Source organism: Manis javanica, chromosome 4, assembly GCF_040802235.1.
Source record: "Manis javanica isolate MJ-LG chromosome 4, MJ_LKY, whole genome shotgun sequence".
Lineage (NCBI taxonomy): Eukaryota > Metazoa > Chordata > Mammalia > Pholidota > Manidae > Manis > Manis javanica.
The window spans coordinates 86,849,262-86,921,350 of record NC_133159.1 but is presented as its reverse complement, the minus strand read 5'-3'; the positions used below and the strand labels follow the sequence as shown (position 1 = coordinate 86,921,350).

The 72,089-nt window shown below is 39.9% G+C and overlaps 1 protein-coding gene across 1 annotated transcript; it reads right to left on the bottom strand.

Annotated features, from left to right (window-relative positions):
- Positions 1-23,751: 23,751 nt before the first annotated feature.
- S1PR1 (sphingosine-1-phosphate receptor 1) lies at positions 23,752-28,188 on the bottom strand. Its single transcript, XM_017668576.3, has 2 exons — positions 28,049-28,188; positions 23,752-26,454 (listed from the first exon to the last, which is right to left on the bottom strand). Exon 2 carries the CDS (start codon positions 26,293-26,295, stop codon positions 25,147-25,149), a length of 1,149 nt encoding a protein of 382 aa, XP_017524065.1. The 5' UTR covers positions 26,296-26,454; positions 28,049-28,188; the 3' UTR covers positions 23,752-25,146.
- Positions 28,189-72,089: the final 43,901 nt, after the last annotated feature.

The following is a 72,089-nucleotide window of genomic DNA, read 5'->3' as shown; positions in this document are numbered from 1 at the left end:
GGTGATTGGGCTTCAGGTGGCACCGGCGGGAACTGAGGACCCCGAAGAGAAGCTGAAAGTTTGCCATCTTACTGGTGGGGACCCTTCACTTACCATTTTCTATATGCATAAAGAAGCTTCTTAATATCTATCATTCATTTGAGCATTTTTGAAATGCCTCTAATGTGTCAGGCACTGTGCTGGGTACTGAAGTTAACAGTGGGACAGTTACAAGGCAGGAGTTCTCGAGGCCATTAAGGGAACAAGGAATAGAAAAACCAGTCCTGGAAGAGAAGACAGCATCACACAGTCAAGAGAAAATGCTCAGATAACTACAGGTTAGTTTAGAAGGGCTGCGGGAAGGAAGTCTTTTAGGAGTCGGCAGACATGAGCCTGGATAAATCAGTACTTTTCCAGGAAGTCTTCTCTGATTCCTAGAGAAGCAATAGCCCTCTCACTTGAATAAACATAAAACAATCAAGGCTTCCTAACCTCCTCTCTTATTTTCCAGTTTCCAATGCTTTTCTACTGATCAAAATATTTTAGCCCTTATTTGCATTTTCTTTTCATTCTGTCTTTTCTATCTACCCTAGATATTAATCCACACCAGTGTTTTCAGCCAGCAACCACTGGGAAGGGTGGAGTAGTCAGTGTTTCCTGTGACCTAGGAAGAAGAGAAAACAAGTGAGGTTATTCATTCTGTGCTATATCAAGAAACTATGTGTTTCCTTAGATGTCTGGTTAACCTATCTTTTTTGCAACATCAAATACCTATCTCTGCTAAGCCTATCATGTTAGCTGAGGGCACAGAATCCCTTACACTCCCAAAGATGCTTTCCAGTGGCAGAAAGGACAGCTAAGCAAAGGACAGACTTAATTCAACCAGAATGAAGAGCAATACAAATAAAGGGAAGGAACTGAGAGAAAGGCTGAGAAAAGCAAGAGAAAAGGGGAAAGAGGCTTTATGCTCCTGTCTTTGAGCACTGTCATGGCTGTGATAGTCATGAACCTTCCCCACCCACAGGCCAGCTAGAAGGTCTCCCCCAGCCCTAACTGTGACCCTCAGCTAGTTGGAACAGGGAAAGGATCTGATCCAAGGGCTTTCAGCCCATAGGCTGGACGCTGATGCAGTCTGAGAATGACAGCAACAGTAAGGGTTCCAGTAACAGCTACAGTGCACTGAGGGTTTAAAATGTGCCTGGTGGATAGGTTGTCTCATTTAAACCTCACAGCAACACTTTGTGGTAGATACTATTATTATCCCCCTCTTACAGATGACAAAATATGTTCCAAGAGGTTTCACAAGTCTCCCAAGATCAGAGATTTAAGTAAAACTGTGGTCTTCCTAATTCTAGGACCAAGCTTTTGCCCATCTTTCAGTACTGCCTTTCATTCATTTATTTATGTGTTCAGGAAATGCTGCTGAGTACCCTGTGCCAGCCAAGCCCTGTACTGGGTATAAAGATACATGGAAACCAAGATAAAAAATGTCCCTGTCCCCTGTAGTTTATACTCCACAGAGGGCATAAACAGTAAACAAATAGTAAATGAAAATAAGTACAGGCATAACTGATTTTATTGTGCTTCACATAACTGTGCTTCAAAGATATTGTGAATTTACAAATTGAAGGTTTGTGGCAAGCTTGCATCAAGAAAGTCTTTTGGTGCCATTTTTTTTTTAACAGCATTTGCTCACTTGTCTCTATGTCACATGTTGGAAATTCTTACAATATTCAAGCTTTTTCACTAATATTATATTTGTTATGTAAATCTGTGACCAATGATCTTTGATATTACTATTGTAATTGTTTTGGGATGCCATGAGCTGTGCTCATATAAGACAGCAAACTTAATTGGTAAATGTGTGTGTTCTCTCTGCTCCAACAACAAGCCAGCCCCTTCTCTCTCCCTGTCCTTAGGCCTCCCTACTCCTTGAGACACAACAATAATGAAATTAGGCTGATTGGTAACCCTGCAGTGGCCTCTAAGCATACAAGCGAATGGAAGAGTCATACGTCTCTCATTTTAAATCAAAACCTAGAAATGATTCAGCTTAGTGAGGATGGTATGTCAAAAGCCAAGATAAGTCAAAAGCTAGGCCTCTTGTGCCAAACAGTTAAGTTGTGAATGTGAAGAAAAAGTCCTTGAAGGAAACTAAAATTGCTATTCCAGTGAATACATGAATGATAAGAAAGTGAAACAGCCTTCTTGGTGATACAGAGAAAATTTTAGTGGTCTGGATAAAAAATCAAACTAGCTGCCATATTCCCTTAAGATAAAGCCTAATCTAGAGCAAGGCCCTAACTTTCTTCAGTTCTATGAAGGCTTAAAGAGGTGAGGAAACTGCAGGAAAGAAAAGTAAGAAGCTAGCAGAGTTTGGTTCATGGGGTTTAAGGAAAGCTGTCATCTCCATAACATAAAAGTGCAGGTGAAGCAGCAAGTGCTGGTGTAGAAGCTGCAGTAAATTGTCCAAAAGATCCAGCTAAGATAATGAAGGGAGCTACACTAAACAACAGATAGTTAATGTGGATGAAACAGCCTTCTACAGGAAGAAGATGCCATCTAAGACTTTCATAGCTAGAGAGAAGAAGCCAGTGCCTGTCTTCAAAGCTTCAAAGGACTGGCAGACTCTCGTGCTAGGGGCTAATGCAGTTGATAACTTTAAGTTGAAGCCAATGTTCACTTCCCAGTCCAAAAATACTAGGGCCCTTAAGATTTATGCTAAATCCACTCTGCTTGTGCGCAATAAATGGAACAACAAAGCCTGGGTAACAGCACATCCATTTCAACATGGTGTACTGAATATTTTAAGCCTGTTGCAGAGACCTACTGTTCAGAAAAAGATTTCCTTCCAAATATTGACAATGCATTTGGCCACCCAAGAGCTCCAATGGAGATTACATAGAGTTTAATGTTGTTTTCATGCCTGCTAACATAACATCCATTCTGCAGACCATGGATAAAGGAATAATTTTTTACTTTAAGACCTGTTAAAGAAATAAATTTTGTAACACTGTGGGTGCCATAGACAGTGATTCCTCAAATGGATCTGTGAAAACTCAAGTGAAAGCCTTCTGGAAAGTGTTCACCATTCTAGATGCCATTAAGAACATTCATGATTCATGAGAAAAGACTCCAGATCTCTGTCTGTTGTGCCAGGTCAAAAGAGGAAAATAAATTTTCACCTTCTTCTTTCCTTTACTGTTTATCCCAGCTGAAAACTGAAAAGATATTTGAAAGGCTTGTTTGTTTGTTTTTTCAAACTCATTTTGTGGTCAGAAGTTGGCCAGATTGGAAGCTGCTATTCAGAGCCTGATTGGAGTATTTTTTTAGGCCTCCTTCCTTAATTTAAAATAAATAAATAAATATATATATATATCCAGAGGGAAAGAAAAAACTTCTGAAGCCTTTGTGGAAGGATTTACTAAAACATACCAAAGACAAACAGCTCTAAACACACAACATAGAAATCTTTCCATTTCCATCTTAGTTGAAAATCTTTTCAGTGATACAAAAAAGCAAATTGAAGATAAAGTGATAGGATGGGTGCATCAGCTCTTGCTATCATTTAGGCTGCAACCCAATTCTTTAAGGAATTAAAAGCAACTGTTCTTATTTTACAAATCTCTGCAAAACCAGAAATGCAGCTCTAGAAGCAATTCAAAGTCCACCTATTCTTTTTACCAACTCTCAAAACCTCCCCTATTCATATCAAAAGACTTGTAAGGATTGTAAAATGTCTGGCCTTAGGAAATAAATTCTTCTTGGAGGAACTTACATTATTTCTCTGACCCCTGAATTGTAAATGTTCTACCTAGTCTTCTTCAAGAACTCTTACCTAAGCCATCTCTTTAAAATGCAAACTTCAGGGAGATCATTCTTATCAGAAGAAAAAGAGAGAAGCGGGGAAGTTATCTGAAACTTAGGTAAATAAAAAATATTTAATGTCTTCTCTACAAATATTAGCAAAAAAGCCTTAGCCATCTGAGTAGACAACCCTAACTTATTCCATCTGCCAAAAACACAATTTGGAGACAATTTCTCTTATAACTAATGAGTTTTGTATTATTTTACCTGATTCATGATTTGGTGATTAGTGGCTATGAACATGCATTTGAAGGCTTTGAGAGAATACAGTGCACCAGGAAGACTACTATGACTATTATAACAAGATAATTCCCAATATCTGGAGCATACTTCAGAGCCACTTTAGCTATTTTATCTATTTATATATAATTACTTTATCAATGAAATCTGTTTTATCTGTTTACACCAAACCTATTTTAGCAAGTAGTGGAGACAGAGGCCAGATTAGAGTGTGTTGAGGCCTTCTTAATCTATTTCCTCTTATTCATCTAGCAATAAAACCACATCTGGCACAATAGTTACAATCGGGATATCACTTGTTAAAGTTTGTGATTTTCTGCAGTTATTCTCCAGAATATACAGTTTTTACAGAAGCCAGACTGATGTCTTCAATGAAGACATGATAGTGAGTAGTGATTATCCCCCTGCATCATTTAGGTCTTTAACAGCCGCATGAGTGTCTGCCATCCCTGACTCCCAGGGTGCGATTTTTCATTGTTTGCTGTCTTAACTGGGAAAGGTAGGAGGCAGCTTCAGAGGCTTCCATTTGGCCCTTGCCACTATGATATCTCCTTCCCCACAGGCCAGTTATCCAATATGGGAGTTCCTCCAACTGCCAGTATATCAACCTTAGCTGGATTTGGGAAATGATCACCAGGTGGGCCTGGGGACCTAGTGGATCTACTGTAGCCAGGAATTTGTTTCCTGTCCCTTGTAAGTCTCCACTTTAACAGGGGAACCATCACGATACCAGGTCTCTGCGTGTCAGTTCAGACCCTGTTTCTTGAAATGTTAAGGTAATCCCTCTCCCTAGGGAATCTTCTGAGTAAGATAACCCATTAGTGCCAAGCCAAGTTGGGGTAAGAAAGTCAAGCCTTTTTGCCCCCATGTTTATTAGTCATTGGATATTAACTGTCCTGAAGGGAACATATATATGAGTATGTTTGCTGTAGCAATTCTAGCAGCCGCAGTAATTAGTCCTCCATTCCGGAAGGGACATTGGGCTGGTGCATCACAGTGTCTATCACAGGAAAGCTGTTGGAAACAATATCTGTAAGGGAGTACAGGACTCATAACTGAGCAGAGGGAGAAGTGAAACTGTGATGTAATGATAACAGAGACCTCCACCAATTCTACAGGGAGCTCTGGAACTGGCATGGCCCTGCAGAGTTATCCTGAACAGAAGTTCTTTGCACCCTGGCTTTAACCAGCATTGGAAGCAGGCTGTTTTTGGGAAAGGGTGTGACTGTGGGCTCAGGACAATACTCAGAGAGGGTATCAACCATGAGCTGCCAACAGCCATCAGCTCAGCTGGGCAAACGAGTGCCTGCGATCTGAAGGGAACACCTGGGTGGTGAACCACAGTCTCCACAATAGGAGTCGCCATCATGTAGATGATGGCTTAGGCCATGGATATGGATGGAAGCGCTGGGGAGAGAAACGCAGAGTAAAAAGAAAGGATCCAGGACCTGGCCTTCAGTCAAACTATGAGAAGCCAGATAGCAAGTAAAAGAACTGTGAAAGAGCAGCCAGTATGGGAGAAGCAAACCGAGGAGTACAAAATCATTGAAATCAGGGAGAAGGATAGAATCATTCATCATGTGGATTGATACTGAGAGGCTGGCAGTGTAAGACACAACATACGCATTGTCTTATCAACATGGAGTTCACTGGTAACTTTGAGCAAAGCTATTTTAGCAAGTAGTGGAGCTAGAGGCCCGATTAGAATGTGGTGAAGGATGTAATAGAGTTCGGTCAGTGGACTGTTCATATCAACAAAACTTCTTTTGATTTTACTTAAAAAGAAACACAAAGATAGGTGGAATTAGTAGCTCAACAGAAGACTTTGAAACTTTTTTTTTTTATTTGTGCTTCCTTTTTAATTTAATAGCTACTGAAGTTTACATGTTGAGGGAAGAGATGGATGAAGAAGGGTAAGAGAAAAAGTCAATGTCTAGTAGACAGAGGCAATGCGTCCCAAGGCAGAACTGGCCAGAACAGCCTTTGGTAAGAAAGGGGTCATGAGAAAGGATGGTGGGAAAAGATGCGGACAGAATTATTGGTTTGGTGATAGGTGAATAAAGAAGTTCCTACAGATGTCTTATTTTCTCAGTGAAATGTAACTGCCTTAAGTAGGTAAAAACTTGCTTGTACACTGCATCTCTGTTCCCATCCTCAACTATAATGGCCCAAGGCTCTGTTTCTCATCATTAACACAGGAAGAGAAAAACAAGGTGTGGCTCTGCAAAGCTGACAGCCGCTGGCTGGCATACGTTGCTTTGCTTCTTTGCCTTCTTTTTTCTTCCATTTTCAGTCATCTATGCCAGCTTTCAGGCTGATAGCAGAGGGTGGGGCTAAAGGTCAAAAGGTGATGAGATTTCCATCTGAACTCACTGGCCTAATCAGCTGTGCTTTTTCATTAGAATCAGGAAATCCTGGAGTGACCTAGCCAGCAAAACACATCTGGGTAGACATGAGGGGAGGGAGGGGAGGGAGGGGAAGTAGAAGAGGGGCGGGTCATGAAACAAGGAAGGGAGGGGCTCATCTCTCTTCTCTGGGCTCAAAATGGATCTTCATTTCTACAGTCCACGTCTGCATACATTCATATAAATGTGTGCACATTCAATCTGCCATATTTTTTTCCCTTTGAAGCTCTGCTGTTCTAATAATCTCTTTCCTGACTAGTGGGCATTTCATTGCATTTATAGATAAGGTCGGTTGATTTCCAGATACAGTCAAGATGGTCATCTTGCATATTGTAAAACATACAGATATTAGTAGTAAAGCAAATAAAACAACAAAGTATATTTATAGACATGGAAAAAATATTCCTAAAATATTGTTAAGCAATAAATGTAGATTTTTTTAAGTGTAGGTCAATAGGTGGATATGTATTCAAATATATATGACTTTAAGATGGTTAATATTTATTAAGTAATCTTTATGTGCCAGCTATAATGTTAGCTCTGGGTATTTAAAATAAAAGTGATATTTTTTTAGTTTTAAATTTTATCAGTAGTTATTAATTTTTCTATATGCACTTCTTCCATAAAGTTAATTTTAGAGTCAGTATCAGGTCCCTGGTAAGCCCTGTCATTTACATAGATTTTGTGGTTCCTCCTCTCCATTTGCAACCTATAATTGTATCAGACACAGGGTTTGGGAGTTTTTTCCTTTCTTCTGCACTATTCTGACTTTCCTCTGCTCTTTGTAACATTTGCCATTGCTTTGGAATGCCCCCTAGAAGCTGTTTTTATCTCTTGGGCACTGTAAATTGCTACCTACCCATTTCACTTGCTAAGACATTACCTTAATCTAATTCCTGTTCTTTTCTCAAAGAAGCGCTCTGCCTATTGAGAGCCTGTGCATGGCTTCCCACTACTTCAGTGTTTGTGGCTTTGACCTCAAAATCTCTTAACTACTTGAGTGCCAAAAGTCTTTCCATCCTGTGACTGCCTGCTTGCAATTTAGCAGAAAGAGGGCAGTACGTGCCTCCTCCACACGCTTAATTGTCTCATTTTCCAGTCTACCTCCATTGCCTCTCTTTTTGTACAGTGAGAAAGAAAACGTTGTCCTCTATTTCTCATAAAGGTTAGGCACAAGAAGAGATATGGTAGAAGTGTGCTCTGAAGAATCAACTGTGTTTTTGCATCTCATGTCTGATGTCTGTCTTATTCCAATCAGGAAAAGTTACCTTGGCAACCAAACAAATTTAGTTTGTTTGTTTGTTTGTTTGAACACTAGTCTCTGTCTTCCCTAAATTTCGTTTCCACTTACCAAGTTAGCCTGCCTCCTAAATTCTGAAAACCGTGATTCTGTTAAGCCTGCTGACAATAACGGGCTTTTTAAATTGTTAAAATTGTTAAAATTGCTGGAAAATTTCTGTCCTTATTCTTTCTTTTGAAGTTAATCACTATCTGAACATTGGCACCCCACAGTTCCTATTAAATCTGTTTTCCTTTGGGAACACAGCTGAAAGGGAATGGGCAGCATATCCCTGACAGTGACATTCTAAAAAAAGTGGGAATATTCATAATCCCTGCCAGAAGAGAAAGGGCCAGAGAACAACTAGAATCATGTTTCCCGATTCATCCAGTAAGTAGGCTTTCTGGCCACCCTATTAGCTGATTTTCCTAATATTGTGCTATTTTGTCATAGTTCCCAGATAGTATTTTCCTGGACTGGTTATGTTTATTTAACTTATAGGAAGATTCTAAGACTTTCATAAGTCTAAATTTTTCTTTTTGGAAGCTACTCTTTGTCACTTAAGCCCTTTAAATAAAACCCTAATTTGAATTAAAAAGAAAACACACTCAGAGGCTAAATTGTTGTCTTTTATTTGTTAGCTTGTATACGCTATGCCCCCATGTTCGTTTCTGATTATTGATTTCCCCCAGTGTTACCTGGATCTGATTACCCCTAGCAGTCAGTTAGTGTTACTCAACTTTAATCCAAATGCCCGTTACTGGTTAAGGGCAGGGGCGAGCCTGGTGAGGAAGGCTAAATGGTAAAGCTGGCCTCCTCCGTCACAGCTACAAACAGGACTCAGAATGCATGCCCTGTTCCAAGTGCATCGTGACTACTTCTTTGTGAAGATGAGCATATTCACTGCATAGGGGAGGAAAATTTTTTCCTATACCTTTCTAGGTTCTCTTGGCTGTTCTATTAATCAAACTGACATAAGACAGATTAATAGGAGAAAAACAAATTTAATTAGGTACATACACGAGCCCCATAAAAAATATGAGACAAGTTGGTGAGTTGAGGCTGATCTATACCATGCAGAGCTAAGGATGGGATATGGCGTGGGCATTCAAAGAAGAGGAGGGTCATTCACAGGACAATAAGAAGAGAGTCTAATATTGGTAATTAGATGTTGTCCTCCCATACAGATGGGTCTTTCAGATAAAAATTTCTCTTTGATAATACCTCTCTTTCCAGGCCAGGCCCCCTATCTAAATTCTTTCAGGTAGTTAAGGGAGAGGTAAAAGTTTTTCTTGAGTCTGCTGGGTCTTGATTGTCTTCACCTCAAAATAATCCACATGCCAAAGTGGCATATTTTGGGGTCACTTATTTTGCTTCCCTCAACTGCATTTTTTTCAATTCTGGTAGGATGATATGGCCTAACTCCCAAAGAGAGTAAAGCAAAGTATCTGGGGAAGGTCCCAGAAGCAGATCTCCCTGGTTATCCCACTTCTCTGCTCAATTCTTGGTAGGATCTTAAGAGTAAATATTATCAGCTAGATACATGCACCATGGTCTGCCACCTCAGAATGGACATCTTGAATGGCTCTAAATGCTTACAACATGTACATGTTGTTCTGCATGGTACCCACAGCTTAAATGACTTGTACACAAATTTAAAAATGCATAGATACAGATGTTATGTGTGCAATGATACACCAGTGTATAAAATCATTACTTAAAATTTAACAATTAATAAATATTACACATTGAAATTGATCTTAACTAACATCTTATGCTCATCAGCAACTGTGTGTAGCAGACTTTATTTCTCCCAACTGCCTCTGATTTCACTACTAGTGAAGCTTCCTGAAAGGTCACAGCAGACTGAAGACAAAAAAAATGTCAGTATCTCAAAATAACAGAGAAACTTGAAGAACTAACCTTGGCCTATTCCAACTGTAAAGGGTCTGGCTTCCCCACCCCCAACTTCCTCTGAAGCAGGAACCTGTGAGAAGATCTTTCTTTGTTCGAATGGGAGGCCTGTAGGAATCCTCTCCATTCTTCCTTAAGAACAAGCCAGTCAAGGAAATCAGAGGGTAGAAGGAAATGTCAGCAGGAGAGGAAAGAGATTAAATGTGCTTCAGTTTTAGTTTATAAAAGCTTTTCAAAAAACTCTGCTTTTATTACCCTCTCTTCCCTAATCCTTGAAATGTCAGTCACTTAACCACTCTGAATCATCATTTTGCTTTGATACTAAAGTCCACGTTGATTGAAGAGGATGGTGAGAACTCCAGCAAATAAAACTATGCATTCTTTAGGTAGAATTCATCTTCCTTCTCATTCCCAAAGACACAAATACACTCATTCACATTTTTTTGTCGAATGAATGCTCAATCAGGTTTCCTTATTGAACTCCCCATTATCTTTTAGCCAACTTCACAGAATAAGAAACATACAGGCAGGGCTCCACACCCACCTCCAAATACTACCACAACTTCGATTGGTGAATGAACTGCCACCCATGAGCGGAAGATGAAGCAACCTTCAGAGGACCCTTCTTATGATGGCCAGGGTTTTAGAGAATAGGATTCCAGTCTATTTCACTTTCTGTAGTTTAATGGGGGTGGAGCACTGTGAGCAAGGATACAAGAACTGAAGCACGAGAAAGAGGGGAAAACTATGAACAAGAAAGGGAAGGAAATACAGACGGATGGTAAAAGCCACTTAAAAAAATAGGAAATGAAATATTATTTTTAAAATTCATAATAGCCTAATCACTACACTGATGGACAGTGACTACAACGGGGTGTGGGGGGGACTTGATCATATGGGTGAATGCAGTAACCACAGTGTTGCTCATGTGAAACCTTCATAAGAGTATATATCAATGCTACCTTAATACAAATAAATAAATAAATGAAAATTCATAATGACCTAAAAAATAATAATAATTTGGCCTGCCAGAACAAAACAGAATGAAAGAGGAAGTGGTTAAATTAGCCTAGAAAAAAAAAAAAACTGGAACCAAAATAATATGGAGACCTCCACTGTTAGCAGTTTTGAGTGGCTGAAATCTATGAGCTTCTTTCCATTTCCTGACCTGTACTGCCCTCTTTACCAACACCAAGATCAAAATAAGCAGTCATCCGACCATTAGTCAGCACTCATAACAGAATTGCATCAGAGATTAATCATCTCTGAAAAGTTACAAATGCTTCCCTGAAAAGTAATGGTTTTCAGAACAGTCATTGTTAAATAATTTTTAAGTTCTATGTGCAGAGTTATTATAGGATAATTCACTTTATGTAAAATCTTCATTCAAAGGTCTAAATTTTTTTTTCAGAACTGTGTGCCTTAGTGGATGGGCTTAGAGGCCAGTGAAACCTGGTTTCAAATCCTGGCTCTGCCAATTACTAGTTCTGCGGCCTGAAACAAAATTTTAAAATTTCTCTAAACCTCAGTTTATTCCTAATACATGGACATCTAAAGATTGAATGAGAGAAACAGTATAAAAGCTCAATACATTAGAGTAATGATTATTATCACTCTAATAAATCAATGCTCACATATGTAGGATAAAAGGGAGAAATCTGGGAAAAGAACTGGAGTGACGGGGCTATAAATATGTATATATGGACAGAGGGAAAGGGGCAATAGGTGCGTTAAGTGTGTACGCACAATCCTGCATGTCCGCCTAGAGCAGAAGCAAAATGCAAGTGTGGGAGCAAGGGGAAGAAGAAATCCAATAGCAAGAAGATGATGGTGAAGGACAAGAGGAAAGAAGACCCCAGGGGGGTAGAGGAAAAGAAGTTTGACTTAAACATGTAATCTGCCACTAACTCCAATTAGTGGACAGTAAACCAACTTCCAGGGCCATGAACATCAGGTCATGGCCCAGTCACACAATCCATCAGGGAACCAGAACGCTGATAAACAATGAGTTCCTTGAAAGCAACATCCATGATTCTATGACAAGGATAAATTTTAAAATTTTTAAAGTGCTTTTTTCTTTTTGTCTTCACAAAAAGTACAAATCTTCACACTAGTCTGCCTTAGGTGATGATGCGCACAGAAGGAAGGTTTGAATTTATTATAGAAGGAGAACAAGAAAAAGAGTAATGTTCTGCTTGTATTAGTCAAAAAAAGAGGGTTATGCAAGCCTCTTGAAAAGGGATTTCCTGAACTCCTTTGTGAGACTTAAGTATTTCAACAACCAAGTATGGAGGTTTCATATCATAGAGGTCCACTACAATAAAATTTTTAAAAAAGAAAAAGGAAATTGTTTGCCACTGAGATTTAGCCAGGCCAATGAAGTCAGAAAGAAAACATGATGGAAAGAAGGCTCTGTTCATTGTTAGTGTGAGGAACCGCGCGAAGTGGAAGAAGCAGGGAGAGTCAGAGAGCGGGAATGAAACGGCGACGTCTGTGCTCAGCTTCCTTCCCTTGCCCAGCATTCTGTGTGGTCCAGGAAGGGAAAGGTGCCCTAGGAAAAGCAGGTCACCTCCAAAGGCAGGGCAGGGGTCGCCCCTGAAGAAACTCCCTGTACACTCTGGAAGGAGGGGGCCCCTTGTGAGGTACACCCCCATACAAACTGAGGGGCGCAGCCGGCCCCGAGGTGAGGTGGGCTGGTCACACATCTCTGTGCTCACACATCTCACCAGAGGCAGGTGAGGCGGGGGCGGGAGGAGAAGGCAAGCAGGCTTCAAAGGGCTCTCCGGTAGGTACCAGCGGAAACTGAAACGAGGGCAGGTCAGCCAGAGCACACGGCGGACTCTGACCGGGCTGGGAGACCAACCACAGGTCACATCTACCCAGGTCTCGGTCACACACACCGACAGGGCAGGCGGCGCCAAGTGGAAAAGGGACACGCGCTGGAGGGCCAGGACGGGCAGGGAGCTGCGCCCGAGGACGCCGGCTCCTCCCACCACCAGGAGGCTGCGCAAGCCGCAGCCCTGCCCCCGCGCCCGCGGCAAGCTGGGCAGGAAGAGGTCATGGGGAGGCAGGGCAATTTTAGCCAAGAGAAGCAGAATAGAACCCAAATGTATTACATTATTGAATGAGACTACATTTTAAACCAGGCGTTTAGATTATCATTAACCAACTGGAAGTTGGTTAATGATAATCCTTCCTCTAAACAGAAGGTAAAGGCTTCGGAAGAAAGCCAAAAGAGTATAGACTAAATAAATTTAACTTTTCTACACGTCCAAGTTATAATGTAGGTTAAATTTTGCAATTCCTTCACAGATTCCTTCTTCATACAAAAAAGGCAATCTAAGCACAAAGTGGAATTGTTGTCTGGAAGAACTTCCAAAGGAATGAATTCTTTGAGAGAACAAGAATCTTCATCCTATGTGGTCTGGCTTTGGTGGGGAGGATCAAGTGACTAAGAAGTAAGGGAATTGTGGACAAAGATTTCTGCCTATTTTTTTCACTGACGTGTGGGCAGTGCCTGGAGCATAGTAGGTGCTCTACAAATCTGAGCCAAAGGAATAGACAAATAAACATTTGTCTGTCTTGTGTCAGACATTGAAAACATGATCTGACTTAATTCTCACAACAACCTTTGAAGTGAGTACTACCATCACGCTTTGGCAGATAAAGGAATTAGTTCAGAGGTTGAATAATTTCTCCGTGGTCACACACCTGAGAAATGTGGGATAGGGACAGCATCCAAACACAGGACAAGCTGACCGCTGTGACATTTCAAAGCATTTCCTCCTCTGGAGGGAAATACCTTTTTATAGAAGAAATTGCAATTATACCTCTGCCATCCAGTTTAAATTACAAGAAAGAATCCTGACGTTCTCTGGTATGACCTGACTCCCAGTGCGAAAATGATTCTTCTGCAGCGGTGAGCACACGGTACAGATAATGCTGATTGTGGCAGTCACTGTATCGAAGTTGAAATGCTAAAAAAATCATTCTGGATAGAAAGAAATCACAGGAATGTAGGAAGAGCTGTGTGGGGAAACCAAAATGCACTCCCAGAAAAAGGAAAGGAAAGAAAAAAGGGAAATCGTAACCCTAATCATACTTGAACTGAAATGAGCATTTTTAATTGTCAAAAGAACACATAAGCTTTGCGTAATAAAAATAACCAACAAAATAGGCCAAATTGCATAAAGTAAGCCTTGCTTGGGTTTCCAGTGACAGTGACGTGGCAAACCATAAAAGGCTCCACCATCTATTTAAATTACAGCATGGGTTTTTCCCCTCTGGTGGGTTGTTTGGTCGAACACGATCATCTGGGTTAACATTTGCCACACCCTTCTGCTTTGATCTTCAGCTCCCTCTAAATTCAAGGGACATTCACCAGGCTGCAGGAGCAAAATCATTGCAATTTCAAAGGCTTGCATTTCATTTAGCCCAGTTATAAAAATCCGCAAAGACCAACAGCCGAAGGGTCTAAAGAAAAATCTGGCTAGATGGAAAAGAAATGAAGCTAGAGATACAAAAATGGAAATGTAACCAGCAACCCAAGTATTTCACTTTTGATCATTGCTCAAGCTAATATGACTATGATTCCCAAATAGTACAAGAAAAGGAGAAACAATTAAGAGTTAGGAGTGAGTCATTTATCTCTAAAATGAGACACTTTTACATATTAATCTCTAAGATCCCTGGCAACTCAATGGCTGTATGACTATAAGGCTGGAGAAGCCTGAGGAAGTTTCCCTGGTTTCGCTGTGTAATGGAAAAGCAAAGCCCAGCTTCACTGGTCACCCCGTGTATGGCTTGAGGGAAGTAATTTCACCCTATTAGTTAAAGATTCTTCATCTTCAGGGGACAGATAGTATACAGCTAATGGGAAAATGGGGAAGTCAGATTTGCTCATATACTTTTTAAAGCTCTTAATTTTTGTGAGGAATTTTAAAAGGGAGGATGGAAAGAACTAGCATTTGGAAAGTGCCTAGTATGCAGCATGCAATGCACATGGCTGGTTTTCTTATTATGCTACTTCGCTGCACTGGATGGCACCCTTTAGAAAGGTTAAGATGCTGCTGTTTTTATACCCATCATCACCATGCAATGGATATCCCATTCAGATATGTGGCCGACTTCACTGATCAGACGTGCCAACCCAGAAACCTCCCTAACACTCAGCCCCAGAACATGGCTGGCCTGTTCCCGGACTCCACCTAAGGCCGTAGCACCCCAGGCCACCAGGAGACTGTTCCAGTGTGGGACTGACTGACTTCCCATGGAGGCCATCAGGGGAGCAGCTTAGCTCTGAGAGCTCAGTTATTTGAATTTAAGTCAGGTAGCAGAGGAGAACCTCTGAGGCCCATAGGCCTGTTACTTTGGGTCTATATAAGATTCTTTTTTAATAGAGTTAGTTACTGTCATTCACAAATCAGGAGATTACACATCAAAATCCCTATTTCAGCTCCCGTTTCATACCGAAGTACACTAGGCTCACTTTTTCAGCTGCTAATAAAGGGCTGGAGGAGATAAAAGACTTCTTCATGGAGAAGACATTTACTCTGAGCCATCACAGTCCCTACCTGGCTCACATCACTCCAAGAAGTTTTTGCCTGATTCTTAGAGACATTGAGTACAATCACTGATTCTGAATATTTAAGTAGACTAGAAAAACTTGTGAAGGCCCCTCAGCTGCTAGGATGCAGTTGCCTCAGATGGAAGTGGCTACTGGGGAAGCTAGACATGAAGCTGACCTACCAAGGTCCCTGTGCTAGGGCATCCTGAAATCCAAGACAGAAGGACACCAGCCGGCTTGGTGCTGTGGCCCACAGGCTAGAGGTCCTTAAAGGTCTTTGACAAGGAATCAGGGCCAAGCCAGAAACACTGTTTTAATATTGCAGTTGTTTTCAACTGCTCTGCCCTGCATGGTATACTAATGTCTTTTTATAAGATACCATGTTAATTAGCCGACAACTATATGGAGACATCTCTACAATATAAAGGAATAGTACCACCAGCTTAAAGCTGAATTCAAACAGTGCTTCACTAAAGTAAATGCTTTCTATATCCTACAGTTCTCTTTAATAATAATAATTTTTAAAAACACAGTTCCACAGAAAATTCTATAAATTACAGTAATTCTGATCTTAGCAAAGCTTAACAGATCCATCTTTATTTTCCCACAGCCCGTACTTGGCTCACTTCAGGGGAACTACTTTTGTTTCTCTGTAGTACTGCTTCCCAGTACATGATGGTTGTCAGCCTGAATGCCAGTCCCCAAATCAGGTCCTACTTGTGGGAAAGGGCTTGGTGCACTTAGACTGTTATGTTAGTTCATCCCATTAAAGAGCTTATGCTTTGTTATCCTTTTCTGAACCTTGGCAGGGCCTCTTCATTCTCTTACAAGTTAAGTGAAAAGCAAAACTCTGCACCGGGCTGTTAATGATTCCTAGCGAGAGCAAGAAATGTGAATGGTGTTCATCTTAAGAGATTATTCAAGTAGGCAGCCACAAATCCCAGGGATTCCCTGCCAGTTCAAAAACATGAGAAACAGAGTTGCACCCTCAATTTATACCCCTCCTTAAATGTACCAAAATGGGATTTAGGAAGGGGAAATGATGCCGCCAACTGCATTTGCTTTAGGCAGGTGGTATAGCCTGAGAAATAAGAGTTAATGCTATGGATTTCCTCTAAATTACAGAAAAGTTCATGGAGTGACGTATAGGAATCCCTGATGTCTAAGACTTCTTTTGTATGGAATACAAATCGCTCTTTTTCCTCTTTTACTTTCAGATAGGTTTAAATGAAAGTAAAAGGGTTTTCTACAATAAGAAAATGTTCCGATTACTTTGCTCCAAATGCAAGTTTTCCTCCAGTTACCAGTGCATTCTTAACTGATAATGAAATGTAGAGTCTAAAGTGAACATAATGTGGTAACGCAGACAAACAATTCCGGGTGAGTGAGTGCTCTGCAGGTCACCTAGTAACACCATTCGCTGTGCCAGACTCAACCCTGATGGGACAGAAGGAGGCTGTGGAGGCCTGAACACTGTCCTCTCCAGGCATAACATTTGATCACAGCCCAGTTCTTCAGTGAAATTCATCTCTCATATGATTTTGTCTTCAGCATTTATGTAATTCCTCCAAATTCTCCACAGGCTCATGTTACCCATTAGGCAAAAATGATGTATAAATAATTGTTTCTTATCAGAGACTCTGATAAAATCATGCATTGCTTATAAAAAGCCACCTATCTGTATATGAGGAAAGTCTATTTAAAAGACAAAGAAAAATAATTGTATATTTGTTAAAAATACTTTAGGTGTTCAATGTTGAGCATTATATTTATTCTAAATCACATAGAATTAATACATTTATTCTAAATTTTTACTTTAGGAAGAAACTACTTAATTCATTCTTTTTTCTGAGCAGACAAAAGATTGAGCAGTTTGTTTTTTCTTTAGTAGAAATCTAATGTGTACTTAGGCTTCCAAGATCCTTTACTACCAATCCTCCGGGAGTCAGCTGCTGTGACCATTTAGTTATTAACACACACACTTCAAATATATACTCTAGCTCCTTGGTTAGGATTTAACCTAGACTTTCTGAGAATATCCAACACTAGCCTTTTTACAAATCTAATAGAAAACCCAGATGAGTATAAACAACCATACAAATAAAAATCCCCTTACCTATAGGCCACATACACTTCAGCCTACTTTCTGTCATTACAGCACCCTTTTCAGTGAAAGAAGCACAATCCTGATGCTCTTTCACCTTTACCCTGGCAAGCGGTTCAGTAACTAAACTGGCTTATGTTGGATTCCTTAGAAAACAGAGAGCAGAAATCTATTTGACACAAATCACATACAGATATTTAAATTACTTGAACACATTTCAATTTTTGCTGCTTGCAGCCATAATTCAAAATGACTGATTATGAAAAAAAACCCGTAAAACACTGAGTGAGCATCATTTTTAAAAGAAAAGCTAATAAAGTGAATATATTAAAAGGTAATGTATATAAAACTGCTTTCCAACTATGTGTTATTTGAGGGGTCTTCTTCCCCTTTAAATTAGTAGCTCCTGTGGGTATGTCTTCTAAACCCCTTATAATTCTGTGACTCCTACTCTTGTGTTTAGTATACTATATAATTTAGAAGGAAAAATGTTGACATAAAATATTCATATAACCCAGGCAAAGGATTTTATAGAATGAATAATCTAGGTAACTCTTTGATATCCTAATTCAGTTTGCACATGTGAATGGGAATATTAAAATCTCTGTTTTTCTAAATGTTGCCCTGACTAGCATCTAGACAAGGAAGAGAAACCAAGAACTATTTCTGCAGGTGGCCACATGAAGCTAGCTGAAGCAGAACAGCATGTGAGAGCTAACCACTATTTCTGGTACCACAAAGATCTGCAGAAGTTTGCGAGTAAAGCATCTCCAGGCATGGGATAGTTAATGTCTTTTCAAGTGATTTAGCACAAGTCTTCTCTTATTTTAGAACATAATTTACTGGTGACTTGAATTTGTTTTTCCCTGAAGTGTCTAGACAGGCGCAAGAAAAACCATGAAATTAGAAATATATATGTTTTCCTTTGTGCAAAAGAATGAAACCACTAGTCCTCCCCAACAGTAGACCTTTGAGGGGTAGATCCGGTAATGGTTAGTGGGTATCTGAGCTATTGGCATTCTCAAGGGCCCTCCTTATAAAAATGGGCTTCTTATGTAAGAGGGGTAGCTCAGGTTTAGCAGGATTGGTGTGTAAGCCTGGGGGGCAGAGTTCTTGGCCTGCTGTGGAGTTAGACTCAGCTCCCTGCCATAAGTAGTCGTTGAAACACACAAAGACCTTTCCCTAGCCCTCTAGATGATTTGCAATTGCTCACCATTAAATGATCTGTTCACAAATGATACTGATAATTAAGGACCCATTGTTTCCTCTTGAGTTAGGCATTTCTGTCTCCTTTCTCTTTCATCCAAATTAAATAAAGACACCACCTAAAGGTTATTCAAATGTAGGCTTCATTTGCCCATTTTAAACCAAGTGGCTCCACCCAACAGAGTTCACAGTGGCGCTTTAGAAAGAAAAATACAAATTAAGGTGAGACAGAAACTAAAAACAATGTTGAATGCACTGATTTCACATGGAGCCTAGAACACCTTGAAAAATGAAATACAAATACTGTTATTTAATACAGCATCCAATAAAAAAAAAACATAAATTCCCCATTCCAAATCTAAAAATTAATTCTTCATTATTTAATTTTCAGTTATTTTGAGATATCGGTTAAATAAAAGTCAAAGTGAAGAGCTGCCAACATTAATCATATTTGTTAAAGGAAATTATTTGACATTGCTTAAGAACTCAATGTACAACAATGAGCAAACTCATAAAAAGAACTGTTTCCTGCCATATCTGAATCCCTAGACCACAAAGAGAAAGAGCCACTGAAACAGCAGAGCTGGAAGAATGAATCCTGTAAGCTCTGTGAAGCCAGGGACCTCACTAACAGTTTGTCCAGGGTCCTTAGCACACAGCCTAGGGCAAGCATTCTTGTTGAATGACAGGTGGATGGGTGAGTGCTCCCATCAAGAGTGGGTGGAAGCAGGAAGCCTGAGCCACACCAGTGCTTCTTCTAGGGTTGTTCTTTTTGCCCAGTATTAACAAAGCAGAAAAAAAGTGTAGCAATAATAGGATCAGGGATCTAAGGAAGTAGATAAGCAACTAACAACTTTCTGCCCTCTGGACAGCTCTGGTAGCACTGCCCCCTCTTTCCTCTTCCTGATCCTCCCTGCATCTAATCAGCACATCCCAGGACCACCACTGTCCGGGCGCTTCACCTCTGCTCAGCAACTCCCAGAGCTGGCTGAAGACGGAACCCTTAGACACAGCTAAGCACAGGCAAACAATGCATCTAGCCTCAACAGGCTTATAAAGCCCTCACAAGCATGAGCCTGTCCTCCATTTTTTTTACTTCTCTGCCCATTGCTTCTAATAATGCAGTGCTTGTACCCAGGACAAAGTGTTATTGTAGGACCAAATGCCTTCTGTAGGTTTCATCAGGTGGTAAGAAATGGTTTGGCACTCTCCAGTTTGTATGTCACCCACTAATACATTTCCTTGCCAGTATGTAAAAGTCCATTCTTCATAAGGGTCCTTACAATATACCATATATTCCTAAGACTGAGATCTGGATGGATGTAAATAGACTTTTATTGTGAAACTTTCATTACAAACCTAGACTCTTCCAAATACCAGTACTAAGCCAAATTCTCATCTTATGGATTCAGAATATCATCAGATCACAATTATTTAGCATTGTAATGCTTTCGTTCCGGGACCTACCAGAGTGCTAAAGAGCTATGTTCCTTCCATGGAACACTTAAGAACTTTTGCCATATTCTATTGAATTCTTTGGAAACTGTTCCACAGTTTCACAAAAAACATCCTTTCTAGACCTCATACTCAGAATGCAAGTCTACCATATTGGTTTTTTTAAAAATTCACAGGTTTTATATGGTGGGGTAAGTTTAGATAATGTATACATCTGAGTAAACAATACCCTAAAAATTAGGATATATAACACTGCTAATAATCTAGAAAGTGCTCTCATGTTCCTTTCCAGTTTATCTTCTACCCCAGGCAACCACTATTCTGATTTCTATCTCCATAGGTTAGCTTTGCCTGTTCTTGAATTTCACATAAATGGAATCATGCAGTATGTTCTCTTTTGTGACTGGCCTCTTTGCTCAACATAACGGTTTTGAGATTTATGCAAATCGTTGCAAGTATCAGTAGTAGTCCTCTCTTTAAATTATTGGATAGTATTCCACTAACACAGAAACTGGTTGGGCACATGATGGTCCTTTAATAAGACAAAATATAGCCATTTTTGTTCATTCAAATCTGCAATCCACATCTGGCTTTTGTTAATGATCATATCCAGAGCTAAATCTAATTTCAAGCCTCAGAGGGATGAAGAAGAAAGCACTGGAAGCAGGAATCACTGAAGGCCTAAACCTGACAAGAAAGCCCAAAGAATAAGAGACAGAATGAACTAGGGGAATTATCTTCAACATGAACCAAACTTATTCTTGGTCCTGGCTCTTTTCAAGGATTGTGAAAAAACTGAATTAAACGCAGGCCTATCTTCCCTCAATGTTACCTTTCTCCTATCTTTTCTAGCTCTTTTGACCAGTGGTTAAAATCTTTTTTCTTTGTAAATAACCTGAAGGCTTTTATTGATTCACATAGACCTTGCTTGCTTGGTTATTGTAAAAGATGACTCTAGTTCCAATCAATATTGCATGAAGTCAATGGTGTATATATCTATTTTTTAAAAAGTGTTTTGTGTCCCTCTCCTTGGACCATGTGAAGCACACATCAAAAAGGCAGGAAGGAAGTTTGGAGGAAATGATGCAATTTATTATGATTTCTCATTATCAAGAACTTATTGTGTCTGCAGGGAAAGAATACTCTAATGGGTGCTATAAAGGTTTATTTTGGTTATCTGTGATTTCTCCCTCAAGATTGTCTTAAACCTATTTGGAGAAAACCTAGACACATCTAGTTTGATCTAATTAGTTAGGAAACATCATTGCAGCTGAGTATAGAGCAAGGAAATTAAAGACAAGAATAACAACATAATACAGAGATTACAGAGACTCTTTATTGCAAATACTGTGGGTAAATAATGGTTCCTATTTAGAGATTAATTTTTCGAGCCAGTGACTACAAGATCAATTCTTTAACAATTTGTAGTTAGAATTTCTTTTAATGTATCATTTGAGTATTATCCCTTGTTTCTCAATTGAAAATGGGGTTTCTAATATTCAGAATTACTTGAACTTCAGGTCCTCATTTTGTAGGATTTCCATCATCTTTCTGAAGCTGCTGTTTCAGAGAAATAGCTAAAAGTACAGTTCTTTTTATAAAAACAAAGCTACATTTGTAGTTGCCTCATTCGTGTCATGAAGAGTCAAAATCATCCAAAAAGTACAGCCAGGTCATAAGTACTACAGGAGAACTGCACTGGGCATTCTTAACACAGGCAATGTCCAGAGCAGGAATTAATCCAATTGGAAAATAAGCGAAGTTAAAATCTTTGTAAGACTTGTTACCTTGGGAAAATGTTAAAGATGCCATAAATCACAACCAAAATTCTGGTTTACTATAAAAAATCCAGTGTCAAATTAACATAACTGCATATTTTCTATTACTATAAAGTTTTAAATTTCTAATATTACTACATCAACTTTTATTGAAAAACCAAATTTTGCTACTTATATGAGAGCATTTGTCTTATGTAAGATTTTTATTTGAATGTTATGTAAAACTATAATAGCATTTAATGTTGTTGGGAATAAAGTATTATTTGATATCATTTTGTAACTTCTGTTGCCTATTTATGAGCCAATGGTATTTTTATAAGAATATGTCAAGTATTGCTCAGAGTGTCTATTTTACTTTTCTTAAAAAACACTACATGTTTTTTAATCAAAACTTTATGGATGTTTATTTTAGAATAAACATATAGTTACTGAGTTTGTTTTATCCTCAATTTTCTGGATATACTGAATTAAAATGGAATAGTCACATCAGGATACAACCAAGGATTCCTTAATCTTAGCCATCACTTCTTGGCTAGAACCAAGGCTCTGCCTCACATTTGCCTAGGAAAACCATAGTCCGTGACTCTCCAGCTTTCTTGGAACGAAATGCACTGTATGGAGTTTCCAGAAAAAAGCACATTTAATCTTTGGATACTGTGTTTACAGGTGGGCAAGTGAAGGTTGTCCTCTCTGTCACTAATAAGCTCCCCAGTCCCCACCAAGCTCACCTGCCCTGCCTCATCTTCTCTAGGTCCTGTGAGTCAGTGCTGTGCTCAATAAGGTAAGTCCTAGAGTAGGAACACTTCATCTTCTATAGAAACACAAAACGGACTTGCTTTTCCATTATGCTTGAGTGTGTAATGAAAACTCTAGGAAGTGAGTGTAACATGAACTCATTCCTTCCCCATCAGCAGACAGATGGATAGAGACATTCCACTTTGTTTCCAGTCTTTTGTCTTTAGAGCATTTTTGGCATTTCCTTTAGGAAACTGGAGGTTGTGACCTAAGGTTTCCTTAGTGAACACACTTCTGTTTCCCACAGTTAACCTTACCCAGAAATGACATCTACTCTATTAGGTGAGGTTTATCTTCATGTCCCAACTGTGTCCTGTGCATATTCAATGACACTTGAAAGCACAAATTCTGAAAGTAATAATAGGACTGGAGAGCCAAACACACAAAAATACTTCGAATTAATCCCCAATGAAGATGACAGTAACATCAAAACAAGAATTAACTGCTACAATAGTCCTATGATGCTTGCAAAGGGCCCTTGCTCTCATTTTATTGCTGGGGAAATTAAAAACTAGGGATGTTAAAGTTTTCAGATTATGATTGGAATGTTTTCAGATAAAAGGTGTATCCTACTCAGTCTACATTCTACAATTTGCTCCTTCATCAATGCTCTGTAGACCCACATTGTTCAGAGGGTAGACTGAGAGAGGCCAAGACAAGGTAGGGTCCCCCCTAAAGTTAAAATGATTTCATATTATTTCCCATATCCCCATCATGTTGGTGGAAAGCCAAGAATGTAAGCTTTTGTTGATGGGTATGAACTGACCATTGAGTTTCCTATTTTAAATTAGATTTACAACCACAATGTTGTGTGTTATTTCTTTATAAAGGTGTTTTCAGACAGAATTATTGTACTTAATTTAGTTTGTCTTGAATGCAATTTAAAACTCAAACAATTACATTTACTTGCCAACGTGGTGATTAGAGGTTGGTGGTTTGCATCTCATTCTTTACTATGCTCTTCAGTGTTAACTTATTGAAGTTTCTCTTCCTGAAATAGATAAGAGTGGTTTCTAAACCACGTTTTTTTCACACCCTGGTTTATCAAGGTAAAATCCTTAAAAGAATAACAGAAATTTGCCCTTAACTTTATGATTCTAAAGAGCCACGTACTCAAAGTAAATGTCTTCAATTTAAATTAAAAGATGCTCTTCACAAAGGAATCTTTAAAAAAATCAGTTTATTAATGTTTAAAAGTTGATAAAGCTATGTGCAAAATGATCCACAAAAGTCAGAAACCTATTAAATACTATATATTTTTTTTAAAAAAGGACATCTCTCAGTTTAATTGCACTGAAAACCATACTAAAGAGACAGCAATATATTTTTATTCTTTGTAAGGTTTATACACATCTTCAATTAACTATTTAATTGAACAGCTGTACTAAAAAACTTCTGGTGTTTCCTATCAGTTAAAGTAATGCTTTAAGGTCACAAGAGGGTGGTATTTTCTTAAGAAATACATGTTCAACGGTGTTAACACAGGTTAGAAAAATCCAAAAATATGCTGAAACAAATACATTCAAATATCATGAAAAGTACTTTTAACACAACAAAATACAACCACCTGCTTGTTGAAAATGATTCTCACAAAAACACTCCGAAATAAACATCAACAAAAGTGCCAAAGACAGATGTATTTGTTACACAAATTCCTTATAAATCTCTCTTGGTTTACAAAGTCTGCCCTCCCCTCCCCTCCAGTCAGTTTTCACCTTGTTTTGCTTGTCTCTCCTATGACACATAAGATCCTGGCTGATACCATTTAGATAAATTGGACCTCCTTATGCAGATTTCAGCCACAATGGATATGATATTAAAATGCATTACATCGTAAAAATGTAAAAAAAAAATCAAAGTGACTATAACCAAATTCCAAAAAACTGATTTTCAGCTTAATGGAAACTTTGGCCTCAGCAAACAAAATTGCCTATGCCTCTAAACCATCTCCATCTCCTCACAGTCTACCTCCTGGACACAGCCTTCCTGCTACAAATGATCAAGAAATGGGCCATGCCACAGTCCCAGCTCTGATGAATGCCAGGTAGTTAAATATAAAGTAAAAGAACTTTGAGGAGGGGTGTGAAGAGGAAGGCAGGGTGCGATGTGTAGAACATACCTAGAGGAGCAGAAGTGCACACACTCACTTGGGTTGGAAACTGGGGTGAAAGACAGCATCTCCTCAAAGCTCCAGACAGAGACGCTTTCACCCGGGACCTTAGTCTTTAAGGAGGGGCCAGATGAACCCTTCAGGAGCCTGACAATGCTAGACCTTTGGCTCAGTGCAAAATCAAAGCTCCAGTTGGGGGAGGAAATAGATTCCAGGCGAGGACCTGATCTCCACCCTTCCCAGTGCATTGTTCACAGGAACTAGCTCTACGCAGCGCAGCAATACGCGGCACCACCAAGCTGTTCTGACTCTCCCCTCCCTCCCTCTGGCTCGCGGTAGCTCCTCCCAGGCAGCAGTAGAGGCAGAGATTTTTTTTTTTTTGCCCCAAACACTGGGATGGTGGGTAACCATGCAAGAAAATGTCCCCACGGGTCGGCAGCTTTCAGTTTTAGGAAGAGGAGTTGACGTCTCCAGAAGACATAATAGTCCCTGGGTTGTCTCCATCATCCTTCTGGGGGTGGGAAGAGTTGTCAGATTTACTGCGGCTGAATTCCATGCCAGCGATAATGGGTCGCTTGAATTTGCCAGTGGAGTCTCCACTGGGGCACTTGCAGCAGGAAATGATCCGGATAAAGGCCCGGCGCATCTCCTTGCTGGTCAGAGTGTAAATGATGGGGTTGGTGCCAGAGTTGAGCACCGCCAACACCAGGAAGTACTCCGCCCTGAAGAGGATGTCGCAGGTCTTCACCTTGCAGCCCACGTCCAGCAGGAGCAGAATGAAGAGGGGTGCCCAGCAGGCGATGAAGACGCTCAGGACGATAATCACGGTCTTGAGCAGCGCCAGCGACTTCTCAGAGCTGCGGCTGGCCTTAGACATGTTCTTGCGGAAGGTCAGTCGGCGGCTCCGAGTCCTGACCAGGGAGTAGATCCGGCAGTATAGGATGACGATGGAGAGCAGGAGCAGAGTGAAGACAGTGGTGCAGAAGAGGATATAGTGCTTGTGGTAGAGCGGCAGCACTGTGGAGCAGCTGGGCAGCGCGCTGATGCAGTTCCAGCCCATGATGGGCAGTCCGCCCAGGACGAGGGAGATGACCCAGCAGGCACTGATCAGCAGGAAGGAGCGGAAGCTGTTGCTCCCGTTGTGGAGTTTCATTTTCAGCATGGTGATGTAGCGCTCGATGGCTATGGCTAGGAGGCTGAACACGGAGGCAGACAGGGCCACAAACATGCTCCCTTCTCGCAGAAACCACTGAGCAGGGGTGAGTTTGTAGGTGGTGGCCCCAGAGAAGAGCAAGTTGGTTATGTAGGCCACTCCTGCCAACAGGTCTGAGAGGGCCAGGTTGCCAATAAAATAGTACATGGGACGGTGGAACTTCTTCGTTTTCCAAATGGTCAGCAAGACAAAGATGTTCTCTAGAATGATAAAGCAGCAGATAAGAATAAACACCACCGAGGTCAGTTTAATGCCATTCTCCTTGTCCGCGCTGATATTCAGCTTTCCCGTGTAGTTGTAATGTCGGACAATGATGTCGTAGTTGACATAGTCAGAGACGGAGCTGCGGAGGGCCTTGACCAGCGGGATGCTGGTGGACCCCATGGTGCGCGCTGGATTCCCCAGGAACCCGAGAGAGGTGCTTCTCCAGACGAACGCTAGAGGGCGAGGCGGAGCTCCTTCTCTGGCTGCGGGGGTGGGTCACTGAGAGATCCCGGCTTATTGTGTAGCTTTTCCTTGGCTGAGCGCCTCGGAAACCGCAGCCTTAAACAAATGACAAAGAGGAGAGAGTCAGGGAAAAAGCCACAGCACACTGGGGTAACTCATTCTAGCTAAGGCATTGCACCAGTTTTATTATTGTTAGTTTGTTTTAAGGAAACCTGGGGAGAGACAAGGATAGGGATTTTAAAAAATCAATTCTCATTTCTCGAAAAAAAAAATTGGGGAAAAGAGGGAGAAGAAACAAAAATATACCCAAACTGAAAACTCCAACACGAAAAGACGAAAAGTCTTCCTAAGGTCACATCCACTCTAATGGAAACGGGAAAACTGAAGAAGCGAGGGCCAATCTAACTTCACCCCGCCCGGCCGCCCCTACTCCAGCCAGGCTGTCAGCCCGGAGAGTATCTGAAGCGCTCACCGGCTCAGCTGAGGGCTCACCACCAGCTCCTGGCCTCTCCTCCAAAGAGACCAAACAGTTAGTAGGAGGGCGGAGACGCACACCTCTGCCCACAACCACCACCCAGCTAAAAGAGAAGAGAACCACCTAATTGCCATGCAAGAAATTAGATTTACACGAAAATCATTTGACAGCGTAAGTCATTCTTTGAGCTCTATTAATAACTCTCTAAGAGCAGGTGTGCCTTAGGGTCCGAGGGCGCCGCGTGGTGTGGGTAGCCAAGCCCGCCCTGGTCTTGCGGTAAACAGGAAAGCTTAACGCCTCTGTGAAACAACTGCCTTTCTTTCTTCTTCTTTTTTATTTTCTTCTTGCAAGTTAGTGCAAGCATATATAAGGTACTCAGTGAAAATCATAAGAGATTGCAACAAATCCCAGAAGTTTCATGCATTCATTGGTTGCCTAATATTTTTATTTTCTGTGGGTTAGCCGAACACACACACGCACACACAAGAGAGAGAGACGTTACCCTACTAATGATAACAACGCATACTACTACATTCCTGATTTCTAATGCAAAACTACTCTCTAGAAACTGAAACGGACGTCTGGTGCATTGTTAAACCAAAGACGGCAGTTTTATTTACTGCCCTCCCCCAACACGTTGCCTCCTCTCATAAAACTAGAAAGTGTGGAGGGAACGAAACAAGGCACTGGTTAGCAGAAGCCTACTCCTAAATTGTTCAAATGTTTCAGAGCAATGAGATAAAAGTGGAGTAACGAGGGCGAGAGCAATCCCAGCAATTCCCGGGACAGCAGAGGCTGCCCGCGCCATAAACTCCGCATTTCCCTCATCTAATTCCACACCCTGCTCGCCAACAGTGTAAATTTAAGCTCTCACCCCCACCTCCCATACTCTTTGTCTATAGGATTTCCAAAAATAAGTGACTTCCCTCCCTTTCCTTGATCAACCGCAGCTTGCACTGTCCTCCACCCCCAGTCAGCTCTACAATTGGACTTAACCCTTTGCCAAACTTCATAAATCACAAGTGTCCCAAGAACAACCGATCCGGCTGGGCTCCTAAAGCCCAGAGAGGCATGTTTTCTGCGCCCAAAGACGGATGTTTTAAAAGTTTTTGTTTTGCTTAATTCGGATTTAAAAATTCGTTTGACCCTGAAGACCTCCCGCAGCGGGGGTCCCCTTTGCCCGCTCCCGCGCTGGCACCACTCGCGGTCCCCTACCTCGCTCAGGCTGGACGAAGTTGCTTTCGGAGGGCTCCGGGTCGGCACAGCACGCTCGGCATCTTGCTGCTGCCCTCGAAAGACTGCGTCGTGCTCTGAACTTACTCCGGTCGGGGTCCCCTCCCTCCGCAGCCGCGCACTCCAATGGCCAGCCCCGCTCCCGCGGCCAGCGCCGGCCCGCTTGCTGAAGTCGCCGAGCGCCCCGCTGAGGCTGGGTGGCTTCTGTAGGAAGAGACGGGGAGGGGTTAATGCCTCAACCCCCCACGCCCTCCGCCAGCGGCTGGGGCCTCCGGATCTCGGTGGCTGAGACTCACTGTCCAGGAAAAGATGTGGGGTAGAAGAAAAAAAGAAGAAGAACCCCTCCTCCCCGACAGGCAAGCGGGGAAAAAAATAGAAGGAAGGGGAACGGAGGTTGGTGCCCCCTGGATTGTGCAAATCACGGCCCTGTCCGCCCCTCCCGCGCAGTGGAGACCAATCTCCAGAGCCTGAGAACTGGGAGGGGGTGGAGGTGGAAAGCTTTCGGAAACTTCTTTTCGGAAGGGTCTCTAAGTACACAGGACAGCTCGGCGTCTCGTAGCGCACCTCTCTGGTCCCCTACCCCACAGCCCTTGGGGGAGTCGGCAATCAGAGTCCCGAGATTGCAGCCAGGCGCCCCGGGGCCGCTTCTGAGCAGACAGGGGGCAACGGAGCTGCGACCGGCGACTCCCGGCCGCGCTTTGGGGAGGAGCGGCTGGGAAGGGGCTGCGCGAGGGAAGGAGGCGAGCCTCCGCACGAGCGAGGACAGCCAGGAAGGTTCCCCCACTGCCCTCCACCCCCACCCCCACCCCCCACCACCATCCCGCTGCTGCCTTTAAACTCGCGGTCAGAGGGGCAGAAAGTGGCTTTACCCAGGGCTCGCAGTGAAATGGACCGCTGCCGGGCGAGGCGTGCCCCGGGGCTTCCCCTTACTGAACTGGGCGCACAGTCGGGCTGTGTGTCCCAGATTCTGGCCCGGCAGCGAGGCCTTTGAGGAGGTGGGCAGTTGCCGGGGCCTGAAAACTTTCAAAAGCTTGGGCAGCTCAGGGATTTCCAAAGGGGAGGAGTCTCTGGGCCAAGTCCAGTTGGGGGCTGCGTGCTTGCTTTTCTCCTTTCCAACCTGGGAGTCAACTCAGACGCCCCTAAACCTCAGTGCTCGAAGTTCGCCCACTCTTACCTCTCGCTGAGAAGCTACTTCAGAACTGACACTGAGAGGCGGCCGTGGTCAGCTCCGCCTAAATGACAAGACCAGGGCACTCTGCCCTACCCCACTGCTGCGAAGGCAGTTTCCACCCAGTCCCTGATCACACCGGCTGGCTTCCCATCCCAGCAGATGTGAACGCAAAACTTCTCCGCTGTGCAGTTTCAATTGATAGACACACCCTGTACCTGAATGACTCAGAAGGAGGCCGAATGAATAAACAACAGACCCCTGGCGATCTTATGAGTTTGCAAAAGAAAAAAAATCAAAAGACAGTTAAAACTTTAATCAACAGCGCTGCACTCAGCACAAACCCACAAATTCAACAACGGTATGTGCATAACCTAGAAATTAAGATAACAGTCTTCTAGACTCTAGAATATAGCCCGATTGGGCGTGAGGACTTACTTCATTTAAAAGGGGAGATACGTTGAGTCCAGCCTGCACCACACTGTGGGGACTCCACAAACTCCACGCCATCCACTAATTTATAAGTCCTTTAAAGAGCAAACTATTAAAGTAAATTGCACGCCCAAAATATATCAGCAATGTGATAGATTACCTAATTTAACACTACTGCTTTGTGAAACAAGCATTGTTGGTCATTTTATTGATCAGGGAAGAGTCACTCACACAGCTTAAATCACTAGATATCGCAGCTAGTGAGTGGCAGAGTTTGGTTCTAAAACCTAAATACAAAAATGCCGAGTCTCCCAACTCAAACACCTTCAGTCAGTGAACAGTTATGGAATTGAAATGTATGTTCCTGAAGGGAAGCAACCATCTAGCTTTAAAGTTGTAAAGTGCTAATTTTCTGACTATATATCTACAAAATGTATATAAAAGTATACTAATGAAGCATTTTCTTTTTGGTGAAATATGTCATTACTTCTTTTTATTTTTTTTTACCAACTTTTTAATTATTAAGACTTTATTTTTCTTGAAGCAGTTTTGGGTTCACAGCAAAATTGAGCAGAAGATACAGAGCTTTCCCATATCCCACACGTCATCCCACACACATGTACAGTCTCCCCCACTATCAACATCCCCCACCAGGGTGTTATGGTTGTTACAGCTGGTGAACTTATATCGACATCACCCAAAGTCCATAGTTTACCTTTGGGTTCATTCTCGACGGTTTGGACAAATGTATAATGACATGTATCCATAATTATAATATCATGCAGAATATTTTCACTGATCTAAAAATCCTCTGTGCTCTATTTACCTTTCCTGTTCTCCAAGAATATCTTTTTTTAAAACCACTGATTTCCTGACTATACATGTATACAAAGCATATACAAAGGTATACTAATGAATATATTTAGAAACCTCTCATTATCTCCCATATCTAATGTAAGGTTGTACTTTTAAAATATGCATAGTAGAGTCTAAGTGTTTTACATATCAACTCATTTAATCCTTACAATGACCCTACAAGTTAAGTGCTACTATTCTACTTTTACAAACAAGGAAACTGAGTCCCAGACATATTAAGCAACTTGGTTAACATGGGTTATGACCATAGACAGTCTTCAGACTCTTAACCACTACTCCAAACCACACAATAAACCTCAAATCTGTCAAAGAATTACGTAGAAGTCCGTCCTTCTCTTGTGAAGACTGTTGGTGAGGACACTATCAATACCGATCCAGTGTTTTAAAGAGCTCAAATACTCTGCAGATGATCGTTTAGTAATAGTGATCCTTAGCACACACCTATGAGATATTAAATGCAGATGGCCACTCAGGCAGAATTAGAAAGTTGGCAAACATATTTGCAGCAGTGGTTTCCCGGCCAATTCTGAATCTTTGGTTCCCACACATGTCTCTTCCCATTACTCTCAGGAGAGACCCAAAGAATTGCATCCTCAAGCTATCTCCTGGCTGTTAGCCCAGTTCCCTTTCCGCTGCTGCCTAGAAGGCAAGCCCAGTGTTTCTACTTAACTTCGCATCCCAGTGAGGTTACCATCGGATGGCCAATTCACATTGAGATCTATCCATTCCACATTTCTTATTTCAAAGCAACTTTGCTATTCTTCATGCAGGCTTTAGTATCTCTCTTTAAAGGTTTCCAGAGAAAATGCCATCTGATATTTGGGACTTAAACTAAAAAATTAGTTATTGTTAAAATGCGATTCAAATTTAAATGGATGAGCTGTATTTTTGTTTGTGAAATCTGGCAACCCTACTCTCTTTCCAAAATGCCTCAGTCACTTTCCAGCTCCCTTTCCTCCTCCAACTCCTGTAAAGATCCAACCCTCCCCATACTCATTTATTCATAGAAGAATAACTAACCTCCTATTTCATGGAGAAAACAGTATCACCACTTCAGTTTCTCTCCTCTCTAAGTTCTAGCTTACTAACCACTTCACCCACCCATATGTACCTCCTTCCCAAGGCAAACTCTTGCCCCTATCACCCTGCTGCTCCTTCCAAACTTTCTAAGACTTGGGTCAATTTTTCTTTTTCTCCCTTGTACTTTCACTTCTTGATCTCTGATGACCTTTTACCTTCAACTTACATTATTATTTATGGGGTTCCTCTACCAAAAACTCACTGTCTTCCTCACATGCTAGGTCCCAAAATAAATCTCTCTTCTCTTGTTTGCCAATGTTCAAAACTATGTAGTGGAACATGACAGAGGTGGGTTCAGCCTTAATACTTTCACTACTGAGCTGTGTGACTTTGGCCAAATTCCTTTAACTTCTTTTAGCCTCAGTGTCCTCATCTCTAAAACAGTATAATGATATTTCTCTCTTTCGGTTATTGCCAGGATTCAGAACTTCATTTGTACAAAGAGCCCCCTACAGTACCAAGTAAATGCTTCACCTTCCTACTACCTGTCTCTAACTCTATGATATTCATTGCTTTCATTATCTAACTTTTCATCTCTCCATGCACTTTCCTTTTTTGATTGTCAAATACAATTATTTTTTAATCCAGTTAATACATGCCCATCATTTAAAATTAACAAGTAGTGCAAAGCTTGCTAGGAAGAACATCAGTCATGTAGGCTCTGTGGTCCTCTAATCCACCCAACCACTTTGAAGTCTTACTGGTATTTCTTCTGGGGGCTACTTGAAAATGTCTAAATCCCATGTTTTGTACCCCTGTTTTTTGATTATCAATTTTAGCCAATATCTACAGATTTTTTACCATATTGAAGGAATATTAATCCACTTACTCTTAAAAAATGCTTGTTATACATTTTCTAGGGCCTTGAATGTCTAATATTTTTGAAATTCTGTTTTTACACTTGACTAATATTTTGGCTGGATATAGAGTTATGGCTGTAAGCAATTTTCTCTGGGAATTTTAAATTTGTCTCCCTTATCTCAATTTCTAATGCTACTGATAAAGAGTTTAAAGCTTTTCTGACTCTAAAACTTCACACATGACTACTTTTTTTCTTCTCTGGGTATTTTTAGAATTTTCTTCTTCTCCACAGTGGTCCAGAATTATGATGAATCTTGAGTTTTCCATGCTTTCTTCTTTCTCCTGAACATACAACTGGTCCTTTACAGCTGGGCAATTATCTGAAATAATTCATTGGATAACTTCATCTTCTCTGTTTTCTCTATTTCTTTTTCTGGAGCTCCCACTACTTTACTTATGGACCATTTGGAAAGTTTTTAATGATTTCCTTGTATTTATTTTCTATTTTATATACCTTCATCTTTTTTCTAATTTCTGGAGATTTCTCATTGTTATTTTTCAACTCTTCAATTACAATTTCCCTTTGTTATCATATTTCTAATTCTAAATACTCTTTTTCTTCTCTGAATTTTTCATTTTTACAGAACCCTGCCCTGTTTCAATGATATCCCATATCTTCCCTGAGCTCCAAGAACATCAGAATGCCATTGCTATTGCCCACATTATCTCCTGTTTTCTTTCTTGTCTCATTTTCCTGTTTGTTCTGATCTCCATACTTGGTGTCAAAGGCTCTCCCGATTGTCAGGTGATGTCTGGCTGTCCAATTCTATTTCAGACAGAGGCACTGAAAGCTAATGAAAAGTTCTGTGGGAGCTTGTCAATACAGAGGTGCTAGATGATCAGGCTGTTTTATTTTGTTGGAAGACCCCAAATGTTTTCTAGAAATCTCTAGTTGTGGGCTGGTCAATTTCATCAGAGAGGAATTCTAAAATCTCTTGTCTGCCTCCTAGCATTTTCCCAAGTGAATCAAAGAAAAGCAGGCTAGAGAAGGAAGGAGAATTTCATTCCGTATTTAGATTTGAACTAAATCACAATGATGGGGATCCCCACACATACTCACAGCTCTGCTGGCTGTTTGTGTGTCCAAAGACCCTCTGATTTAGCCTATTCAGAGAATTAAACTTCCCATCACCTACTGGAGTGGGTGTATCAGTACTTGTCCTTTTGTACAGCTTGGAGATGGTAGGCTGGAGATTGGCGGCTCATTTTAATTGATAAAAAATAATTAAATTTAAAAATCAAAAAGGAAAATGTATGGAAAGTAAGATGTTGAAAGCAATGACTATAGCATGTTAAAGAGAAGAAGGGGTGGTATGTGAAGCATTTTCTTTCTACTGTAGCAGATGTTTCACACTCAGTCTTCTTATTTTCAGATCAGCAGTACCACCACTTTCAGAAATACCTGGAGCTTCCATTTCCTGATCCCATTTGAAGATCTGAAGCAGGAATTTAGCTTGATTTTAGGATCTCCTGCTTCTAGCTCAGATTTTAACTCTCTCTAGTCTGACCAACCATTTATACACATTAATGTGTTTTCCAAAATTTTATTGCTATTGTCATTAGCAAATTAACCTTGAAGCTAACTAATGAGGCTTAATTTTTGAGTTTTGCTTCCAAGTTCCTGGAAGACGTCCTAGCAATATGTCTACATGATTATATAAATATTAAAAGTAAGTATTTTAACTGTAATCAGCTAATCTTGCTGTCTTTTTCCATTAGGAAGTCTCCTCTATTTCTTTTCTCTCTGAGTAGGGCTGGTTTTAAGAGTTGCTGTGCCCATTTTGGGGATCAAGTTAAGGGGGAACTGAGTTTGGACTACATTTAGATTGCACATGGAAAGATATGGTGAGAGAGATTTACAGTTACTTCCATATTATTAATAGCCATCCTAGTGTAGAAATGATTTTCAAGACTCCATCTCCTGCCCTCCATGGTTGCTCACGCTGTCATGGCAAAAATATGCAGGGCCAGTGTCAGAAGACTGAGCCAGCAGCTAGTCTGCAGAGAATTCGTCCAGAGATGCCATGTGTAAACTGTGATTGGAGAATGTGATTCTCATTGACACCTAGTTAAAACAGAAATTCTTTTCTCTCCAGAATATTTTTGATAACTCAGTATATATGATCATTAAACATGTCATTCATTTTTTTTCCATTATTGATAGAATTCACCCCAAAAAGATTGGTCAGACTTGGTGTATATGTCTGGTATTTGTAGGATATAACAACTACAATTTGGAAATAAATTTAGGATTATTTCAATAAGATACTTGAGAAACTACAGACCCCTCATTGAACATACTTCTCTTCCTCCCAAAACATAGTTTCCTATCCTCCAAATAGAGATGAAATTTAACTTTTTATAGTATTATGACAATGAAGATTTTACTTAACTTAGCCATGTGTATACTATATTTACTTTCATGTGTACTTAGTTTCCCCTAGACTTAAAAACTGTCTTTTTCTTGGTTTGCTCAGTTTCCGATACACTTATTACTAATTCATCCCCATACTCTCAGGGTAATTCAAACACATGAGAAAGTACATCAGACTCACAGGGACATCATTCCTGAGTTCTCTGTCCTCCTCTCCCGTCCTCACCACTGCCTGGGTGTCATCCTAGGGGGTTCCTTTTGCCTTTCTTCTGTTTGGATCCTCAGTGCCTGGATCATCTTCATTGTCTATGCCTACATCTTGATAGAGCACAGCTTCCAGGATCTTCCTGGGTAAGCGTACATGGAAGATAAATTCCTTGAGAAGATGAATATATGCAAATGTCTTTATCATGTCTTAACTCTTTATACTTGGCTAAATATAAAATTCTAAGTTGAAAGTTATTTTCCTTGAGAATTTTTGAGGCATTGTTGCATTGTCTTCTGACATCCAGTGTTACTAATGATTGTGGTGCATTTTTATTCCCTATATTTAATCTGTAAGTTGTTCTTACTGCTTTTTTTCTGCTCTACTCTATGTGCCCTTCTTACAATATAACAGTTTATACTCCCCCATGAAGAGTGGGGTCTCCTTTGCCTCCAGGTGAATCAGGTAGACCTATGTAAGCAGGATGAGGAGCAAATGATGCTGAGTGACTTCCGAGGCTGGTCATAAAAATGATGCGGCTCCTCCTGGCACTTGCTCTTTCCTGCCTTTAGCACTGTACACCACAGTATAGACATCCTATGGAAAGCAGATACAGGAGAAATGCCCAAGGTGCCATTTGGCCTTTTGTTAGTATTTTGAACACATACAAGACTGTGGATGGGAATGCTGTGTGCATGAACAGGGCTTGTTAACTGGTAGATGTCACTGTAAGATGATCCGGCTGAGCCATTTCACTGGGGAACCCCTGACTGCCAATATCTTTAGGTTTTTTTCTTCTGGGGTGTTCATTTATCCAGATAAAAGGTCTTCCACTCTGCTTCCCAGAAAATATAAACTTGGCTGTAGCAGCCTAAAAGAAGAGCGAGAGAACGTAGCTGGGCTACCTCACCACTCAACATGTAGACTTCACTGTTTTTGCCCTCCTCTTTTTACTGTGGTGCTCCACAATCAAAGTCATTCTGTTCACCCTCTTTGCCCCCGGCCTTCTGCCCCACTGTGCAAGGCTGAGGAACGTCATGGTGGGCAGGATGAGCAGATGAGGATGCATGTAACTGCTTCCAAAGCTTCTAAAACAGACCTGCTCCATCTTAACTTTCAACCCTACTTTCAGAGATACCTAAACCCTTCCATTTCTAAGGTTCTATAGAGCAGCCCAGCTTACTTCTGGGCTTCCCACAGTAGAGCTTCAGTTTTCTGTTTTCTTAGTTGCACTAAGTAAATTAGTACTCACCCCTCTGCTTTTCAGTTTTCAAAATTTTGTTGCTGTCACCTCTTGTTTTTTCTTTCTTCTTGTTTGTTTATGAAAAAAAAAAAACCCTTTACTATTATGTCAGTGAAGTGCAGGAGTGAAAGGAAGTGAAAGTGTTCTATTTGCTGTCTCTGAACAGAGGTCATTTCCATTTCTCCTAAACCCCTGCAGTCTGACTTCTGCTGCACCCATCTTCTGAGTTGGCCCTTTCTAAGGAAACAGATGATTCCCTCACCAGCCAAGGTGCTCATGAGTCCTCATTCTGTTTTGCTTTGTTTTTATATTCCACAGATGAGTGAAATCATTTGGCACTTGTCTTTCTCCATCTGGCTTATTTCACTGAGCATAATACCCTCTAGCTCCATCCATGTTGTTCTAAATGGTAGGATTTGTTTTCTTTTTATGGCAGAATAATATTCCATTGTGTATATGTACCACCTCTTCTTTATCCATTCATCTATTGTGGACTCTTAGGTTGGATAGCAGGATCTCTTTTTAAAAAATCTCATGTGTATGTTTACAGAGCAATTAACACATACCAAGAGAAACTAAAAGCTGTAGTGTTCCATGCCATTGGTGATTAAGGGCAAATCAGAAACTAAGAAAAAGCAATTCTGAAATCAAGGCAATAAAAATGGACATTCATTTATTTAATATGCAATTTTTTCTAAAACACAGAAAGTCTATTAAAAAACTTTTTTTAATTGAAAAATTACAGATGCAATTTGTTGCCTGTCCAAGGTTCACTCTCCTGTAGACAGTAACTTTAGTCTCTTCTTGTTCTGTTGTTCCTACTGCGCTGAAGGGTGCTGACCTAATGTTTCTGGGGTGTCCTAGGATGCTACAAGTTTTTGTCTAAATATTTTAAGCTAAACCACCTTAATTATACCCTGTCACTTTGAGAAAAATTGTCCAGCAAGTTTTGCATGAAGATGTAAATTTTATTTACCTAAGTTACAAATATAACCCCTGAAAACTTGTTAATATCAGCATTGCAAAACCACATGTTTTTGTAGAAAGGCTAAACTTGATCAGGGAGACATCTAAATTAAAAAGTATTTAAAAAGTAAATCACCCTAATTCCTTTAAAATCCCCCAGATTATAAGAATGGGGGTAGCCACATATTGTTCATGTAAAGGAGATGACCTTTATGAATGAAAGGAAAGGGTCAAAAACAGCTCTTACATATGTGAAGGAAACAAGTGCTTAAAGGATCTTAGCATGTGTAATCAGAGCTCCTAAGGGCTGTTCAGACTCAGCCAGGTTTGTAAACTTTGTCTTCCCAGATTGTGTTGTCTCTCCTCCATCTTAATTCTCACATATTCTGCTGTTCGTAATTTTCTCTTTTCTTTTTCTTCTCTGTGGCAGGAGGGGAACTGATCACTAAACAGAGAGGCAAATGATGAAAAGGTAAAGTAACTTGCATATGTTCTCACAGTTCAGCCAAGGATTTCCAACCCCTGGAATTTTGTCTCTTATCACTAAATCCAACCTCTGAAAACTGAGGAATTTTGGAAGGGTATTTGGTAATTACTCTCCTGGTGATCTATTTATTTGAAATAAAAGTGTTCACTTGAAGTGATAAAAAGGCAAATAATTGAAGCTTGTTATTTACATAACACATTAAAAGATAATCATATGCCAGTCCCTCAACTCTGGACATTTGCACTTGCTGTTCTTTCTGTCTGGAATGTTGCTATTATCCTCAAACAGCTCCCACTCTCACTCCACTCAGGTCTTAGATCAAATGTCATCTCCTTAGAGAGGTTGGCCTATATACCCTGTCTAAATATACACACCTCTTCTCTCCTCTCTGCCTCCTTAGGATTACTTAGTTTTTCTTTGCAACACTTAAATTATCACCTAACACAAGTTTGTTTTAATTTGTCTTTTCCCACCAAAGTTCAAACTCTAGAAATGAATTTTTTGTTGGTGGCCCAGAAGAGTCCTGGGGACTCTTCTGGTAAGTGTGACTCAAGTATTTCTTGAATGAGTGAATTAAAATCACAAAAAAATCAGTGGTCTTCAATTTTCTTTAAACAACAACTGACTTTTCTTAAATTTAGAAAGTGAATATTCTCTGACTGAAAAAAATAAAAAAACCAAAAATTCTCATTAAAAGCCAGAAAGCACCAGAACCTCTAAACCTCTAAAGTAAAAGTGTTTCTGGTCATCCTCAAACTACACTTAACACTGACATTGTTGCCCTTAGAAGAGGAGGTATCTGCTAAATGACTACTAAATTATTAAATTTAGTCAATTTAGTAAAAGGAATCAGTCAACTGGGTTGTTTTCATTGCGTAGACAAAAACAACTGGTTGTTTGGTCACAGTTTTTACAATTTACTTGACTTCAGGTAAGACAGAATTGAATGTCTCAGTGAAATACCCACTGGCTCAAAGTTGGCTGTCTTCCTGAGCTTTCCCACTTCCCCCTCACATCTTATCTTTCTGTACTTTACTGTTTTATGACATTGAGGGAGATTTATTTATGGGTTAATCCAATACACAAATATCCAATACTGAGTATATGCTAATGCTAAGGATGTAAAATCCATGACTTTAACACGCTCATAGTCTAGTAGGGATGACTGAGAAGTGAACAAATACACCCCATCTGACATAGTAAGTGTGTACTCAGATGCGTGGCTCTACGTCCCCAGAGGAGCCTGCAATCTTATGCGCTGGGGTTGAGAGTGCTTGCAGAGACTACCAGGGGACCTTTATGCCTGGGCCTAAGCTGTCTGAAATTTGACCTTGAAATCATCAGAACCTCGGTAGGGATGGAAATCAAGCTGGAAAAACTCATTTCAAAACTGAAAGGGTATCTCACTGCGACCCTCCTTACCCCAGAACGACTCAGGAGACACAGGCCCACGCAAGAGATTTTATTATCTGAAGGTGAAAATGGCTGCCCCCAGGGAGAGGGAGCAGCAGCTCCTGGGTGAGAAAGCGCGTTTTTAAGGAGTAGGGGTAGGGTGTGTTCTGCGTTGGTGACTGGATCTTAAGGGGTGGGGGTCTTAGTGCGCCAGAATTTGCCTTCAAAAACTGCAAGCCATTTTCTGGAGAATTGACATTTGATACTTACTGAGTCAGATTTTTCTTTTATTCTTTAAAAACCATCAAAATGGGCCCTTCAGTTATCAAATGATAGTTAAAAATCCAAATCAAGGAAAGGTCACTCTGAGAAACTGGCATTAAAGAGTGAAACTTCAGTTGCCTTACAGTAAAAACAAACAAAATCAACCTACTTACTATCTCCATTTGACTCTCTGAGACATCTCAGACTGAACATACCTCCAAGGCAACCCCACAGCCACACCCCACTCCTACCGTCTTCCAGCTCTCAATAAATAATAGTATCACTAGTCACCCCAGGTCATCCTTGATTATCCCTGTCTCTTATTGCAGATCCTATCCTTCAGCAATTCCATCAATTCTATCAGCAAACATACCTCAACTCTGCCCACTTCTCTTTTTCCCTGTCACTCTTACATCCAAGCTATTATCACCTCTAGCTGAATTACTGCAGTGGCTTCTTCTGTTTCCACACCTGCTCGCCTTCAGTCCACCTGTCCCCTGAGGAACTAGAAGGAGATTTTGTTTTTTTCTCTTTAACTTGGTAGTTCCTTTTTTTTTTTTTTAAATAAATGAACAATTTTTTAGAGAAGTTTTAGATTCATTGTAAAATTGAGTCATAGGTACATGCTTTCCATAGACACTCTATCCGTGCACATGCACAACCTCCGCCACTATCAACTCTCCCACCAGACGGGACATTTGTTATAATTGATGAGCCAACACTGGCATATCAAAATCACCCAAAGTCCATGCTTTACATTAAGGTCCACTCTTGCTGTTGTACATTCTATGGTTTCAACAAATGTATGACATGTATCCACCATTATAGTATCATACAGAACAATTTCATTGACTTCCTCTGTGCCTTGACTATCCCTAAAAACCACTGAACTTTTTACTGTCGCCATAGTTTTTCCCTTTCCAGAATGTCATGTAGTTGGAATTATGCATATGCAATCTCCTCAAATTGGCTTCTTCTGCTTAATAGTATCCACTGAACTTTCCTCCATGTTTTTTCATGACTTGATAACTCATTTTTTTTATTAATGAAGGTATCATTGATATTCAATCTTATGAAGGTTTCACATGAGCAACATTGTGGTTTCAGCATTCACCCATATTATCTATTCCCCCCCACCCCATTGCAATCACTGTCTATCACCATAGTAAAATACTATAGAGTGATTATTTGTCTTCTCTGTGCTGTACTGCCTTCCTCGTGACCTACCTATATTGTACTTGCTAATTATAGTGCCCCTCAATCCCGTTCTCCCTCCCTCTCCACCCTCTTCCCTTTGGTAACCACTAGTCCCTTCTTGGAGTCTGTGAGTCTGCTGCTGTTTTGTTCATTAAGTTTTGCTTCATTGGATAACTCATTTCTTTTTAGCACTAAATAATATCCCATTGTCTAGATGTACCACACTTTATTTACTAAAGGACATCCTGGTTGCTTCCAAGTGTTAATAATATTAATACAGCTGCTATAAATATCTGTGCAGATTTTCATGCAGATATAACAATTCATTTGGATAAATATCAAGGAGCACAATTCCTAGATCACATGACAAGAGTATATTTAGTTTTGTAAGAAACTGCCAAACTGCCTTCCAAAGTGTCATTTTACAATCCCACCAGCAATGAATGAGAGTGCCTATCACTCCACATCCTTGCCAGCATTTGGTGTTGTCAGTGTTTTGGATTTTGGTCATCATTCTCGTAGGTGTACAGTGATATCTCACTGTTGTTTTAATCTGTAGCTCCCTAATGACGCATGATGTTGAAAATCCCTTCATATGCTTACTTGACATTTGTGTGTCCTCTTTGGTGGCATTTTTGTTTAAGACTTTGGTTGATTTTTTTAAATCAAGTTGTTCATTTTCTTATTGTTGAGTTTTAAGTGTTCTTTGTGTGTTCTGGATAGCAGCCTTATATCACATACGTCTTTCGCAAATCTTTTCTCCTATTCTGTAGCTTGTCTTATTCTCCTGACAGTGTCGAGAAGTTTTTAATATTAATGACGTCCAACTTATCAGTGATTTTTCTCAGAGATTGTACCTTTGGTGTTATATCTAAAGAGTCATTGCCATACCAGAGGTTACCTAGATTTTTTTCAATGTTATCTTCTAGGAGTTTTATAGTTTTGTATTTAATACTTATAATCCATTTTGAGTTCGTTGCTGTGGAGGAAATAAGGTCTGTGTTTGCATTCATTATTTTGCATGTCAATGTCCAGTTCTTCCAGTACCATTTGATGAAAAGACCACCTTTGCTGTATGGTATTATCTTACTCTTTTGTCAAAGATCAGCTGATTATATTTATGTGGGCCCATTTCTAGGCTCTTAATTCTTTTCCAGTGTTCTATTTGTCTATTCTTTTGCCCATTCCACACTATCTTGATTTCTATAGCTTTTAGTAAGTCTTAAAGTTGGGTAATGTCAATCCTCCAACAGAAGGAGATTTCTAAAACATAATTTCTGTTTTAAAAACGAATCCTTCGATGGCTTCTTCTTGCCTTTAGAATGAAATCCCAAATACTTAGCAAGGTCCCCAAGACTATCTTCCAGCTTCACCATTTCTGTCTTCTCTTCCTCTCCCTCACTTTTTGGTCTCATCAAAGGGGTTTTGCTTTGCTTCTCTAAATGTGCTATGCTCGTGCATATCTCAGGGCCTCCTCCACACATGCTGTTTTTGTTGCAAGGACTATTCTTGCTAACCCTGCCCCCACTTCTACCACCTTCCCTTCACCAGGATAACTCCAAATTTTTAATCTTTGGTGTGCCAGTTTTGACAATTATGAATACAACTGTTATAAACATCCATATGTAGAAGCCTTCTCTGACCCTCCTGATTGGGTCAAGCCTCCATTTATATGCTTGCATTCACTTATATTCTCTTTTTTAGTATATATTAAATCACAATTAATTGATTCTTTGTGTAGTTATTCAGCATAATGGGTGTTGCCTACTAGAATATAAACTCTGTGAGGCCAGGGACTTAGTCATCCTCTTTATTGTGGTCTCCCTGGCACAATGTCTGGCACATGGGAAGGTGTCCATAAGTCTAGTTAGGCAAATGAGTACCTGAAACCTCTAGCTCATATCTACATAATCACTTATACACAGTTGAGCAATATAAGTGTGTTCCAAATGAGATCTCTCAGTCTTTTCAATATTGGAATTCATTCAGAAGAATAGAATTCATACATAGTCACTTCTATATATTTGGTTAGTAATTAGGCAACATAAAAATACATTTTATTCTGACATTCTTGCTTTTAAAATGACTATAGCTGTAACAAAAAGCTTGATAATATTCCTTTATTTTTTTTTTGAAATAGATATTCTGCAAAAAAACCCACTTATTCCCAATTATAATGTCATTAGACCTCTTGGGTCTCCTAGAAAACAATTATGAAAAGCCCCTCAGCCAGCCCTTTGTTAATTACATAAGAATCAGGGCTCCAGCTGTTACTTAGGTGATATTTTTGCCTATGCAGACAGAAATGGAAACCAGCTCGTAGAGAATGGTTTTCTTTGTTCAGGCTTTACTTTAATCTCTAATACCTTTTGTATTTTCCTTAGACATATGAATCTATAATCGTCAACAAGTTAACTGATCTTTGGAATGTGGGCACCACTGACTTATTTTTAGTAAGAATTAAACTTCAGTAGGTATTATATTAAAATTCAGTTTTAGAGGAACCTTTAAAGTTTTATTAAATATTGTAGATAACTTTTTGAACCATTACCTTGAGAAGGTAGAGGCTTAATTAGCACCCATTCTTGGAATTGTTCTTGGAATAGGGGGTGGGAATAGGTCTTGATGGGCCTCAAAGCTTGTGAGAATTCTGTAAATAGCTAAGAATATGTACATTGTACATATTCTTTGTAAAAGCTATCTTTAGCTGAATTGGCAGAACAGAGTAGAATGATGGCTACCAGGGGCAGGGGTAGCAGAACTGGGGAGATGCTGCTAAAGGGTACAAATTTGTAACTAGAAAATGGGTAAGTTTCAGAAATCTAATGCAGAGCATTGCAGTACAGTCAACAGCACTGTATATCACAAACTTTAAAGATGCAAAGAGACTAGATCTTAAATGTTCTCTCCCCCCGAAAATAAATAATTTTGTGAGGTGAAATATGTATTAGTTAAGGCTTTGTTGGAAATCACTTTGCAATATACAAATGTATCAAATCAACACATCATACACCTTAAACTCACACAATGTATGTTATCTCTCAATTTAGAAAAGGTCTACCTTCAATAAAGAATTATGCTAAATCCTCAGTTTAGCAGCATTCTAAGTAAATTCTAAATATGCTCCTATAATTTGGGGGACAGAGATGGATCGACTTTAATTCAAATATTTCTTTCATTTGTGAATCCATTCATCAAATATTTACTGAAAACCACACATGTACCAGTTCCAAGTCAAGGTACTTGGGATACTTCAATGAATAAAATAGAAAAAGTTTCCTGCCCTTATGGAGATTATATTCTAGTAGGGGAGACATCCATATAACCATCAATATAAGAATAAGTAAATGATGTAGTTTTAATCCATAATATTTATTGGGCACATACTAGAAGCCAGCTGTAAACAAAACAGGCAAAGATCTCTATCCCTGTGCAGTCTACTTTCTAGAAAGGAAAGATAACAAACATAATAAATAAGTAAATTGTATAGTATGTCAGAAATAGTTAACTAATAAACCTAAATCCAAAACACAGGAAATGGTCAAAAAAATTTCTCTTTCCTTCCAAAATTTTCAAAGGTTCTACATACTCTGAAAGCAAAAACTGCTCACTTTTCAAAGAAATTTTCTTCAAAAAACTATTCAGTCATAAAATCTCTTTTATAAATAGTAGGTATATTCATTCAGCATAATGGGTGTTGCCTACTAGAATATAAACTCTGTGAGTCCAGGGACTTAGTCATCCTCTTTATTGTGGTCTCCCTGGCACAATGTCTGACACATGGGAAAGTGTCCATAAGTCTAGTTGGGCAAATGAGTAGCTGAAACCTCTAGCTCATATCTACATAATCACTTATATAGAGTTGGGCAATATAAGTGTGTTCCAAATGAGATCTCTCAGTCTTTTCAATATTGGAATTCATTCAGAAGAACAGAATTCATATATAGTCACTTCTTTGTATTTGGTTAGTAATTAAGCAACATAAAAAGACATTTTATTCTGGCATTCTTGTTTATAAAATGACTATAGCTGTAACCAAAAGTCAGACAATATTCCTTTCTTTTCTTTGAAATAGAAAGGAATATGTATCAAGTGCCTATTTGGTGTGGAAGATGGTAACACACAATATAGACACAATTCCTGCCATCATAGGTAGATATTTTATATTCATCCAAGAATTTCACAGAGAAGAAGAGGATCTGAAAAGGCATGTGCTAATAACTGCTCTTTAAGGATTTCTTTTGTGTTTGTTTTGTCAACTAAAAGGCTTTTGAAATCCAAACCAAATGATCATTTCTTACTGGAGGGATGGAGAAATGGTAACAGTCTTTGCTACTGCCAATTTTATTTCATTTTACTGTGACAAGGGCTCTCCTTGTAAAAGATGAGTTACCTGAGTCATGCAGGAAGGGAAAGCTTTCCTGACTGCACACTTCTCAGGACAGTCTGGATGAAGAAATTGTAGTTTCTACAAAAATTTTTAAGAACCACCTCGGTGGCTGCCTTGCATGAGCCTTATGTTTATGCAAAGTCTTGATGCTCCAATATGCAAATTATGGAAATTATTTTAAGAAAAAAATGTACCATATCTAATATCTCAATACCAAATGCTCCAAAGAGTTTTGTGGCAGAATCTGTTCTTCTTGTTGGTCTAGGGTTTCTTCCCATTCTTCCGGTCCTAGCACTCCACTTTTCCTTTGGCAAACCACCCTGCTTCATTCCACATACCAGGACTACCATTCAAGTAACCCAACTCCCTTGGACAAGCAGTGTGCCTGGGACCTGAGCCAAGCCAGGCTGATTCTTCTGGGATTTGAATCCTGAGCAGGGTGAATCAAGGTCAGAAAACAGTAGTAGCCAAGACTTTCTGATGGTGGAGCCCTGAAGAAATCATTCATTTGTTTCTGCCATCTAGAGATCTCTAAGCTTAATTATCCCATATATCCTTCCAGTAAAATTACTTTTACTTGAGTATGCCTGAATTGACTTCTGTTGTTCATGAGTGACCAAAGAATCCTACTGTACCTACCCATAATAGACTGAATAATGTAATTTAAATAATGATTAGACCTTTCAAAATATATTTGTTGAAAATAACAAAATGAGAATTCATTTTGTTTCCTTAAGAGTCATGCAGAAGTTCACTCCTCAGGGCACAATAGCAGTTTAAATATATACGCAATAAGCATAACTTATCCTAATGTGTTGAGAAAAATTGTATTCTTTTTTTTTTACTTAGGTATCACTGAGATACAATCTCATATTGGTTTCAAGTATACAACACAGTGGTTCCACATTTACCCATATTATTAAGTCCTCACCCCTACTAGTGCAGTTACTATCTGTCAACATAGGAAGATGTTACAGAATCATTGGCTATATTCTCCATGTACTACCATCTTTGTGATCAACTTATATTATGATTGAGAATTTTTGTGGCCTTTTATTCCCCTACCCCCCCTACCCACTCATCCCAACCTCTCCCCCATCAGTCACTTCTCAGTGTCTGAGTCTACTGCTATTTTGTTCATTTTGTTTGGCTTTGTTTTTAGATTCCACAAATAAGTGAAGTCATATGGTATTTGTCTTTCTCTGCCTGCCTTATTTCACCAAGCATAATATACCCTATGTCCATCCACGTTGTCACAAATGGTAGGGTTTCTTTCTTGTTTATGGCTGAATAACATTCCATTGTTTATATGTACCACATCATCTTTATCCATTCATCTACTGATGGACACTTGCGTTGCTTCCATATCTTGGCTATTGTAAATAGTGCTGCAATAAACATAAGGGTGCATATATCTTTTCGAATCAGGTATTTTGATTTCTTCAGGTAAATTCCTGCAAGTGGAGTTACTGGTAGTATGGTATTTCTAGTTTTAGTTCTTTGACAAACCTCCATGCTGCTTTCCACAGTGGCTGTACCGTTTTACATTCCCACCAACAGTACAGGAGGGTTCCCTTTCTTCACATTCTTACCAAAACTTGTTATTTCTCATCTTTAGGACAGCGGCCATTCTAACTGGTAAGAGGTGATATCTCATTGTGGTTTTGATTTTAATTTCCCTGATGATTAGTAATGTAGAGCACAATAGGACCAATGTGCCTATTGGTCATCTGTATTTCTTCTTTGGAGAAGTGTCTGTTCAGGCCTTCTGCCCATTTTTTAATCGGGTTATTTTTTTTGCGGGGTAGGGTGTTGAAACATATGAGTTCTTTATATGTTTTGGATGTTAACCCTTTATTGGATAAATTGTTTACAAATATATTCTCCCACACTGTTGGTTGCCTTTTTGTTCTGCTGACAGTGTCCTTTGCTATACAGAAGTTTTTTAGTTTGATGTAGTCCCACTTGTTCAATTTTTATTTTGTTTCCCTTGCCCAAGGGGATGTGTCCAGGAAAAATTGCTCATGTGTATGTTCAAAAGAGTTTTGCCTATGTTTTCTTCTAAGAGTTTTATGATTTCATGTCATACATTTAGGTCTTTAACCCATTTCAAGTTTAGTTTTGTGTATGGAGTTAGACAGTAGTCCAGTTTCATTCTCTTACATGCAGCTGTCCAGTTTTTCCCAAGACCTGTTATTGAAGAGATTGTCTTCTCCCCATTGCATATTCATGGATCCTTCATCATACATTAATTAACCATATATATGTATGGGTTTATATCCAGGCTCTTGATTCTGTTCCATTGATCTCTGGGTCTGTTCTTATGCCAGTACCATACTGTTTTGATTACTGTAGCTTTGCAGCATACCTTGAAATCAGGGAACATAATACTCCCCAATTTGTTCTTTTTCAGGATTTTTTTGGCTATTCAGGGTCTTTTAGGGTTCCATATGAATTTTAGGATTATTTTCTCTAGTTCATTGAAAAATGCTGTTGATGTTTTGATAGGGATTTCATTGAATCTGTAAATTGCTTTGGACAGGGCACCCATTCTGACAATATTAATTCTTCCTAACCATGAGCATGGGATAGATTTCCATTTATTTCTCTCTTCTTTAATTTCTCTCATAAGTGTCTTGTAGCTTTCAGAGTACAAGTCTTTTACCTCCTTAGTTAGGTTTATTCCTATATATTTTATTCTTTTTGATGCAATTTTAAATGGAATTATTTTCCTAATTTCTGTTTCTGCTAGTTTGTTGTCAATATAGAAAAACATGACAAATTTCTGTGTATTAATTTTGTATCCTGCAACTTTGCTAAATCCAGTTATTAGTTCGAATAGTTTTTTGGTGGAGACTTTAGGGTTTTCTATGTAAAATATCATGTCATCTGCAAATAGTGACAGTTCAATTTCTTCCTTAACAATTTGGATGTCTTTTATCTCTTTGTTTTGTCTTGTTGCTGTGACCAAGACCTTGGGCATCCTTGTCTTGTTCCTGATCTTAGAGGAAAAGTTTTCAGTATCTCACCTCTGAGTGTGATTTTGGCTGTGGGTTTGTCATATATGGCCTTTATTATGTTGAGGAACATTCCCTCTATACCCATTGTTCTTGAGAGTTTGAGAGTTTTTATCAAGAATACATGTTGAATTCTGTCAAATGCTTTTTCTACATCTGTTGAGATGATCATGTGCTTTTTATCCTTTTTGTTTATGTGGTATATTATATTGATCGATTTACAAATATTATACCATCCTTGAATCCCTGGAATAAATCCCACTTGCTCATGATGGATGATCCTTTTGATGTATTTTTGAATTTCGTTTGCTAATATTTTGTTGAGGAATCCAGGATCATCAGGGATATTAGTCATAATTTTCTTTTTTTTGTGGTGTCTCTGCCCAGTTTTGGTACTAGAGTGATGCTGGCCTCATAGAATGAGTTTGGAAGTATTCCCTCCTCTTCTACTTTTTGGAATAGTTTAAGAAGGATGGGTATTAGATTTTTGTGTGTTTGGTAGATTCAGCTATGAAGCCATCAGGTCCTGGACTTTCGTTTGTTAGAAGTTTGATTATCAATTCAATTTTATTACTGGTAATTGGTCTGTTCATATTTTCTGTTTCTTTTTGGGTCAACCTTAGAAGGTTGTATTTTTCTAGGAAGTTGTCCATTTATTTTATGTTGTCCAATTTATTGGCATATAATTTTTCATAGAATTCTCTAATAATTCTTTGTATTTCTGTGGTATCTGTTGTGACTATTCCTGTTTCATTTCTGATTTTGTTTATTTGTGTCCTCTCTTTTTTTCTTGGCAAGTCTGGCTAGGGATTTGTCTATTTTCTCAAAGAACCAGCTCTTGGTTTCATTGGCTTTTTTTATATTGTTTTGTTCTTCTCTATTTTATTTATTTCTGCTCTTATCTTTATTATATCCCTCCTACTAACTTTGGGTTTCATTTGTCCTTCTTCTTCTAGTTTCTTTAATTGTGTTTAGACTACTTTATTTGGGATTGTTCTTATTTCTTAAAGTAGGCCTGTATTACTGTGTACGTCCCTCTTAGAATGGTCTTTGTGGCATCCCACAAAGATTGGACTATTGTATTTTTGTTTTCATTTGTCTCCATGTATTTCTTGATATCTATTTTAATTTGTTCATTGATCCATTGATTATTTAGAAGCACATTGTTTATCCTTCATGTGTTTGTGGGATTTTTGTTTTCTTTGTGTAATTTATTTCTAGTTTCATACCATTGTAGTCTGAGAAGGTGCTTGATATACTTTCAATTTTTTGATCTTGTATGTGATCTCTTCTGGAAAACATTCCATGTGCACTTGACAAAAATGTGTATCCTGCTGCTTTTGGGTGGAATGTTCTGTAAATATCTGTAAATATCTGTTAAGTTCATCTGATCTAATGTATTGTTCAGTGCCTCTGTTTCCTCATTTATTTTTTGTCTGGTTGATCTATGATGTAAATGATGTGTTAAATTTCCTAATATGAATGAGCTGTGGTCTTTTTCCCCTTTTAATTCTGTTAGTATTTGTTTTACATGTTTTGGTGCTCCTATGTTGGGTGTGTAGATATTTATAATGGTAATATCCTCTTGTTGGACTGATCCTTTTATCATTGTTTAATGTTCTTCTTTGTCTCTTGTTACTTTATTTGTTTTGAATTCCATTTTATGTGATATAAGTACGGCTACTCTTGTTTTGTCTCCCTATTATTTGCATGAGTTATCTTTTTCCGTACCTTCACTTTCAGTTTATGTATGTCTTTAGGTTTGAAATGAGTCTCTTGCAGGCAACATATAGATGGGTCTTGTTTCTTTATCCATTCTGCCACCCTGAATCTTTTGATTGGTGACTTCAGTCCATTTACATTTAAGGTAATTATTGACAGGTGTACTTATTACCATTTTATTAATTGTTTCAGGGTTGTTTTTGCAGTTCCTGTCTTCTCTTATACTCTTCTCTTGGTATTTGATGGCTTTCTGTAGTGTTGTGGTTGGATTTCCTTTTTAATTTTTTTGTATCTATTTTAGCCTTTAGGCTTTTGGTTACCATTAGGTTCATGGACAGTTTCTTAACTGTATAACAGTCTATATTAAGTTGATGACCACTCTATTTCAAACAGTCTAAGAATATTACTTTTCCTTCTTCCTATTCCAGACTTTCCATATTACATGCCAAAATCTGCATTTTGTGTGTCCCTTGACTGATTTTGTGTATAGTTGGTTTTACTGCTTCTGTCCTGTTTATTTTGTTTTGTTTTAATTTCATATTTTCTTGGTAAGTAATCAGTCTAGTACATTTACTGTGGGCTCATTTGCACTTGTGAAACCTGTTTAGGCTTAAGAACAATTCCATCTACACAAGTCCCTTTAATATATCTTGTAATGCCAATTTAGTGGTACTAAATTCCTTCAGCCTTCATTTATCTATGAAATGTTTAATCTCACCTTCAAATTTGAATGATAATCTTGCTGCATAGAGGGTTCTTGGTTGAAGGTCATTCTGTTTCAATATATTAAATATTTCATGCCTCTCCTTTCTGGCCTGTAAATTTTTTGTTGAGAAATCTAATGATAGCTTGATGGGGTTTGCCTTATAAGTAGTTTTTTTCTCTCTCTCTGGCTGCTTTTAATCCCCTCTCCTTATCCTTAATCTTTGTCATTTTAATTTTTATATGTCTCAGTGTTGTCTTCCTAGAGTTCCTTTTGTTAGGGGCTCTCTGTGCTTCCAGGACCTCGGTGTCTATTTACTTCCCCATATTGGGGAAGTAAATTATTTCTTCAAAGAGACTTTCTATTCCTTTGTCTCTCTCTTCTCCTTCTGGTACCTGTATTATGCAAATATTGTTTCATTTGGAGTTCACACAGCTCTCTCAGCATCCTCTTGTTTCTAGGGACTTTTTTTCTCTCTGTTCTTCAACTTTGTCATTTTCCTGTTCTGTGATTTCTATCTCATTGATTATCTCCTATCTGGGCAGCAATCTATTATTCATTCTCTCCACTTTATTTTTTCATTTCAGTTACTGTACTCTTCAGCTCTGAGTGTCTCTTTTTCAGAGTATCTCTTTGTTGAAGTCTTCCCTGAGATCATCAATATTTTCCACAGATCAGGGGACATATTTATTACTTTGAAATCTTTATCAAGAAGATACATGATCTTCATATCATTTAGCCCTCTTCTGATTCTTATCTTGTTCTTTTGTTTGGAACATACTCCTCTACCTCCTCATTTTGTCTGTGTTTCTGTGTTCTTTCTTATTGATGGATCTGCTATACTTCCTGGTCTAGAGAATAATGGCTTCATGAAGGTGTCCTGTGATGCCTAGAAGCTCAAGACTCTTTACTCTCCAGTGCCTGGTTCTCCATTGTGCTGAGCCCCCATTGGTGTTGGTGGGCATGGGTGGGGTAGCCTTTCTGCCTGTCTGCTGGCAGAGGTCTTTCTCAGTTAGCTCCTGATGGCAGTCCTCTGAATGCAGCCCTTTGTGATCCTAGAAATGGTGCTTCTGCTGTGGTTGTTGTGGGTGGGGCCACCCTCTGCCTGCCTATAGCAGATGGTGGTACTGCTGGGCTAATGTGGTGGGCAGGGCAGTTGTGTGGTTCTGGGGTGAGCGTGTGGTGTCAGTGTTCTCAATGGCAGTGGCAGGGTGTGTGGACTTGCAGCACCAGGCTGGGCCACCCCCAGGGAAGCAGCAGTCTCCAGCAGGTGCCTCCCCAGTTGGACTGAGATAGAGCCAAAAAGCTGGGAAAGCCTCCCTCTGCTTGCCAGGCAGCAAAGTCTGATGCTTCTGGTTCTAACAAGCCAGGAGAACTGACAGGCGGTGTGCAGGAAAGCAACTTCAGGCTGAGCCATCAGTGAGGGGGTGGAACATTTGGGGCTCCCATGAGTGCCCAACCTATTGGACTGAGGTAGGACTAGGAAGTGTCATCCACCTGCCCTTTCTCCTGTGGAGAGAGCTCCATTCAACCTTCACCCTTCAGCTACTCTTCCCACTGGTGGAAAATCTTTCAAACTGCTACCTCTGTTTTGGGTCTCAGCAGGACTGACAGAGTGTGCCTGTCTTTCACAAGTGTTGGAAGTCTTAGCCTCCTAGAGCTTTCCAACTCTCTGTTATATCAAGCCTCAGTAATCACCAAAGCCTGGTGCAATGTTCCCAGAGCAGATCTCCAGGGTCAGCTGTGTAGAGTTCCTGAACACTTCACCCCTCTCTTCTCTATTCCTCTTCCTCCTGCTTGTGGACTGGGATCAGGGAAAGGCTGGGGTCCTGATCAATCATGGCTCTGCCCCTTTACTCTTCTCTGTGTGGTCTTTTCTTCACCATATGTAGGTGGTCTGCTCTGTAGTCTTCAGGTCATTTTCAGGGTTAGTTGTGTTTGCTGTAGTTGCTTTCTTGGTGTGTGTGTGAGAGGCCATTTCTGTCTTGCCTTCCTACCCCACCATCTCCCCCCGACACCCTGAAAATTGTGTTCTTATAAAAGAAACCATTATTTTATAAAAAGTAATTATACATAGACTGATATTTTTATGTAAAACTGCTAATGTTCAAATAAATTTAGTAATGAATATAAACTTCCACTTGTAAAATGAGGTACTTATAGCCAAAATAAAATGAGTCATTTTAGTAGCTATATGTGGGAGCAACTACCATTGTCTCTTCAGCAAAATATGCCACATGTGTATATATGTGTGTATAGATAGGCACACATCATGCACATATTTACATCTGTGCAGAAACAATATCTACCTACTGTACAGTTAGACACCCATTCCTTGAGGATGGAGAATTTCATTATGATTGGAAATCCTTCCATTCTGATAACTATTCTGTTTTGACTATTTATTAATTTATAAAGAGGAAGCAAACCCAATCCATGTGTACCATACTCAATATAACCTTGACCACTGACTTCTGGTTTTTAAATTTCTGGGATGCCACAATATTTAAATAAACCAGGCAAGTTTTAAAAACTTCAGAATATACTATTGATGGTGAAAATATGTCCATATAATAATAGTAAACAACACTAATTTGCTGACCTATATTTTTATAGAGCATGCTTTACAGTTTTCAAACCCTTTTGTATACTGCACATTCACATTCCAAGCAAGAAACAGAATTTACTCAGTTTCAGTGGAGAAACTTTAGTGAAAGGACTACCTATAGAGGTTGTACACAGGTTAAAGGGCAGATAAAGGATATTGTGGCAGCCAGAGACTAGCGAGAGTAGGAAGCCATGACTTCCCTTAGTACCTAAGGGCTAAAGGGTGGAAACTGTCACCAGAGCCCCCATTAAAAGTTAGAACCAAGGAAGAGGAGTTGCCCAGCTGCAACCACAAAGATGTAGCACAGAATCTGTGAGAGTGGACAGAATTACCTTGCTCCTTCTTTCTTCCCACTTTCTGATCTACTGGCAAAGCTAACCAAAAGCCAGATGGCAAGGGATTCCTAGCAGTGCAGTTCATAGGAGAGAGCAAATCCTTGGAGTACAAAGAAGGCAGAGAGGGGGGGCAATGCATCTGAGAGAAAAACTGGAGAATGACATACATTAACTCAGAATAGAGCAGGCTTGGAGAGATTAAGCACTTGATTAAATGTACACAACTCATAATCCCTGATCTGAGAATTAAATACAAGTTTCCATATCCTCCAAAGCTAGTGCCTTTCCCAATATGCTTCAGTGAGTGGCTTCACTGCTGATGATAATCATGTTGCTTGTGTCAAATATATATTTTGTTTCAAACAGAGCTATCTCAGTGATGGTCCCTAAGGAGGTCCTTTGTTGCATGTCTAAGATCAGGATTTGCCCATAAGGCAGATTGTCTGATGAACCCAGTAAACACAGTGACAATGACTGGCCTCTCCTGGTGAGGTCAATAGAGAGATAATGGGAGTCACGGGAGCCATAGAAAGAGAAGAGCAAGGTAGCAAAGAGGAGGACCCTAATAGCTGTCAGAGAGAAGCATCATAGTGTGGGTAAGAGCCTGGCCATAGCTGTCAGCCAGCCTGAGTTTGAATTCACTCTCTCTCTCTCTCTCACTATCTGGGGTGTTGGGTAATTAATCTGAATCTCCACTTATTTATCTATTATTTGGGTTAAAAATACCTATGTCATAGAGTTGACATGAGGGCTAAAATGATGCTTATAAAGTGCTTAGTGTGATGTTTCACATGGCAGCTATAATTAACAAAAGTATCTACCATCTATTGGGCTCTTGACATGCTATCACTATCCCTGACAAAAACTTAAGGTAGGTCTTATATCCTTAATTTTACAGATATGGAGACTGAGGCTTAGAGAATGATTTGCTGAAGATGTATAGCTAAACCCGTGCTGAGACCTGAATTTAAAAGGATATGCTTCTACATCTCCAGACAAGATGGGGTTCAGTAGTTTTCTTGGCAAGCCAGAAACTTTAAAATTGTGCCTAAACATACATTTTCTTGAACTTTTCCAGGTTGGTGCAGTGTGGGGAACAGAGGTTATATACCCTTTTCTGGTTATTGCTCTCATCAGGTTGTTATGTCCATTGTTGACATTTCAGAGCTAGCATCAGCAAAGTTACTGTTTTTTAAATAAAGCCAGCGTACCCTTGAGGAGTATGCCTTTCACCAGGGGATAATTGGTTTGGAATCCCGATGCTATTATTTATCATCACGTGGAGCTGATTTGCAAGGAATATGGCTTTGATGCTTGAGAATTGGCTTTGTGCCAGGAAGTCATTGTTGGGGATTCTGGCTGTTTGATGTTAAGATGCAATCTGCTGAGGAGCTGACTAGGCCTATTAATAGGAGTTCAAACACAGTGTCACAAGCTTAGCAATGAGAGCCTGGAAAGACAGACCTGAATAACAATTCTGGGGAGAGCCAGGAGGTGTCACTGGACAGGACAGTGTGACCTTGACACCATGATAAGAACCCACAAAGGCATCTAAAACATGCCAGCAGTTCCCTCCACACCTACTCTCACTCAACTTCACTGTTGTGGGCACGGAGGCATGGTACACCACAATTAGGTGTCTGTCTTTCCCACAGGATAGATCTCCTTAGAGACAGGGATTATGACTCTTATTCAAAAAGCATTCATTGAGTGTCTCTTGCCACTTCAGGTGTTTTATGAGAAGACAAGAGTCTTATTCATCTTTGCACAGACTAGTGCATGGCAGGCATTTAATAAGTGTTATGGGTAAAATATTACTCACTGAGGGGGATAACCACAAGCACTGTGGTCACATGAATGGGTTGTTTTCTCAATATTTGCTGCAATACCCATGTTTTTTGAATTGGAAATCAGTTTGTGATAAATATGAAAGAACTATTTAATATATTCCTATTTATCTTATGTTTAAAAGCTAAGAATTCCATTTAATTACATATTCTGGCTATGTAAGAGTTAAGCCCATATTTGACAATATCATTTTAAAAAATAAACTCAATACCTAAACAAAAATCATTCCTTGATGATTAAAAGGCAATATATATCTCAGCTATTCATTAAAGAACAATTTATCATTATATAAGCTCCAGCTATGCTTGCAGTTAAGCACTTGGATTAACAAATACTCTTCCTCTTATTTATTTATTTTGATATTCTACTAATGACACATAATTATGCTGAGACCCTTAGGCTACAGTAAATCATTTAAAAATCATGAAAAAAAACTCTGTATTAATGAAGATTGTGTGAGCAAGAAGCTAACTCTGATTAATTAAACATAAAAGAAATTCATTTGAAAGCTAATGATAAACCCTCAGCAAAATGAAAAGGCAACCTACTGTATGGGAGCAGATATCTGCAAATCATACATGTGATAAGGGGTTAATACCCAAAATATATGAAGAACTCAATAGTAAAAATGTAGTCCAATTAGAAAATGGACCGAAGATCTGAATAGATGTTTTTCCAAAGAAGACATATAGATGGCCCAGGTACATAAGGCACTCAATATCATTAACCATCATGGAAATGCAAATCAAATCCACACTGAGATATCACCTCACACCAGTTAGAATAGGTATTGTCAAAAAGACACAAAATAACAAATGTTGGCAAGGATGTATAGAAAAGGGAATCCTTGTGCACTGTTGGAGGGAATGTAAATTGATATGGCCACTAAGGAAAACAGTACAGTTTCCTCAAAAAATTAAAAATGGAACTACCATTTGATCCAGCAATTATGCGTTTGAGTATTTATCAGAAGAAAGCAAAAACAGTAAACTCAAAAAGATATATGTAGCCACCCATGTTCACTGCAGCTTTATTTGCAATAGCCAGGGCATGGAAACAACCTAAATGTCCATTAATGGACGAATGGATAAAAAAAGTTGTGGTATTGTTACTGGCTGAGCCACTATTTTTCCCAGGATCATGTCTCAGAGGCAATGAAGAATGAAACCGATAGACAACAGTATAAAGCAACAAGCAAAGCTCTTTTAATGAGTGAAAAGAGAAAGATTCTGCTAAATGGGAGGGGCTCCAAGAGAGGATGTCCTCAGGGTTGATTTGTCTGGGGTTTATATTGCCTGCTGAGAGAAGGAAGTCCCACCTCCACCCCTCCGACCTAATAGAGAACTGAACTAATGACATCTAAACTCACTCCTGATTGGCTGAAAGTACAGTGCTTCATTTGCATAAGGTACAACTAGTCAGAGCAGCTGAGATATATCTAATTAAGTGGCTGAGTTGGATTGGGGCTTTTTGAAATTTACAAGGGTCCTGAACTTTATCTGCCTGCATCCTACTATCACCTGCTTGGTATATATATATATATATATATATATATATATATGTGTGTGTGTGTGTGTGTGTGTGTGTGTGTGTGTGTGTGTGTATATATATATATATATATACACACACACTCAATGAAATATTAGCCAAAACAAAGAATGAAATCTTGCCTTTAGCAACAACAAGGATGAATCTTGAGAACATTATGCTAAGTGAAGCAGAAAGAGAAAGACAAATACCATGTGATCTCACTTATATGTGGACTCCAGACAAAAACTAAAACAAACAAACAAAAAGCTCATAGATGCAGGAAACAGATTGGTGGTTTCTGGGTGTGGGTGTGGGGGGTGGGAGGGGGTGGGGAAATTGGGTGAAGGGAGTCTAAAGATTCACACTTCCAGAAATAAAATAAGTCCTGAGATGTAGTGTACAACATGGTAACTATGGTTAATAATACTGTATTGTGTATTTGAAAGTTGCTAACAGAGTAGACCTTAAAAGTTGCACCAGCAAAAAAAAATATTTTGTAGCTATGTAAGATGGTATGTTAACTAGACATATTGTGGTGAGCATTATACAATACATGCAAATATTGAATCATTATCTTGCACACATAAACTAATATGTCAATTATACCTCAATTTTAAGAAATCAGGGGGAAAAAAAGAAAGATAATGAATAGCTCTTAAAAGGGAAGGTTAGAAGCCCATGGGCAAATGGCAAGACCAAGGGAGATAAGGCATCAGGAAATCCAGCCACAGAAACCGAGGTTGTGCCCAGGTTTTTAAGGACATTTCTCAAGTACGTTTTAAGTACAGTAGACTGCCACTGGACCCTGGCTGCCATTGCCCTATTGTAAAGAATGCCTAACGGTTTCTGTGACATGGAGCTGCAGCCCACAAGGGCTGAGCTGAGGTCACAGGAGCACAGCCTGGATGCCCAGCATGGGGGTGGGGGGAAAATCTGGCCCCTTGATCTTCTATAGCAAAAATTTGGGCCATGACTCCTATAAGCCTTACCCTTGGGGGAGTGAAAAAAGGCAATGTCCATTAGATAGACTGGGTGATTTTAAAACAAACTCAAATTATATTGTTAGTTATTATTTGTTATTATGAAAAAAATAAATGTAGGAGACGGAGCTAAAATGGCGGCATTAGTAGGGCAGCGGAAATCTCCTCCCAAAACCATATATATTTTTGAAAATACAACAAATACAACTACTCTTAAAAGAGAGACCAGAAGATTCAGGGCAACAGCCAGGTTACATCTACATCTGTGAGAACCCAGCGCTTCACGAAGGGGGTAAGATACAAGCCACGGCCCAGCAGGACATGAGCACCACCCCTATCCCAGCTCCCCAGTGGGAAGAGAGGAGTCGGAGTGGGGATGGAGAGAGAGCCCAGGACTGCTAAACACCCAGCCTTAGTCATCCACACTGGGGGTGCAGACATACAGTGCATAGTGTGCTGGATACTAGGGAAACGGAACAATAAAACCTGTGAGCAGGTTCCCACAGCTGGTGCCCCTGGGACAAAAGAAAAGCGAGTGCTTTTTGAAAGTCTTAAAGGGACAGGAGCCTCACAGCTGGATGGAAGCATCCCAGCACACTCAGCCCAGCAGCTGAGAAGCTCGGGGAACTCCGGGCACCCTAACCCCCTGGGCGGCAGTGCAGCTCTGAGGCCCCTCACGGTGATAAACAGCCTCCCACCCATTCCCCCTCTGGCATGGCCCCGCCATAGTGGAGCAGCAGCCTGAGACCTGCCACACCCACAGCAGCCATGCAGAGCATCCCCCACAGCTTCCTGGGCAAGAATCAGAGAACCCGTCAGTGCACAGTTGCCCTGCACAAGCCGCTAGGGGTTGCCGGTCTCCCAGGAGAGGAAGGCGTGGAACAAGCAGGAAAGGACTTTTTTCTCCCAGCTGACACATGTGCTAAGTGCCCATGACTACCTCTATCACCATGAGAAGGCAGAAGAATTTGATCCAGAACAGAATCACACAAACATCCTCCCCTGAGAGGGAAACTGGGGAGACAGACTTAACAAATCTTCCTGAAAAAGAATTCAAAATAAATGTCATAACCATGCTGATGGACATGCAGGGAAATACGCAAGAGCAAAGGTGGGAGAATACAGAAATAAAACAATCTCTGGAAGGACTTAAAAGTAGAATGGATGAGGTATAAGAGGCCATTAATGGAACAGAAATCAGAGAACAGGAACACAGAGAAGCTGAGGCAGAGAGAGATAAGAGGATCTCCAGGAATGAAAGAATATTAAGAGAACTGTGTGACCAATCCAAAAGGAACAATATCCACGTCATAGGGGTACCAGAAGAAGAAGAGAGAGAAAAATGGATAGAAAGTGTATTTGAAGAAATAATTGCTCAAAAATTCCCCAAACTGAGGGAGGAAATAGTCACTCAAACCATGGAAGCACACAGAACTCCCAACAGAAGGGACCCAAGGAGGACAACACCAAGATACATAATAACTAAAATAGCAAAGATCAAGGACAAGGACAGAGTATTAAAGGCAGCCAGCCAGAGAGAGAAAAAAGGTCACCTACAAAGGAAAACCCATCAGGCTATTATCAGACATCTCAACAGAAACCTTACATGCCAGAAGAGAAGGGCATGATATAGTTAATGCAATGAAAAAGAAGGGCCTTGACCCAAGAATACTGTATCCAGCATGATTATCATTTAAATATGAAGGAGGGATTAAACAATTCCCAGACAAGAAAAAGTTGAGGGAATTTGCCTCCCACAAATCACCTCTACAGAGTATTTCAGAGGCACTGCTCTAGACGGAAGCACACCTAAGGCCAAATAGATATCACCAGAAAAAACAAAACCACAGCAAAGAAAGCAAAACAATCAAACACTAACTAAAGGCAAAAAATAAAATCAACTACCCACAAAAGCAGTCAAAGGAAACACAAAAGAGCACAAAATAAAACACCTAACATATAAAGAATGAAGGAGGAGGAATAAGAAGGGAGAGAAATAAAGAATCATCAGACTGTGTTTATAATAGCTCAATAAGCGAATTAAGTTAGACAGAAGCTAACCTTGAACCTTTGGTAACCACGAACGTAAAGCCTGCAATGGCAATAAGTACATATCTTTCAATAATCACCCTCTGTAAATGGACTAAATGCACCAATCAAAAGACACAGAGTAATAGAATAGATAAAAAAGCAAGACCCATCTATACAAGAGACTCACTTCAAACCCAAAGACATGCACAGACTAAAAGTCAAGGGATGGAAAAAGATATTTCACGCAAACAACCAGGAGAAAAAAGCAGGTATTACAGTACTAGTATCAGACAAAATAGACTTTAAAACAAAGAAAGTAACAAGACATAAAGAAGGACATTACATAATGATAAAGGGGTCAATCCAACAAGAGGATATAATCATTCTAAATATATATGCACCCAATACAGGAGCACCAATATATGTGAAACAAATACCAACAGAATTAAAGGAGGAAACAGAATGCAATGCATTTATTTTAGGAGACTTCAACACACCACTCACTCCAAAGGACAGATCCACCAGACAGGAAATAAATAAGGACACAGAGGAACTGAACAACACACTAGAACAGATGGACCTAATAGACATCTACAGAACTCTACATCCAAAAGCAACAGGATACACATTCTTCTCAAGCGCACATGGAACATTCTCCAAAATAGACCACATACTAGGCCACAAAAAGAGCCTCAGTAAATTCCAAAAGATTGAAATTCTACCAACCAACTTCTCAGACCACAAAGGTATAAAACTAGAAATAAATTGTACAAAGAAAGCAAGAAGGCTCACAAACACATGGAGGCTTAACAACATGCTCCTAAATAATCAATGGATCAATGACCAAATCAAAATGGAGATCAAGCAATATATGGAAACAAATGACAGCAACAACACAAAGCCCCAACTTCTGTGGGACTCAGTGAAAGCAGTTTTAGAGGAAAGTATATAGCAATCCAGGTGTATTTAAAGAAGGAAGAACAATCCCAAATGAATAGTCTAAAGACACAATTATCGAAATTGGAAAAAGAAGAACAAATGAGGCCTAATGTCAGCAGAAGGAGGGACATAATAAAGATCAGAGAAGAAATAAATGAAATTGAGAAGAATAAAACAATAGAAAAAAATCAATGAAACCAAGAGCTGGTTCTTTGAGAAAATAAACAAAATAGATAAGCCCCTAGCCAGACTTATTAAGAACAAAAGAAAATCAACACACATCAACAGAATCAGAAATGAGAAAGGAAAAATCATGATGGACCCCACAGAAATACTAAGAATTATTAGAGAATACTACAAAAAACTATATGCTAACAAGCTGGGAAACCTAGAAGAAATGGACAACTTCCTAGAAAAATACAACTTTCCAAGACTGACCAAGGAAGAAACAGAATATCTAAACAGACCAATTAGCAGCAACAAAATTGAAGCAGTAATAAAAAAACTACCCAAGAACAAAACTCCCAGTACAGATGGATTTACCATGGAGTTTTATCAGACATAACAGAGAAGACATAATACCCATTCTCCTTAAAGTTTTCCAACAAATAGAAGAGGAGGGAATACTTCCAGACTCATTCTATGAAGCCAGCACCACTCTAATACCAAAATCAGGCAAAGACCCCACCAAAAAAGAAAATTACAGACCAATATCCCTGATGAACATAGATGCAAAAATACTCAAGAAAATATTAGCAAACCGAATTCAAACACACATCAAGAGGATCATACACCATGACCAAGTGGGATTGATCCCAGGGATGCAAGGAAGGTACAACATTCAAAAATCCATCAACATCATCCACCACATCAACAAAAAGAAGGACAAAAATTACATGATCATCTCCATAGACGCTTAAAAGCATTCGACAAAATTCAACATCCATTCATGATAAAAACTCTCAACAAAATGGGTACAGAGGGCAAGTACCTCAATATAATAAAGGCCATATGTGATAAAACCACAGCCAACATCATACTGAACAGCGAGAAGCTGAAAGCTTTTCCTCTGAGATCAGGAACAAGAAAGGGATGCCCACTCTCCCCACTGTTATTCAACATAGTACTGGAGGTCCTAGCCATGACAATTAGACAAAACAAAGAAATACAAGGAATGCAGATCGGTAAAGTAGAGGTCAAACTGTCACTATATGCAGATGACATGATATTGTACATTAAAAACCCTTAAGACTCCACTCCAAAACTACTAGAACTGATATCGGAATACAGCAAAGTTGCAGGATACAAAATTAATACACAGAAATCTGAGGCTTTCCTATACACTAACAATGAACTAATAGAAAGAGAAATCAGGAAAACAATTCCATTCACAATTGCATCAAAAAGAATAAAATACCTAGGAATAAACCTAACCAAGGAAGTGAAAGACCAGTACCCCTATAACTACAAGACACGCTTAGAGAAATTAAAGAGGACACTAACAAATGGAAACTCGTCCCATGCTCTTGGCAAGGAAGAATTAATATTGTCAAAATGGCCATCCTGCACAAAGCAATCTACAGATTCAATGCAATCCCTATCAAAATACCGATAGCATTCTTTAATGAACTGGAATAAATAGTTCTAAAATTCATATGGAACCACCAAAGACCCTGAATAGCCAAAGCATCCTGAGGAGGAAGAATAAAGTGGGGGGGATCTCACTCCCCAACTTCAAGCTCTAGTACAAAGCCACAGTAATCAAGACAATTTGGTACTGGCACAAGAACAGAGCCACAGACCAGTGGAACAGAATAGGGACTCCAGACATTAACCCAAACATTTATGGTCAATTAATATACGATAAAGGAGTCATGGACATACAATGGGGAAATGACAGCCTTTTCATCAGCTGATGCTGGCAAAACTGGACAGCTACATGTAAGAGAATGAATCTGGATCACTGTCTAACCCCATACACAAAAGTAAATTCAAAATGGATCAAAGACCTGAATGTAAGTCATGAAACCATAAAACTCTTAGAAAAAAAACATAGGCAAAAATCTCTTAGATGTAAACATGAGCAACTTCTTCATGAACATATCTCCCCAGGCAAAGGAAACAAAAGCAAAAATGAACAAGTGGGACTGTATCAAGCTGAAAAGCTTCTGTACAGCAAAGGATGCCATCAATAGAACAAAAAGGCATCCTACAGTATGGGAGAATATATTCATAAATGACAGATCTGATAAAGGGTTGACATCCAAAATATATAAAGAGCTCATGCACCTCAGTAAACAAAAAGTGAATAATCCAATTAAAAAATGGGCAGAAGAGCTGAACAGACAGTTTTCCAAAGAAGAAATTCAGATGGCCAACAGACACATGAAAAGATGCTCCACATCACTAGTCATCAGAGAGATGCAAATTAAAACCACAATGAGATATCACCTCACACCAGTAAGGATCGCCACCATCCAAAAGACAAACAACAAATGTTGATGAGGTTGTGGTGAAAGGGGAACCCTCCTACACTGCTGGTGGGAATGTAAATTAGTTCAACCATTGTGGAAAGCAGTATGGAGGTTCCTCAAAAAGCTCAAAATAGAAATACCATTTGACCCAGAAATCCCACTTCCAGGAATTTACCGTAAGAATGCAGCTGCCCAGTTTGAAAAAGGCAGATGCCCCCCTATGTTTATCACAGTACTATTTACAAGAGCCAAGAAGTGGAAGCAGCCTAAGCGTCCATCAGTTGATGAATGGATAAAGAAGATGTGGTACATATACACAATGGAATATTATTCAACCATAGGAAGAAAACAAATCCTACCATTTGCAACAGCGTAGATGGTGCTAGAGGGTATTAGGCTCAGTGAAATAAGGCAGGCAGAGAAAGACAAGTACCAAATGATTTCACTCATATGTGGAATATAAGAACAAAGGAAAAACTGAAGGAACAAAACAGCAGCAGACTCACAGAACCCAAGAATGGACTAACAGTTACCAAAGGGAGAGGGACTGGGGAGGATAGGTGGGAAGGGAGGGAGAAGGGAGTCGGGGGGAAAGAAAGGGGCCTTACGATTAGCATGTATAATGTGTGTGGGGCCACGGGGAGGGCTGTGTAACACAGAGAAGACAAGTAGTGATTTTACAGCATCTTGCTATGCTGATGGACAGTGACTAATGGAGTATGTGGAGGGGGACTTGGTGAAGGGGGGAGTCATGTAAATCTAATGTTCCCCATGTAATTGTAGATTAATGAAACCAAAATAAATAAGTAAATAAGTAAGTATGTAAATAAATAAATAAAATGAAAGACATCCCATATATCAGGGTAAAAATAAATAAAGTTATAAATGTAAAGATAAGGTATGGTAAATAGATCCATGGTATTATGATATCCTGATTTCTCAGAACAGACCTAACATTGACTTTTAAATTGGTTCCTTCTGCTTCCTTGACTCCTGTAATCTATTCCCAACCCAGGGCCCAGAATGCTTCTTTTAAAACTTGAAATCATGTCACTCTTGTGATCAAAATTCCCAAATGGATTTCCATCTCTTTCGGTGTAAAAGCTGAAGTCCTTCGAATGGTTTCTGTTTCCCTGGTGTCTCTCTCACCTCTTGTCTCACTTTTCCCAATCCTTTTCTTACTCCAACTATACTGGCCTTGTAATCACAGGAATTTATCAAGAAACCTTGAGTTTATCAAGAAAGCTTCTGCCTCAGGGCCTTTGTCTTTGCTGTTCCATCCTCCTAGCTGAACACACTTACCAAAAAAACCCCACAGATAGCCTCTTTCTGCTCAGCTATGTTCTGTACCTTCTTACTGCCCTCACAATTCTTCCTAAACGTCTTATCTTGGTTGGATCATCCGAAGAGCCCCAGTACATTGGGTTCCTCTTTATATTATTTTTCACTATTTCTCAAAATAAATTAAGGCTGCTCTACTCACTGTATCCCAGAATTTCTTTTGATTCCCATATCCGCACTTTTGTTCTCGCTATTTCCCCTTGACTAGAATCCTCCTCCCCTGTTGGCTTCTTCCGTCTACTGAGATTCTAAGTGTCATTTTCTCTGGGGTGTTTTCCTCTGCAATCCAACTTCTACAGCAATTATTTTAGGGTTCCTCATTTGGCCCTTAGATGTTACCTGCTATTGTTTGGTATTATACCTTCTTTGGATTATAAGCTTCTTGAGGGCACATTTTTTTATTTGAAAAGCATCATAATATCATCTTTCAAACTGAGGTATTTTTATATTGATGTATCTAAGTGTGTAATTTGATGAGTATTGAAAAATGTATATGCCTGTGTAACTGGCCACAGGGTCGTGTACGGAGTAAGTGCTTAGTAGACATCAGGCTGAGGGCAGGGAGGAGGCAGGGCCAGGAGGGTGACTCTTAAGTTGGAGGCCCTTTTAAAGGGGTTGGATCATCTGATGTCAGAAGAGAAAAGTCAAATACTAACATTGGGGGTGGTGGGGACACTGGGGCAGTATTTTGTAAGTCTGAGCAAGGTTTGTGCAATCTTGTGTGCTCTGCAGGCAAAGTTCAGCAGTGGAGGCGGGGCCACTGGGGTGCCCTGCCAAAACCAACTTTCTCTTGCTGGGAGAATTTGCCCTCTTGGAAACCTAGAAAGTTAAGGGTTGCAGTATGTGGTGCTCCTGTCTGAGATCTGAGGTAATGAGATTTCTGAGAGTTTCTTTTTAAAAACATTTGCTCACTGAGTGTGCATGAAAGTGAGATCTTGGCTGACTTAGATATTTTGCCGTTACATTAGTAAAACATGCAGTGGGAATTGCATTTGACTAAGCTGTGAAAAGGCTGGTAAACTGATCCCGGCAGGATACTTCTCTAGTATTTTGCTGCATTGCTCCTAAATTGTCGGGTACTGGAGAGCTCGGGGTGCCTGCTGAATGTCACTACCTGGCTGTCTATGTGGCATCCTGAACTGAATGCGTTCTAAGCAGAGCTCTGGTTCCCTTCTCCCCTGCCCGGTCTTCTCCATATTATTAAATGTCACATAGTGGTTCACACCAAAGTTCTAAGGGGTTCAAGAAGCATTCCTTGATTCTTGTCCTTCCTTTTATATTCAACATCAAATCCATCAAGATCTGCCAGCTTCACCTTCAAAATGTCCCCTGAGTCTTGTTGAACAGAGAGATCAGGCAGGCAGGGTCTGGAGCCAGATGGCCTGGGCTAGAAGCCCCACTCTAACACTTCCCAGTGCTGTGATCCTGGACAGACTCTTCGGTCCCCTCATATGTAAAAGGGACGTAACAGTAGCACCCACCACATCGGATTGTTTGTAGAAATGTTAACACATGCAAGGTTCTGCTACTTAAGCCTGGGCATAGTGGGTGCTCAATTAAGATGAGTTAGTATTACCTCTCATTCTACCATCTTAATCCAACCCTATCTCCTCTCACCTGGATTACTGAAAACTGTTCACTTCTCTCCAGTTTCCTTGCTTTCTCTTTTGCCCTCTGTAGTCTACATGGCTACCAAAGTGAACTTTAAAGAACAAAAATAAAATAAAGCCACTCGCCTGTACAAGACCTTCCACTAGCTTCCTAATTGCAAAAGAGATCCAAAATTCTTAACATTGCCAACAAAGCCTGAGCTGCTCTCGCTTCTGCTGATAACCCATTGTCTACAGCCTTTTGTTCGTCCTGGCTTCACTTGATTTTTCTCTCCCCATTCCTCGGCTATGTCAAGTCATCCCTGGTGCTGGCCTTTGCACTTGCTGCCCGCTTTCCAGGAACGCTGTTCAGCAAGCCCTCTGCATGAAAGCGTCCTCACGTCATTCAGCTCACACAGCTACTTCAATCTGTCCAAATCACCATACCTCTTCTTTGCCCATCTCATTTTTCTTCATAGTTTTTATCGGTACCTGAAAATACCCTACAACCTAAATTGTTCCCTTGTTTACCGTCTTTGTGCCTTACTACAGTGTCAGTTTTCATCATCTGTCTGGCTTGTGATTATGTCCCTGTGACTAAAACAGTAACTGAACATTACAAGAACTCAATAAATATTTGTTGCATGAGTGAATGGGTTAATTTTCTTATCTTTTCATACTCTCCACCCACCCACCCTCTGCTCCAAGTTAAACACCACAGAGATCATCTAGCTTACCACGGTCATTTCACAGAGGGAGAAACCTGTCAGCTGGAGGCTGATAGTGAAGGTTGTCTTGGGACTGCGTCCTACTCCTGTTCCAGAACTCTCCTGCCCTCCATGCTGCCAGTGCCCTCCTTCCTTCCACCCTCCCTTGTGCCTTGGCGCTATCAGCAAGGCGCAATAACATGAGCACAGGTGACGGAGGGTATTGTTCAAAGGCCCTTCTGTTTTCTTTTTCTCTCTCTGGGGTGTCTTCATCTCCTCTCTCCCTCTGCTCCCTCTGTCTTTTCTGCAGCCAGTCCTCCAAGCTCCTTCCTGGTCTGCCTTCCTCACTGGTTCGCTGGGTAGTCAAGCCCACCAATATGGCCATGTACCTTCAACACTGTTGAATCCATACCTCCAGCCCAGATTTCTCTCCTCTTCTCCAGCTCATACTTCTCACTGCTTACTGGACATCTATGGCTAGAAGTCCCTGGCATCACACTCAGTATTTCTAAAGCAGCTTTTATTCTCCATCAAAAAAGTTCTTCCTCTTTCTCTCCCTATCCAAAGAATGGTGACAGGTTACCTGACCTGGCAATGTCCTCGCTTCCTGTTCCCAATCTCAAGGACATGTTGACTCTGCTTTCCAAATAATTATTCCTTCTATTTCTCTCATTTTCACTGCTACTATTTTAGTTATACTTATCATCATCTCTTAACTGGATTACTACAACAATCACCTAATTAATTATTTTCAAAATATGGTTAGAAACCCATTAGTAAGGCCTCAAATCAGCTTAGTGGGTCATAACAAGCTTTTTTAAAAAAAAATCTTATCCTTTCTTTCTTTTTATTTTTTTCACAATCCAGAAATTAACAGGATCAAAATTAGAAGCAACATGGAGACATTCACTGGGAGCTTTTCCTTTTTGGTAAAGGTCAAAGAACTCAAAACATTTCCAATGCGCACAAAGATAGCTAACAAAGAAAGCTGGGCCCCTCCCCCATACACTTAACCTGAGTAAAGAATCTGTGGCAATTTAGTTTTAATATGATTTATATATGCATCATGACTGTGAAAGATATTTAGTTTGTTTCTCTGCAATGTTACTCTCTGGCATCCATACCCGTTATGTCTCCTGCCCCAAACGACTTAGCTCCTTGGAATAAATTCTTTCCTCCTTTTTACACATTAGTTCTAGCAACCATCCTGTATTTGAAATAACAGTCAGATACTCTTGCTTCAGATTTGTCCACACAGTTTTATTTTCTAGCTCCAAGATCCAGTCAGGAGTTAAGTTCTCTGTCCCTGTGAAATTTTCCCTCATGTCAGCAAATCCAGTGATCAGGCCTCCCCTCAAATTCTTCCCCTTCGTGAAGCAAGCTCTGAAACTGGACAGGAGCTCCTCAGACCTCCCCACCAGCAGATCTCCAGGTTTCATCTTCCAGCCCCTCAGAGCCACCTACACAGTGTCAGTTCCCGTGACTGTCGAGGTCACAGTCACTAAAGGGTGACAAGAGGTCCCCAAGGTCTGGACTTGGTTTAAGAAAAAACAGCCAAGCTTGCTCTTCCCTAAGCCATCTGTCCCTTCACTGTTCCCTTGTGGCCTCACTATCTTACTTAGTTGTTTCTTCGGCTGCTGCAGGCAAGCTCTGAGAGGGCAGAAACTGTGTTTGTTTCAAGACTTTTTCCTGTCTTCTCCTCAGTGTTCTTTGTATTTCTGACCATCTGCTTTTATTATCTGCTCTGTGGCCTTGGAGGAGGCACTCTTTCACGGGTCTCAGTTCTCTCTTGTCCCAGGAAGGGCCAGGTAAGCAGGTGTCCCAGGGAAGGTCCTGACTTCCTGCACCAGAGGGTCCTCCTCCTGCAATCTCCAGATCTACCTAGCCTGCCTGCCCCGGCGTGCTGGGCCAACCCAGGCCTGTAGCCATGTCGGAGAAAGTCCTCAGCTTCCTGCGGCTGGGTAAAACCACCAGGGCAAGAATCACAGCTAGATGAGGGGACTGAGACCATGGAGAGAGAGCACCCTCCCCAAACAGGCGGGCGAGGGGAGGCTAGCTGCCAGGTGCCCCATACCTGACACAGTATGTTCCCCACATCCATGACCCCTCCCCAGACCCCACTGCCCGGCCTGCTATAACCACAAGTTTTCAAAACATGAAACACAGGATGGAGTGGAAAATATCTGAGTGCAGCACATGCAGTACTGCTCAATTGTTTTGTATGTTGCATGTATGCAGGGTTTACAATATAACACTGTGGGTCAGGGCCAAAAAATTTGAAAGCTCCTATCCTAATTTGTTATCCTGCCTTCATTTCTACACCCCTCAAATTCATTTTCTACCCTGGAAATGACCTTTCTAAAAAAGTGAATATAATATAGGTAATCACTAAGCACTGGATACCAAGTCTGGTACACAAAGGTGAATTTGAAACCTGGCTCTGGCATTTCAGGGTAGTGTGCTTATGGGAGAGTCAGCATGGGCCTCGATCTCCTCATCTTTAAAGTGGGAATAACAACAGCAAGAATTCGGGGCTGTGGACCAACCCCATGCCCACCATTTTACATCGTTTTCTCTCTAATCTTTGCATGAATCCCAAGGTGCTTGCAAGGTAATACCAAGGTATTGTTATTCTCATTTTGTTAAAGTAACTGAAGCTTAAGTCAAATAACTTGTTCCTGTGCAAGGAGTTCAAGATTCCCCATGCTTTTTCCACTGAGCAAGCAGTTCTACCATTATATAGTCTGAGGTTTGTCTTCTCATAGCAACTTATATTTACTTCTCACACATTCATGTAACTCAATCAATTCAATATTTAAGAAGCATCAGTTAAGTACACAGCACTGAGTTGGGAACTGTGGCTGGTTCTCATGGAATGCACATTGAACCTGGAGAGAAAATGCTGATAGACACAGAGCCACAGCAAGCTTACAAGTGGTGATGAGTACCTAAAGCAGGTACGGCATTTAAAAACAATAACAGGTGTTATTCTAAATGACCGTCAACAAAACAAATTTATATTTCATACAAATGCCTGAAAGATCTAGAGTATGATTCTCATTTATAGATAAAGATCTACACAGATACAATGAGTTTAAATTAGTTCTCAAAAAATTTAGCAAAAGAGGCTCCATTTCAGAAACAATGATTATTGGAACAATATAGACCCTTTTGCACTTTAAAAATAAACCACACATATATGTGCTTTATCTAATTTCTATAATTTTTCTAACAAATCGGTCAGTTTTCCATGTAAGAGCTAATAGGGAGAACGTTTTTTAAATAATCCTTCTTTAAAGGGCTCGCAGGAAGCTGCCTACTTAGTCACTCATCGGAACAAGCCTCACCCTTCCACATTTTGTTTACTCTTTCTACTGTCCCTATTTATTGTTTTAAATTGATTTTCCATTCCTTCAGTGAGCACCATGTTCCCAAGCAAAGCCGGGAAATTCAGATTATGTATGTACTACCGACTTAATCAGTTTTTCTACCAGGAGTTATTTAATAAGAATAAGGTGTATGGCAGGACAGGATTTAGTAGAACTGAAAGTTGAGCATGTGGATTTGAAGGGGACAATGCTAGAAGGGTGCTGCTTCTCTTCTGCAGCCCAGCTCTGCAGTGTGGAGCAGACAGAGAGAGCCACCAATATGCCCTAGAACCTTTGCAGTGGTTGACATGAAAGAGTCATACAGGATTTCTCTTTGAAGTATATATAAAGAAAACCTGACATGAGCTATATCATTACCTTGGCTTAACTCATACTTAAAAATAATACTGTTGTTACTGGTTCTTGAAGCTAAGCTCTGTTGTGTCTTAGCCACAAACCTATGAGATAACTTGAAGAGGAAATCCCAGGAAGAATTGTTTTCAATATTCTTCCTTTTAATTTTTTTTGCTTGCAAATAATATTAGTATTAAAGTCTCTAGAACTGCTCATATCCTGTTTAGGTAAGCTAAAGGACATACATGTTCATCCAGAAACCAAAAGTTCCTTTCACTTTTACTGTTTTCCACACTGATTCAGAGGATCCTAGGATATTTCTTGAATAGATGGGAATTTGCCGCGTAGGTGCATACACCCAGAGGTACATGATAAATAGTGCTGTCTGTTAATCAACTGAAGCGTTAAATTTTTAAAAATCCTTTGAAAAGTTATCAGATCCAAGATAAAATATACAGAAAGGATCTTGAAACATTGTCACAAATATGAAAACTAGACAAAACATTTGACAAAATAGAGACAACTTAGGCTATAACACATACAAATCTCTCAGCTGCCACAATGTTTCCAGCCAGCACAAGATAACGGATTCCATTCTTGTGATGTGTGGGAGTTAATACATATAAAAGAAAACACTGACGTATAGTTGGTGATGTATAGTATAGTGAAAGCACAATATGAAAATTTACACATCATATCAAACTAGACAAGAAAATTATATGGATCAAGTTTAATCCACTCTGAAGTCATGAGAATTTTGGTATTAGGCTCTCTGGGACCATGAAGTAAAAGGCAGCCTCTCTTAGGCTGTAGTGGTTAAACTTGCTAAAATAAGTAATAATCCAGAAACTAAGACATGGAAAATAGTCACCCATACTTTCTCCAAACAATATAAAAATAAAATCTAGACCATGTGGAATAGAAGAAAAAGATTAAAATATGAAGGCACACACCTTAAAAAAGAAAGACATGTTAATGACCTTCATGAATATTACAATCAGATTAAGTGTATGTTATCCTGAAGGAAGTGATGATATTGTCTTCTCAGGTATGCCAAAGTGATGTGCCACGATATCAGAGAAGAGGCAATCACAGGGCAGAAAGCTCAGTTTCATTCAGTTGTAAAATACACACTGAGTGCCCCTTATGCATATACATCACAGTGCTGTATACGAAACAATCTTCAAAAAAGTTAAAAGACGTGATTTTGTGACCTGTTCTAGAGTTTGCATTTTTTACACACACAATCCAATAGTTCAGAGGTTTGGATACAATGATACTTTTTAAACTATTTTTAGTTTTAGTCCTTCTTAGAAGTATAAGAAAATTAAAGTGGTAAGGTAAAGCAATTGCTGAATTAATCTGAGCTAAGAGAGATTTATCGAAGGAGTGTAGTTTGTATATGCACATGTCAATGAGTGTGTGTGCCTGCATGCACGTGAGCACCTGTTGAAGGGGACGGCCTCCACTTTGAGCGTGTGAGAGACACTCAGCAGGTCACCTCGTAACGGTCACTCTTCAGTTTTCAGTTTTCTATGTTAT

What these genes read in the sequence shown, in the direction of transcription:
- S1PR1 (XM_017668576.3), bottom strand. Translation starts at nt 26,295, where the DNA reads ATGGGGTCCACCAGCATCCCGCTGGTCAAGGCCCTCCGCAGCTCCGTC.